Below are 71888 nucleotides of genomic sequence, written 5' to 3' on the forward strand. Positions count from 1 at the left end.
AATCACACAGGACTCAAGAATGGTGCACACGTGAACACACCTCTTACTCCGCCCCCGGAACGCCTATATAAACTATATATGGTCAGCACGTGCATATTTAATTAGCCATGTGCTCTCTGTGGCGCAGCAACTTTTGTGACAACAAAGTGACAACGGAGACAACAGGCGGAGGACGGGGGAAAGAAGCGGAACTTCTCCGCTTCTCCGAAAGCAGATACACGGGCAATAAATCAGTCAGAAAAATGATCTTGCATTTTAATAAGCTACAATAAAAACAAAAACCTCCCAAATCTCAACAAAAGGGAGCAGAAAGAAGAAGAATCATGTAATCTGCCCGTTTATCCCAGAAAATCTTTTTTTTTTTTTTTTTTACCTAGATGTTAAAACAATGTAGGAAGCAGGACGATAGTTACCATTACTTTGCAGGCCTTTCCACTACGCAGTTACAGCTCTACTGGACTCGGTTAAGGTCATTTTCCATTAGGCTACAGCAGAGTCCTTCACAGTTCCTCCTCAGAGCCGCATTGTCTCACTCTTTATCCTCTCCTCTCAGCTCCAAACACACGTGCACCTCGTTAACTCAGGTGACAGAATAATAACAGTCTCAGTAGCTGCAGATCAGTGTGCGCTGCTGCCGGTGTGTTTTTAAACTTGGAGGGTTTGATCCTTGTCGGACGTCACACATAGCCTAATCAAAAAAGCAAAATCCACAATGCGCTCTGTTTATCAATTAACATAAAGCCTAGTGTTATTATAGAGCGGGTTGGATTGCCAGCACCGGTCCACCACTACCACAATTACTTTAAAAAATCCTCTGTGCTCTTCTAAATGTACTCCGCTCCTCTCTCCCTCTCACACTGCAGTTCTCTGACTCAGCAACGGTGTCGCCAATTCCTCCTGTTCCTCAAAAAAGGCGTACGCCAGGGTCAAAATGGGTGTAAATGTCCGCACTTTTCCCCGTCAGGTTTTGGCTTGATAGATCCCAAATTTGGCGGAGAAAATTGCGTACGCACAAAACGAGGGGAAAATGGCGTAAAAAAAGGTGTATCCACGATGATAAATGAGGCCCCTGGTTGTAATCTGGATGATATCTTTGATAAAACCAAAGAGATGATAGTGGACATGAGAAAGGAGAGGGGACCTCATCAGCCACTATAATATCCTCAGCAACTTCTACAGCTGTGTGGTAGAAACAGGGCCGGCCCTAGGATTTTGGTGGCACTAAACAAGATTTTTTGTTTGTGGCCCTGCACTCTAAGCGCAAACACCAAATCACTGGTTAAAACTGAATACAGACATGATTAAATTGATCTTTTTAAGATACTTGCAGATGTAACAGTAGGCTACTTAAGTGTTTCATGTCTAAATATTAGAACCTCCGCTGTAAGCACACTGAGGCCAGTTTGTCCTACAACACTGTACACTCAAAAAAGTTTGACCATTGTCTACTTAAAAAAATTAAGGCAACAAAGTGACAATTAATATAATTGAATAGAATTTAATTACTTCAACTTTGATTAAAAACTATTGATTTAATTAAGTAAATTTAAACAAAACTATTGAATAAATATTTACTAGGTATCTGAAGAAAATTAAGTTAGATTTACCAAATATCTGTGATAAAGTGATTTAGATTTACTAATTAATTAGGTGGAATTGATTTAGATTTACTAAATATGTGGATGATAATGCTTTATATTCACTAATTGTATGTGTGAAATTGAGGCTATCTTTCTAAATATTTGGTTAAGAATGATTTGGATTAAATAAATGAAATAAGTTATATCAACTTATAATTGGTACCACATGACTTAAAATCTATTTAATGTTATTAATTGTCACTTTGTTGCCATAATTTATTTATGTTGAATCTACTCAATACCATGTCTTCTTGTTGCAAGAATTTACTTAAAGTCAGTTAACAAATTACCATGTAGGAAAACAGCAGGTAAACATTTATTTATGCAGCTTTGTTTACATACACATTTTAACATTTTTCAAAAAGATTTATTTTTGGTAAAATGCAAAAATACAAAGACATAGAGAGGAAGGCAGTATAGAAAAACAGACATAATGTATACAATAAGGATATGTATGCTGACAATCTGTTTATTATGTATTTTGATCAAAGCTAATTCTCAAGTGGTCTCATGTTCACAAGGAAAGATCAGAGAGATCTATAAATGTAAATATAAAGTGCAGAATGACCTTTGACCTCTGCCCATAACTTGTTGCTGTTGCATGCACAGAAGGACTTTTGGGTGTGATTCACGGTAAGTTTTTTTAAACTGCAAAAGCCTTTAAAATGTTTGCTGAAATTATAAAAAAGGCAAATATGTTTTTTAACAATTAAAATAAATCAAAACATCCCTGTGCTGACTGGCTCAAGTCTGGGATAAAGGTCAGGTACTTTTGCTTGGTTCTTCATTAACTAAAGTGGCACCCAAATCATTATGTCCAAACCAAATTCCTCCATTAAAACATGCAACATCCCATGCAACACAGCAGCAAGTTATGCCAATATTGAGTCCTTAAAATTATAACCCTCCCCTCAAATGACTATGACAAACTAGAACTGCAGCACTGAAACTCAGGCAAAGCATTGAAGTAAACCATTTGACAGTGACTGAACAATTACATACAGACCATCCGCAATCTTTGAAACATCAACAACTACATCAGATAAAACAGAAATTTTCTGGAGCTATGAGGCCTGCAAGCAGAGTGATAAAATATTTCTGGAGAACAACAACCACTTGTGTGTCTGCCTATGTGAAAGTGGACTGTGTTTCTGAAAGGCTTCAGAAGTGTACCTGAGCTCCTTGGGATAGGCAAGATTCACTATGCGTCAAGCCAATGAGCATGGCACAAGCCTTTGGAAAGTTACCCAGAGCTGTTAGGACCTTTGTTCCGATGTCCTCAGGTCTTCTGACAGATTAGTTTGGATGCTGTTGATTTTCATCGCTTGCCACACTGTCTTCATCCTACGTATAATAACAAGAACATTTTGTATTTTAGACTGTACAGCAGAGAGACAGAGACAGACTTCTTTACATATTAAAATGTATTTTCAACTTACATCATACTCTTTAAGGAGCTGAATCCCCAGGGTACAACATCGGACAATAACAATGTCTCTGGTTATGTTGATGGTAGGAGCCTGAAATAACATACAAATGTCTGAAATTAAAAAGTTATGCATACAGTCACAGGCTAACATGTCCTCCTGTAGATTTAATATAAATATAAATTAAAAAAACATATGGTCAAAGTTACAATACCTTCAGTAGGATAGTCTGCCACCTCAGTCCCATGGTCCCGCCCTTTGAATGGTGGAGGTTCAGAAGAGAGTATTCATCCAGCTTGGACATGTGATTCTGTGAAACTCATCCTGAATATGAATGACAAATGATGTAGCCTGTAAACCATATTTGATCTTGAAAAAACCCAAAAACATGATATATGAGATGACGATAACTTATTTTATATCAAATAGTTGACAAATCACAATTGCAATACATAGCCTACAGTGGTCTTGAATTGCTGATTATGCGTGCATCTAAGAAATGCATAGCTTTAAGTCATTTGGATAAATTGATATTTTAAGCACAAACTCAGAGGGGGTGATACATGAAAATAAACTAAACGAGTAATAAAAGTTTAGACTTACTTTTCTATGTACAGTAAGGTCCATAATTATTTGGAAGGCAATCATAACATATGTTTTCTGTTCCTCAGGCCCTGGAGGGGGATAAAAAACAACAACATGTTTGTTTTTATGTCTGCTTGTGATAGACTGCCACACGGTCATCACCTATTCACATGATAACAGGATAATAATATAATTTTGTGACCAGAATTTTTCGTGCCAATAATTTTTTTTATAAAATACATTTAAAAGGCGAGTCTTGGCGTGGCCATAGTAGGAGGTAACACACAAGCCTCTATCAAAAAATACCAGAGCATGACGCCCTGTAAACATAATGCCAGACAAAGTGATTAAATAGAAAGAAAGACTGAAAAAATGCTGCAGTGTTTACATGTGTAGCAGCTACCGATACCCCCCCACCCCAGTACAGTACAGTACAACCGACACAGGGTGCAATAAATAAACTCTTATTTACTAACTCGTCACTCCTCAAAAAAACGTGTGCCTTCTCGCTCGACCGTTAGCATCTTTAGAGGGTAAAAGCGGGGGAGGGGTGAAGCTCCGATTTTGAATCGCGATATTAAACTTAATACAATGCTGTTAAACTTGTTAGATAACTTGCGGTAATGCAAAACAGTGTTCAACTGCTGGAGCAACGTAGTAATAAAGTGTCTTTATTGAAGCTTCTTACCTTGAGCAGATGACAGACAAGACGGTGCTGGCTGTGGCAGACATGTTGGTGTGGTGCCTCAGGCGGAAGTGTAGCTACGGCGATTAACACCAAAGAGTTCCCATTGAGTAGAATTTATTAATTTTTCGACTTTGTTGACTTTACTGATAAAATATAATTAAATCTTACTCAGTGATTTTGAGCTGATATTATTCAAACAAAAATGAGTAAAATGCAATTGATAAATAGTTCAAATTTGATTAAATCAACATAATAATATACCAAACTGCACAAAGTCATTTTTTTCATGTATAGGTTACTAGTTTTTATTTTGTAAATATTAATTTAGCCCAGTCACACTTTTTAGAGTGTAGAAAGAAATAATTTAGGCCAAATGCTGGAAATGTTGAGGTCTGCTTTTTGAAAAATGTCAAATCCCTTGTGAAAACACTCGTTCAGTCATGAGAATGAACTGTTTTTTGGTGCTTGTAAGATTGCTTTTTGAGCACAAATGTTGTCATTCTGCCGTTCTATTTTCACCAAATGTCTCAAATGTGAGATAAAAGAAGCTGAATATTGACTTCACATTACATATAAAGCTCATAGCTGCACGTGCAGACCTCAGGATGTTTAAATGACTTGATGAACCCCGGTACCTTTCTGATCATGTGGCCCCCCACCTAACGGCTGTGGCCCTAAACAACCACATAGAGGGTTTATGCCAGGGGCCACCGGCCCTGGGTAGAAAGCATCTTGACCAGCTGCATCACCGTTTGGTACGGTAACACCACAGCGATGGACCGCAAACGCCTGCAGAGAGTGGTGAAGACGGCCGAAAAGATCATCAAGATCCCACTGCCCTCTCTGCAGAGCCTCCACCAACGCAGAGTCCACAGGAGAGCTGCCTCCATCCTCAACGACCACACCCACCCCCAGCACAACCAGGGGCCTCATTTATCATTGTGGATACACGCTTTTTTACACGCTCTTTCCCCCATTTTGTGCGTACGCACTTTTCTCCGCCTAATTTGGGATCTATCAAACCAAAACTTGTCGGGAGTAAGTGCAAAAATTTACGACCAGTCCGACCATGGCGTACCGGCATTTACACGCTTTTTGAAGAACAGGAGGAATTGGCGACGCCGCTGCAGAGTCAGAGAACTGCAGTATGCGAGGGAGAGAGGAGCGCGGACACTGTTTGAAGTAGCAAGTGGTGGTGGTGATGATGACCCCCCCCCCCCCACCACCACCACCACCACCACCGCCGCACACGTGTTGACGTCGGCACTTTACATGAAAAGCACAGCGACTCAGATTTTTCCCCTGTGCATTTACACTAGTTTGCTCCTAAATACTGGCTTTATAAAACGAATTTCGTTTTCTTTTGATATCATATTGATATTTTCCCCTGCATGTAGGCTTCACAACCAGTCTGTCCAGTCTGGAAAATAATTTCTGCGACGTGCGTGTGTTAAGTAGCCAGACTGGACACACACAAGCAAGCAGCAAGCACAATAATGTCGGCGCAAATCAAAGCAAATGAGAAAACATGATCGATATTTTTTGTGTGAATAATATTTATTGTATTTAACAAAAATGGGTGCTGCCCAACATCATTTTAGGAAAAGTCACAGACTGGTGGACTTCAATGTTTTTTTTTTTTGTTTTTTTTTTAATATATAGCTATGCACAAATGAAAATCAAATCTTCCAGTGAACGGAAGTTGGGGGTTAGTGGAAAGGGGTGCAAAGTAGTACTGACTGGCAGTGGAAACCCTGCTTTAAATTATTATGACATAATCTAAAATAAGGGGCAGAATAAATATGATTCTTCTTCTTTCTGCTCTGTTTCATTTAGATTTGGGAGTTTTTTTGTTTTTATTGTAGCCTTTCAATGCAAGATGATGTTTCTGACTGATATTGCCGTGTTACCGTGTATCTCGCTTTCAGAGAAACTCCGCTTCTTTCTCCGCTCTCCGTCCGTCTGTTGTCTTCACCGTCTTCCACTGACGTCATTCCACAGGTTTCCAGAGCGCACATGGCTACTTAATATGCACGTAACTGATTTGCATTGACCACATTTGGTTGTGTGGGGCCATTTAGGGGGCTGGGTATGAGGCGTGTTCTCATCCACGCTTTTCTCAGGTCCGGTGTGATCTATCAAGGGAAATACCGTGCAGCCGTGTGTACGCGGAGTTTGATAGATCTGAAAAGAGTGTATATTTTTTGGTCGTACGCACATTTTGCCTTTCCGTCGTACTGAAAATTTAAGAGGACTTTTACACGCTCTTTGATAAATGAGGCCCCTGGTCACACTTCTGCCCTCAGGCCGGAGGTACAGAAGTGTGAAAAGCAGGAAAAAACTCCTTCTTCCCCTCTGCCATCAGACTCCTAAACAATAGGAGTCAGTAACTCATTATTTCACACAGTAGCACCACATCTGCACATGCACAATTTGCACACTATTTATTTATTTATTATTATACATAGTGCATATTACACACACACACATCATACCTCCTTCTCTCTTCTTTTATCTCTTTTGTTATTAATGCTGCTCATTGTTGTTGTTGTGTTGTATTATTGTTTTTAATTGTCCATTTTAATCTAGTTTTTTCCTTATAATTGCTGGCTTCTATGACGAGGACAGCAAAGTAAGAATTTCATTGTCAGGGAAACTCACCTTTCCACTGTGCAAATGACAATAAACACTTTGAACTTGAACTGTCTCTGTTGATTGTGACTTGTCATGTAAATGTTTTTCATCTCTTGTGACTGTGTTGCATGGATGGACGACTGGCGTGTGTTTAGCAGCAGCTGAACACTGACACCTGGTGGACAGTCTGACAACCAACACCTCCCCCTGCTGTCAGTCAGAAAGACTCTTATTGTGAAAACCCAACAGGAAGTCATTCAAGGCCAATCAATAAACCAGAGACCAGATGACAAAAGCAGAAGAAGAAGAAGAGGAGGAAGAGGCTCCGCCCACAGACCATGTGACCTTTATTCACAAACACAAGGTGACACAAACAAACTGTTCATCGGGTCACACGGCCGTAGCCATGGTTACCACTCAGTCCCATGATGCAGCATGATATCAGGAGGTGGGAGGGGTGGGTGGGGGGAGGGGGGGGGGCGTTATTCTACCAATAAGACTCGTTATCAGTTATTGGAAACATCTCTAAACGATGTTCGAGCTACGTTTATTTTACATTCTTTTATTCACAAAAAGAATTTAATTTAAAACACTGTGTGTATGTGTGTGTGTGTGTGTGTGAGAGTGTAAAGTTGGAGCGTACCATGTCAGGGCAGTGTGTCAGTCTCATGGTTCGCTCCAGTTAACACTGACTCTGTGTGTGTGTGTGAGTTCAGTTTTAAAGGAATAGTCCAACATTTTATTAAAAGATTTGATGAAATGTTTCACTGCTCCTTTAAATTCATGGTTTGAATGAAACATGTTGTTGAGAGTTGGTTGCAGTCCTTCATGTGTGTGTGTGTGTGTGTGCGTGTGTGTGTGTGCGTTAGCGGTCGAGGACGTGGGTCTTGTACAGTCGGTTCATCTGCTCCAGGAAGATGAAGGTGAGGACGGTGTGAGGTCCCAGGCGAGCGTAGTACGGAGTGAAGCCTTTCCACAGCGAGAAGAAGCCCTCGTTCTGCACCACCCGCGCCAGCACCTCCTACACACACACACACACACACACACACACACACACACACACACACACACACACACACACACACACACACACACACACAGTGATCAGTGATCAATGATCAATAACATGTAACAACACGTACAGGTCATGAGGGCGTTGTGTTTAACTCACCAAACCGTTTTTATACTCTGGCTTCCCGTCGATCATCCTCATGTTCTGGATCCTGGAGACACAGACACAACCTCATCAATACCAACCAACCAACCAACCAACCAACCAACCAATTAATCAACCAACCAACCAACCAACCAACCAACCAACCAACCAACCAACCAATTAATCAACCAACCAACCAACCAACCAACCAACCAACCAACCAACCAATTCATCAACCAATCAACCAACCAATTCATCAACCAATCAATTGATCAACCAACCAATCAATCAATTAACCAACCAACCAACCAACCAACCAACCAACCAACCAACCAATTCATCAACCAATCAACCAACCAATTCATCAACCAATCAACCAACCAACCAACTCATCAATCAACCAACCAATTCACCAACCAATTCATCAACCAACCAACCAACCAATTCATCAACCAATCAATTCATCAACCAATCAAATAATCAACCTACAAACCAATCAATTCATTCATTCATTCATCAATCAATCAACCAACCAACTCATCAACCAATCAAACAACCAACCAACCAATTTATCAACCAATCAACCAACCAACCAATTCACCAACCAACCAACCAACCAACTCATCAACCAACCAATTCATCAACCAACCAACCAATTCACCAACCAATCAACCAACCAACCAACCAATTCATTCATCAACCAACCAATTCACCAACCAATCAACCAACCAACCAACCAACCAACCAACCAACCAACCAATTCATCAACCAATCAACCAACCAACCAACCAATTCACCAACCAATCAACCAACCAACCAACCAATTCATTCATCAACCAACCAATTCACCAACCAATCAACCAACCAACCAACCAACCAACCAACCAACCAATTCATCAACCAACCAACCAACCAACCAACCAATTCACCAACCAATCAACCAACCAACCAACCAATTCATTCATCAACCAACCAATTCACCAACCAATCAACCAACCAACCAACCAACCAACCAACCAATTCATCAACCAATCAACCAACCAACCAACCAACCAACCAACCAACCAATCAACCAACCAACCAATTCATTCATCAACCAATAAATTAATCAACCAACCACTCAATCAATTCATTCATTGATCAACCAACCATCAACAGTGTTGCCTCACCTGGTCTTGACGATGTCGACGGGCATGGATGCTGCCGTGGTAACGAGGCCGCTGATCATACTGGCACAGAAGTGACACAGGATATCATCCCCGAAGTAGCCTGCACACACACACACACACACACACAGACACACAGACAGACTCAGGTGAGCGGTGACATCACACAAGTGCGACGGTGAGTCCAGCGTCTGTGTGTGTGTGTGTGTGTGTGTGTGTGTGTGTGTGTGTGTACCTGAGTCGAGCAGCGCCTGTTTGGACTGAGAGTAGGAGGCCAGCTGAGCAGCGTTCACCACCACCGCCCGCGCCATGGTGGGGATGCAGCCCTGAAACACACACACACACACACACACACACACATTAGGAGCTGAAACCAATGACCATGCCAGTGTCACCATGGCGACGCCGATTGACTGGACTAGACTACAGGCGGCCCAGAACAAAGCGGCTCGCACAATCATTTCACGAGGCAGATGACTGAATGTCGGTTCTTGTTACCGTTATGTAGAAAAACAACGTTAAAACAGAAGACATTGAACTACAGGGCAATCGCGGCATGGAACAAATTACCACTTTTTTTGGTCGTGGATAATAAGGCAAGAAAAGGCAAGGCAAGGCAATTTTATCTGTATAGCCCGTTTTTACAAACAGTTTGTCTCAAAGGGCTTTACATCCCATCATAACAACATCCTCTGTCCTTAGACCCTCACATCCACTGAGGAAAAACTCCATGGAAAACCCTTTTAACAGGGAAAACCAGAGAAAGCTCAGGGTGAGCAACAGAGGAGGGATCCCTCACCCAGGACGGACAGACGGGACAGAGATGTTGTTACAGACAAGAAAACAGTTTATAGTTCATGTCACAGAATGACAATAACATTGTATGATTTAAGTAAGGGATAGTAATATATGTTAGATGTGATGTGTTGAGATGTTTGTGTGTGTGTCTATGTAATGTATTTTAATGGTTGTGAAATGCTGGAATGCTGGAAAGCCCAGCTGCTACGGGGAGTCTTTAAAGGGATATTCCGGCGTAAATTTAAGCCATGGTCCAACGCACCTTAACACCGAGTTAGACCCCCCCTTCGAGAGATGAAGGCCCAATTCCGATTCTATTTTTCATCCCTACCCCTACCCCTAGCCCTTAACTGTTGCCCCTTGAAACAGAGCTACAAGGAGTAGGGTTGAAAGTCAACCCCTACGAACTGGGACACCACTTCAACAATCACATGCGTCATCAGTCGTCTCTGCTGGCTTTCACATAAGCAGACGTGACGAGCTTTTGCCACAAATCCTCTATTCAGAACCACGTTAACTTAATAAAATTAAATTTAATTTAATGAAGACTGATCGGTTCATTGTAAAACATTTATTTATTGATGTAAATGTGGTGATTTCTGTATGTAGGCAGAGCCCCCAGCCAGTGCTGCTCCTGTGTCCAAAACACATGAAGCTTCACTTTTAATTCAAACAAATTAATGCGACAATTGTTACATTTCATCAATGAGACCAGCATTTATCTCCTAAAAAGAATGTAACTACGCGGCGGTAAACCTTTAAAACCCTGCGGGTAAGTTAATTAGCGGTCGTCTTTTCTACCGGGATGAGGACGGAGGTTGGCCGGCTGACAAGCTCTCCGGACGGGGTGGTGTCTCCGTGACGAGCCGTTGATCTGCTCCACAGGAAAAACATCGGAGCAAACGTCTAAACAGCCTCATGTGGATAAACCGACCGCACATTGGGGATCTAAACAGCTACTTTCTCCCATGAAAAAATATTAAAACTTAACAAAATGACGTAGTAACAGCGCTACAGTTAGAAATAAAACAGCTGCCGGTTGCCGCAAGATGCATTCTGGGAAACTTGCCATAGCCCTCGGTCCGTAGTGTGCCCCTGAAAAATCTCTGTTTCGAGGGCGAGATAGCCCTACCACTTCCCCCTAACCTTCGTCTGAACCAGAATCGGGACACCCCTACCACTTCACGTGAACGCACAAAACGAAGGGTTAGGGCCAAGGGGAGAATCGGAATTCGGCCTAAGTCTGCTAACCGCTAGCTTCTCCAGTTGTAGCAACGTTAGCAATGACCGCTCCACAACAAACAGTGCAGTATACGGATCCACTAGCCACCGATCACAAAGCCACTCAAGTGGTCAGTGTGTTGGTCAATGCCTGTCGGTGGCCACTGAAACCAGATGTTTGTGCTGAAACCAGATGTCTGTGCTGAAACCAGATGTTTGTGCTGAAACCAGATGTTTGTGCTGAAACCAGATGTTTGTGCTGCCAGTCGGCCTCGGATGTGTGTTGTCAGTGCCTGGACTCTATGTTGGACACGGAAAGTTGCTGCATAGCGTATAACTGGAGCAGAGTGGGTGAGTTGTTTTCGTCTCTTTTCAATAGAAACCAGGCTAAGCTAACAGATGTTTGATGCCTCGTATTATGGGATGGGACCCTGTTTGTACTGTTGATGCCGTTTGGTGCTGTTCTGAGCATTATTTGTGGCTGTAAGTGGCTTTTTGATCGGTGGATAGTGGATCCGTATACTGCGCTGTTTGTTGTGGTGCGGTCATTGCTAAAGTTGCTACAACTAGAGAAGCTAGCGGTTAGCAGACTTCATCTCTCGAGGGGGGGGGTCTAACTCGGTGTTACGGTGCGTTGGACCATGGGTTAAACTTACGCCGGAATATCCCTTTTATAAACATGAACATAAACACTGATCCCGGCTGCTCACCCTCCACAGCGTGGTCACTCCCTCTTCTCTGGTGATCCGAGCCAGAGCGTTGAAGACGTTGGAGTAACCTCTCTGCTGGTCTGCAGGCAGTCTGCACACACACACACACGAACACACACACACAGACACACACACACACACACACACACGGACACACACACAGACACACACACACGGTTACATGAAGCGACTCGGTCCATGTCCAACATGGCGGTCGGTCCGTCGGTCAGTCGGTCCGGTCTCTCACCGTCCGTCGGCCGTCATCCTGATCAGAGCGACCTCCGCTGGCGTCCCCACGAAGGCTCCGGTGGCTCCGGCCGTCATGCCGATCAGCGCCTACAGGGGGCCACAACACACAACACTGTCACTGACGCACACACGAGTTGCGTTTCCACACCTAGGTGTGTGCAAAACCTCATCATCACAATAAAACACTGGAAACAGAAACGCCTACATTTAGAAAAACCTCAAATATCAGTAAACAGGGTTCCTACAGCTTAAGCCAAGTTAAATTTAAGACTTTTTAAGACTTTTTTAAAGCCACTTGAAATTAAATTTAAGACTGACTTCATAATAAACACAAATGCAGAAAAAAAAAGAAAAACCCCACATCAATTACATCATAGGGTTAGGGACAATTTTACCCACTTTCCTATGTGGTCCAAGGTAAAGTGACTGCTACATGAACATTGGATTGTGTCTCTTTCCAGCTGTCCTTTCAAAATAAATGCATAAAAAGTCTGGGAAAAAAACAAAAAAACACTGACTCAGGAGCTGGTGACGGCCGCCACTAACTTCTCTATGTCGGAATGTTACCAATTATAGTAAGTAACATTGTGGAGTTTTTCGGCCTTAAAATAATGTTTCCAGACTCATTGCAATGGTAGAAAAATGGTTAATAGGATGAACGGTGCTGCCGCTGCAGCCTGAGCCGGGTCGCGTCGGCTGAAACTGCACTATGGAACTTCCCTGCACGGGTACGAAATGTTGCTTTAAGACTTTGGAAAAATTGATTTAAGACATTTTAATGCCAATTAAGGCCTTATTTTTAGATTAATGAATTCAATGCCTTTTAAGACTTTTTAAGGATCCGTAAGAACCCTGAGTAAAACATGTTGACGCTCTCATGAGGTGGTTTTTATTTCAGACGTATCGATATAAAAGTGAATCACAAAGTTGTTATGGAAACCGAACCTGAACCTGAACCTGAACGCACCTTGAGGAGGAAGTTTGGCGGCCGTCCGTCTGCGCTGGTCATCTTCTCAAACAGGATGGTGTAGATGCCCAGACGGGTGGTGGTGTAGGTGGCCTGGCGGAGCAGCCCGGCGGACAGGCTGAGGACACACAGGTGGACGGGTGAACGGGTGAAGTGGTGAACGGGTGAATAGACCGAATCTCCTTGTTGTTTACATTCTACTTCTGGGTAGAAAACCAGCTGTAATTTGAATGAGATCAATAGTAACGAACGAGAGTTTAGCTATATATCATATTTTTCACGCCCTATCACCGTTTAGACAAATCTGAAATGATTGAAGAAACATTACTATTTCTGTGTGTGTGTTTTGTGTTGCTATGTGTTGTATTTATTCAGTTTGGGGGAATCACAGTGTCTAGAAAGCATCAGTGGCTCAGCTGACAGGGACAGCTAACGGTAGCTAAGCTAATGGTAGCTAAGCTAACAGCGGTAGCTAAGCTGACAGCGGTAGCTAAGCTAACATCATAGATATATATGAGCTAACACCAGGACGTCAGCTGTTAAAACCCTCCCGTTGTGGGACACGACATGAAACTACTCCAGTTAGCTCAGTCATGTTGGAACTCAGATATCCGCTGGAGAAAATATTTTTTCATGGAGCGTTTATTGAGTCACTGAGTTATTAAAGTTAAACAGGTAGCTAACCGTTAGCCCAGCTAATCTATGATAACCATGACTAATTACAAAAATGTGCACACAGAAATAGTAATGTTTGTCCAATCATTGGTTTTATAAACTTTACAAACATCAGATTAGTCTAAACGGTGATATAGTGACATGAAAAATGAGATAAATATAGTGAAACTCTCGTCCGTCACTATTGTTCTCATGCTGGTTTTCTACCAGGAAGTAGTTGGAAACAACAAGGAGATTCGTCCTATACCGCGATTAACAACAAGTAATCGTTACATCCCTAGTGGTGAACAGGTGAAGGGGTGAACAGGTGAAGTGGTGCATACCCGGTGTAGATGCCTCCCACGCCCTCGTTCCTCAGGATGGAGAACAGAGCGTGGAAGCTGGTTTTGTATTCTCGGGCCTTCGTCCCCTGACCGCTCAGCTGCATCCGGTTCTTCACCAGGTCCAACGGCTGCACAAACACCGTGGCGCCCATCCTGCACGCACACACACACACACACACACAGACACACACACACACACACACAGACACACACACAATTAATTTCTGGAAAAAAGTGGTAACATTTCTCAAAAAGACAGTTTAAAAATTTATAGGAAAAAAATTGTAAAATATCTCAAAAATAAAATAAAAAAAGTTTAAAAAAATCTAAAAAAAAGAACAAAAAAACTGGTGAAATGTATTTTTAAATAAGTTTTAATTTTTTTGAAAAAAACTGTTAAAATTTCTCAAAAAAATTAAAAAAGTAAAAATTCTAGAAAAGTTAGTTAAAATGTCTGCAAACATTTTTTTTTTTAGAAAAAAGTGGTAAAATTTCAAGAAAAACGTTTTTAAAAATTCTAGAATAAGGTGATAACATTTTTCGTTTAAAATCTTTCGCTTATTATTCATTTTTTAATTTTAGAAAAAAGTGAAAAATTTCAAGAAAAAGTTTTAAAAATTCTAGAAGAAAAAGTGAAAAATCAAATCAATCAAGAAAAAGTTTTTTAAATTTTAGAAAAAATTCAGAGAAAATGTTGAACAGGGTCCCTGGACCCTCTGAAGGACTTTGAGAAACCACCGATGTCGACATTGTATTGTGCTGAGCGTGGACACAATAATAGAAACACTTGTTCTTGTTATCTGTGGCGTTATCGGCTGTGATATCGCCTCTGTATCAGAAGGTCAAAGGTCAGCACGGCTCGACCTGCTTGCCCTGTGTGTGTGTGTGTGTGATCAGATTAAGTGGTCCCATGTCCCATGATGCACTGGGGTCCAGGCCGCCGCCGTAATAATCCACTCAGTCGTGTAACAAACATGTTGTAATCACAGGATTGTGAGGCCGCGACACGAGAACAGATCGATCAACACACACACACACACACACACACACACACACACACACACACACACACACACACACACACACACACACACACACACACACACACACACACACACACACACACACACACACACACACACACACACACACACACACACACACACACACACACACACACACAGCAGCCGTCAGGTCGATCGATCATTAACTCATTGATCACTGGCTGTTGATCACCGTTCAGACTCTGCAGCTGTTCGTTAAAGGACAATTCCGGGCAAATTCACCTCAGGCTGTATGTTCCTAACATTTCAGGTCTAACAGAAGGAATCTGAAGGTGTTCAGTTTAATTCTCCTGTTGTGCGGTAGTTGTGTCTGTCCCCGCATCGCCACGGCAGCGATGAATGGGAGCGGATTGAAGTTCTGCTGCTTAGGCTGTTTCCATCCCTCAAAGCCACAGACAGCGTCAGATGGAGACTCAAACATGCAGCCAGAAGTTTATTTACTTCAACAAGCCGACATGTTTGTAAAACTAGATCTAATTCAAAGTCTGGCGGAGTCGAGACCCAAGTTGACGCTCGGTGTGTTCAGGTGCAGTGGGAAGCTCCCGTTTGTGTCATAAACACAGGAATATCAACTCTGGACTTGCTTCAAGTGTACATTTTTTCCCACAGACAGCGTCAGGTGGCGACTCAAACATGCACCCAGAAGTTTTTTTTAATTGAAGCAAGTCCAGAGTCTTCAGATTCCTTCTTTTAGACCTAAAATGTTAGGAACATACAGCCTGAGGTGAATTTACCTGGAATTGTCCTTTAAACTCACTGACAGACAGGTTACAGTCTCGTGCACACACACTCCTTGAAATCGTTGTGCACGCTCCTGAGATGTTTCACAGCTGAAGGGGGGGGGGGTCGTGACATTTAAAGGACAGACCTGCAGCTGCTGCTGCCGCACACACACACACACACACACACACACACACACACACACACGCACACACACACGTGTCTCTGCACAGGCTGCAGACACATGACTCTGTCTTTTGTACAGTGTGCACTAGTGATGTGCGGATCGATACTGAAATATCGATACTTCCGATACCAGGTCTAGAATGTGCTCTAGAATCGATTCTCAAATTAAAATACCGATACTTTTGATACTTCAGTCATTTGTGGTTATTATGCATATCATTAACAGGAACACAGTGGAAAGTAACTAAACTATTCAGATCTTGTCTAAATGACACGCGGTTGGTGGGAACTACTTTTTCTTCCGCCTGGGTAAGTGCGTAACGTGTAAGCTGCTCACAAAGTCAGTCTACCTCAATATAGTTCAGAGTTTAAAATAAATACGCTAGGCTACTCTGAAGTCTTGTATCCTTAGGAAGCTATGACTTGAAATACAGTACTTTTATTTTATTTTATTACATTTACCAGGCACATTAAATGCATTTGCACAAAGTATCGGATCGGTATCGCCAATACCAGCCTGAATTTTACTCAGGATCGGATCGGAAAGGACATTTGTGGTATCGAACATCACTAGTGTGCAGCACGCTGTAAAAAACAGAAACGACTAGGGCTGGGACAATATGCTTTTCTCCCGATTCGATTCTTCTACGATTTTTTGGATGGCGATTCGATTTAAATTGTGATTCTACGATATTGCCGATTCTCTCTATGATTTTTAATCTTTAGCATTTTTAACATTTATCTGCACACAAATACTGTAGGAGCCTATAAACTAACATACTCCATTATAAAGTGAACTTAAACCCTTTTCAAAACCTGGACTCTCTGTATGTAAAAAAGGCAAACAAATGCACATTGCACAATATAAAAAAAAAAAAAAATCCATTTTTGAAAAAAATAATCGATTTAAAAATCGTCAATAAAGATATCGCGATATATATGTGAATCGATTTTTTCTCCCACCCCTAACAGGAACTGATGCTGCGTTCGAGACAACTCGGGGGTTTTTTTGACCTCCAACTTGAAAAAGTGCGATCACGTCGAAGCTCCTCCCACTCTGGGAAAGTCGGAGAAACACAAAACCAATCTACTCCTCTTCTCGACTTCTCTGAGAACCAGATGTCTGACATGATATCACCGTCAACGGTAAAATATCAATTAAAATACATTTATTTTGAAATGCCAAACATTCACTATTTACTGAAGGTTACAGATTAACCTACTGATTAATGATGTGCAACACGGTAAATTCATGTTGTTACCGCTTCGATTTTTAATGATCCGATTCATTATTTTAACTCATTGAGTGCCGCGCTCCTTTCCAAAGTTTTAGTCAAGTGTACCGGCAATTTAGACCATTTTTGACTTTTTATTTAGAGCCATAGTGTATTCTATATTATTGCCACCAACACATACTGTAGCTCAATTGAAAGGTTTACCTTAATGCTTCAAATGACCACAAACCGTTTGTTTCTACGTGCCTCCGTTCCTGAGAAAACTCAAGCTAAACATGGCTGGGTTTCACCAAAATCCCTCCTTTTTTTCTAGAAAAGGAGATAGAGCGTCTTTTATGAAAGGTGCGCTGTTTGTGTCTGTCGCTCTTCTGACACTCGCATTTCTGGATCAAAGGGCTCGTATAAGATAAATATATACAACAATGGTTGTTCTATTCACAAAACCACCAGCGGGGGCGGGGGGGGCGCCACTAAACAACAATAACACAGACGCACCGTGCCGTGTCTCAGCTTCTCCCCGCGGAACGTGAGGGTCTGTCGGCCACCGCGGCTCGCGAAGACCGGTCCCGCCGGTGGTCGCGGTCCTTCTGTGGTACGGGTCGGTGATGCCGGTCTGCTTTGGCCCAGAGACCATCAGATTTTACCGCGGGAGGACTTTGGGGAGGACACGGTGTTGCTCGAGGTGAAGACCGGGCGGGACTGTCGGCTGAGAGCTTCCTGGTTCAGCTCCCAGCTGCTGCAGCAGCGCGGGTGAGAGCAGAGCAGCTGCGGAGCAGCTGCGCTGCATCTGCATGCAGAACTCCGTTTGCAGAAGCCGAGTTATGATAAAAACTTCCAGATCATGAGCTGTCATGTGACTTTGATCGTCATCTATTTCAGTTCTCCTCGTCGTAGAGTCCCCAAATTTACATATAATGTGTATTAAAGTGTCTATTTTCATAATATAAAAAAAAAGCAAAAAACGAAAAATGTCGTTTTCGGCACTCAACGCATGGGAACGAAAAACGAGAAATTACGTGGTTGGCACTCAATGAGTTAAAATGCTTCTTTGTTTTTTTTAAAGTAGTTTTTGTGCCTTTTGTAACGTTTTAATGACCTGAAGTGCTTTGAACGCATCGTCTGACATGTTGTCTTTATTAAGTAGATTCTGGCGGGACTGGGTCGGACGCAGCATTCAGCTTCTCACTGTGTAATGTAAACACTGTCAAGTGAAAAGAAAAATTAAATCCTGAGAAAAGTCTGAAGTCAAAGCTGCAGCAGGTCGCTAAATTTTACATCATTTGTCACATAATTTAGAAGAAAAGATGTGTTTTTTGAAAGATCAGTAATGCCAAAATGCATTAAAATGTAAATCAATTTCAAATTAATGTTTTCAGAAGAAAATATAGTATATGTTTTTATAAGTACATTTAAATCCAATGTAGGTGGATCAAATATTGAATATTTATCATTCTTTTGTGGTTTCACCATTTAACATTTTCAGGTGCATTCAGTTTTACTTTTGTTAAAATAAACGGTCCAAATGTCATTTCAGACATTAAACCCTCATAAATACGAATCTGATGCTTTGAAAACATGTTTGAAGATGTTTTTTAAATTGCTCATCCTGTCAACCTTTATTTTTATTTGTCACTGACGCTTGTCTAGCTCTGCCCTACAAAGGCAAAGTGCAATATCTGCATTTTTTCAAAAAAATTAATAAATTGTGGCATAGTGTGGCATATTCTCTTCAATCTGGTAGAATTTGATATTGGTACGGCTAAAATTTCCAGAGTTATTGGGCTTTTTTATTTTGCTGTCCATCCAAAAAAGCACTGTGAAACCAAGGCAAACGTGCAGTATCTGCCATAAAACTGCCAAAATTGGTCACAAAATCTGCCATAAAATGGTAAAAATTGGTCAGAAAGACAAACTACAATATACATTTAATTCAGTCCACCTTTATCTAATCAATTATAGACTCGGTAGCTCTATCTATCTATCTATCTATCTATCTATCTATCTATCTATCTATCTCTTGGTATCTTGGTAGATTCATAATTTGACAATGAAAAACACAAAATGCAGTTTTTCTCAGTTTGGCATTTTTTTATTTTTTATTTTTACAGATACTGCACTTTGCCTTTGTAGGACAGAGCTCTGGTGTTTAATCAGCAAGGGCCCAGGGTCGAAACCGGTGGGTCACTCGCACAGCGGAACCACTGGGGGAAACATTTCACTGTGACACCCTTAGCATTAGCATTAGCATTAGCAGCTACGGTGACAGGGAGCAGCCGTGTGTTTTTAATGACAGCACAGCAGGGAACGAGCTGCTGTTCAGTCAGACAGACTTCCCCCCCCTGCCCCCCCTTCCCCCCTTCCTCCCTTCCCTCCCCCCGGTGTGTCAGCTCCTCTCCCCCCGGCTCTCCGCTGCCTAACGGCCGCTCTGCCCCTGACTTTCCCCGGCTAGCCCAGTTAGCTTCCCCGGCTAGCCTCGTTAGCCTAGTTAGCTTAGTTAGCTCACCCGGCCAGGCCTCCGAACAGGAACTTGATGGACTTCGGGGAGGTTTTGGGCTTCGTGTCCGCCATGATGGTTCTGGGTCTGGTTCTGGTCGCTGGTTGCTGGTTCGATTCCCGCTAAGGGACGGACGGTGCACCTGCTCCTCTCACCGGGACAGCAGCAGCAGCAGCAGCAGCCGGGGCAAGGTGACTCTGGAGCGGGGGGCGGGGCTTCCGGTGACACGGCGCCCGGAGGACCAATCAGCAGCCGAGGACCAGCTGTGTAAACAATATATGTTTTAATAAAGATTGAATAAAGTATGTTTTTTTCCTTCCATTTAATTTAGATTTAATTTTACAGTACATTACCCTAAAACAATGTATATAGTGCATAACACATATAGCAGAGCTTGACAAAAATAAGTAAATGAAATAATAAATAAATCAGATAAAAATACAATGTATCCGGATGCGTAACAATGATTATGAACAATAAAGAGCCAGAAAAGAAACATATGCAAAAATATTGAAAAAAAAGAGATTGTATCTAGTAATATGGACCATTTATGTATACAACGTCATATTTGTAATGGTGAACCATGTAAACACAGCGTCAAGATGTGACTGACGTGGCTCTGGTCCAATAGGAGCCCGGCGGTGTCTCCTGCTGTGCGCTCATTGGCTGAGAGCTGCAGTGGGCGGGGCCTGTCAGATATTCAACAGCTTAGTGAGGAAGTGGAAGCAGCAGCAGCAGCAGCAGCAGCGGTGGTGAGTAAAACAGACGCTGAACTGCGGGTTTTCTACCACTGTGACCCGGTTCGACCCGGTTCAGAGGACTCGGGTCTGAACCGAGCCAGTTCTTCTTCCCGTTTCCTGCTCCGAGGCGTTTTTTTGCGTCATTTTTACCGGTCATCACGGTCAGTGACGGAGGAGCAGCTAGCGTCATAGCTAGCGTTAGCTGACGTCACCGAGGTAAAACAACAACAACAACAACAACGGGACAGTTTGAACATGTTTGGTTGAAATACATTTTATTATAAGAAATACAAACTAAACTAAACAGCCAGGACGGGACAGAGCGTCTATGGCAACAAGCCATTTTAACATTTAAAAGCCAGACTGGATGTGTGTTGTAGATATCTGACTGTCATTCAGTTTTGCCTCTTGTCAAAAAGAACATTTCAGAAATCTGCAACTAGGAGAGAGTGGGGTCAAGTGTAACGGAGGGTCAAATGTAACCCCTCACTTTAACCCAGTCAGAAACAAGCTAGAGTCATGATATTCACTCTGCACATGCTTACTATGGTCCTCTGCCTACCTGGAAGAAATCAGCCCATTTTCTGATCCCCATCAGGTTTTATCAAGAAAACACTGTTTTTGGGGTATGAAAGTAATTTCCGGAAGTGACCAGATTTTGAAATCCATCAAAATCGGCCCACTGGCGGTTAAAATCTGGTCACTACCGGTTTAGACAGCCATTTAGAATTTTGAAAATGTCAGAATTTTATTTATTTAACCTTTATTTAAAGCAGAAGTGAGTGATATATTTGTGTTAATATAAGTCTTAAATAGTTATATCTTCCGACAGCAATCACTTACATAGAGTGTTTGGACTGAAACACGGGTCTCTCAGTCCCTCTGCTCTGCTCTGAGCCGAAGAGAAAACATTTATCGTATCCTACAGTTTTTATCCAATGAGGAGAGAGAACGGCATGCAGGGCTGTGTGTGCAGCCAAGGAACGCCGTGAATGTGGTGACGTAGGGACGAGGACTGTTATGGTGCGTTCAAGGAAACTCGTATTTTTCCGACCGTGAAGTGGTACCAGTTCGATCTGGTACGAGTTCACCGGTCGGAAGTTACGAGTGGCCGTTATAGTGACTTTCACCGGTAAAACAGGTCGGAAAAACACGAGTGGGTTGCCTGGAACGCTACAAAGTCGTAAGTTGTGACTTGAAGCTGTAATTTACGATTTCAAAAGCCTGCCTGGAACGCAGCATTAGCGAAAACGACCGGATCACTCACTTCTGCTTTAATGGTTTGTATTAGTCATTTATTACGATGAAAAGACCCCAGGAAGAAAAGCTGCTGCTGCTGCTGCTGCTGCTGCTGCTGCTGCTGCTGCTGCTGCTGCTGCTGCGTGGCTAAAGCTAATGGGGATCTAAATAAACTAAACTAAACAAACCTTTCTTTTCTCCGCAGCAGGTGGTGGAGATGCTGTGACATCATACTTGAAGGCGTCCAATGACAGCACTCGGATCATGGTGGCCGGGGGCGGGACACCACGCAGCAGAACGGACCAATGAGGAGCAGCCGGGGCGGCCATGACGGACCGAGACCGGGACCGGGCGGCGAGAGGAGGAGGAGGGGAGGAGACGAGGCTGCCATGGCGACGGCGGTGAGACAGGTGGAGGGAGGAGGGGGCGGGGCCTCGGGGGGTGAGATAGGCCCCTCCCCCTCCCCCCACCTGCCTGTGTTCCTGTTCCCGTCGGAGCTGCTGTTCTCCTCCAGACAGAGGAGCCTCCACCGCAGAGTGCTGACGCTCTACAACCCCTACGCCTTCAGCATCAGCTACAAGAGTCAGTACCCCGTCGTCACGGCAACCGCAGCGACATGAACAACTCAGTTCATTACTAAAAAAAAAAAAGGATTTGTTCATAATATATGTAACTAACACCGAACCGCTCAGTGCTCGGCGGAGGAAATCTAAGGGTGAATTCCAATCCCCCCCTTGGCCCTAACCCTTCGTTTTGTGCGTTCACGTGTAGTGGTAGGGGTGTCCCAATTCTGGTTCAGACGAGGGTTAGGGGGAAGGGTTAGGGCTATCTGGACCTTCAAACGGAGGTTTTTCAGGGGCACACTACAAACCGAGGGCTATGGCAAGTTAAGTTTCCCAGAATGCATCTCACGGCAACCGGCAGCTGTTTTATTTCTCGCTGTAGCCCTGTTATTACGTCATTTTGTTAAGTTTTAATATTTTTTCATGAGAGAAAGTAGCTGTTTAGATCCCCAATGTGCGGTCGGTTTATCCACATGAGGCTGTTTAGACGTTTGCTCCGATGTTTTTCGGAGAAGTGAAGCTCCACCTGTGGAGCAGATCAACGGCTCGTCACGGAGACACCACCCCGTCCAGAGAGCTGCTCAGCCGGCCAACCTCCGTCGTCATCCCGGGGGAAAAGACCATCGCTAGTTAACTTACCCGCAGGTTTTTAGAGGTTTACCACCGGCTGGTTAAAGTATTTTTAGGAGATAAATGCTGGTCTCATTGATAAAATGTAACAATTGTGGCAGTCACATTAGTTTGTTTGAATTAAAAGTGAAGCTTCATGTGTTTTGGACACAGAAGCAGCACTGCCTGGGGGATCTGTAGCCTTTACAGAAATCACCACATTTACATCAATAAATTGTTTTATTGATTGTTTTACAATGAACCGATCAGTCTTCATTAAATTTTATTTTATTTTATTAAGTTAACGTGGTTTTGAATAGAGGATTTGTGGCAAAAGCTCGTCACGTCTGCTTATGTGAAAGCCAGCAGAGACGACTGATGACGTGTGTGATTGTTGAAGTGGTATCCCAATTCGTAGGGGTTGACTTTCACCCCTACTCCTTGTAGCTCCGTTTCAAGGGCCAAGGGTTAAGGGCTAGGGCTAGGGGTAGGGTTAAGGGCTAGAGGTAGGGCTAGGGGTAGGGATGAAAAATAGAATTGGAATTGGGCCTAAGTTTTCGTGTTAAAGGGATAGTTCAACATTTAGTCAAATTGGTGAACACACGTTCACTACAACTGTTTCTCTCTCTCTCTCCCTCAGTGTTGTGTACTGCTCCCTCGCTCTACAGGGTGGTGGAGGCCGAGGGCCAAGTCAGAGCCAAGTCCTGCATCGACCTGTAAGTACACACACCTGGAAATCTATCTATCGTTCTATCTGTCTATCTATCTGTCTATCTATCTATCTATCTATCTATCTATCTATCTATCTATCTATCTATCTATCTATCTATCTATCTATCTATCTATCTATCTATCTATCTATCTATCTATCTATCTATCTATCTGTCTGTCTGTCTGTCTGTCTGTCTGTCTGTCTGTCTATTCTAACTTTCTTTCTTTCTTTCTTTCTACACCCTTTCTCTGTCCTTTTACTATTTCCTTTCTTTCTTTCTACCCCTCTTTGTCATTTTCTTTCTTTCTTTCTACCCCCTTTCTCTGTCTTTTTACTTCTTTCTTTCTTTCTTTCTTTCTACCCCCTTTCTCTGTCTTTTTACTCTCTTTCTTTCTTTCTTTCTTCCTACCCCCCTCTGTCTTTTTACTCCCTTCTTTCTTTCTTTCTTTCTTTCTTTCTTCCTACCCCCCTCTGTCTTTTTACTCCCTTCTTTCTTTCTTTCTTTCTTTCTTTCTTTCTTTCTTCCTACCCCCCTCTGTCTTTTTACTCCCTTCTTTCTTTCTTTCTTTCTTTCTTTCTTTCTTTCTTTCTTTCTTTCTTTCTTTCTTTCTTTCTTCCTACCCCCCTCTGTCTTTTTACTCCCTTCTTTCTTTCTTTCTTTCTTTCTTTCTTTCTTTCTTTCTTTCTTTCTTTCTTTCTTTCTTCCTACCCCCTCTGTCTTTTTACTCCCTTCTTTCTTTCTTTCTTTCTTTCTTTCTTTCTTTCTTTCTTTCTTTCTTTCTTTCTGTCTTTCTTTCTTTCTTTCTTTCTACCACCTATCTCTGTCTTTTTTTTCCTCTTTCAGCTGCTTTCAGCATTCACATGCATTTCCTTCAGGAAAGTGTTATTTTATTACAGTAACGTGTCCAACACTGTTGCTGCTGCTGCTGCTGCTGCTGCTGATGATGATGACATGACTTCCTGTTTGCTGCAGGGTGGTGCGTCACCTGGACGTGTCCCCGCGCCACTGGGGCCGCAGAGACCGGTTCCGCCTGGAGGTGAGAGGAGGAGGAGGTCGGGTGGGAGAACGGGAGATCTGGGCCGAGCTGAGAGAGGGAGAGGAGGAGGAGCAGGGAGGAGCAGGAGGAGCAGGAGGAGGAGGAGAGGAAGAGGAGGAGAGGAGGAAGAGAAAGAGGAGTAAAGGAGGAGCAGGAGAAGAGGAAGAGGAGGAGAGGAGGAAGAGCAGGAGGAGTAAAGGAGGAGGAGGAGGCCAGCTGACTCCTCTGTCTCCTCTCCTGGTTCCCACTCGGACTCGGACTCGCCTGCAGCTGCCCACCTGCTCAGGTGAGACTGACCTTAGCTGTGTAAATATTTACATTGCAGCCATGCGGGAGCGTCACTGTCACTCATATTGCCGTTGTCATCGAATGGCGCACGCTGACTGTTATTGTTGCACACTGCACAGAGCAGCTTGAACGTTAAAGGGATAGTTCAACATTTTGATAAATTGGCCCATTGCCATAATCCCTATAGTCATAGCAGTAGGTTCGTTACCTTCAATTGCCGGTGCAAGCTGTTTTTAGAACGGCGGAGCAGAGCCGTGAGCTGCTCAGAGCTACGCTACGGAGGCTCATTATGGGATTTCTTGGTTTCCCTCATCAAACTCATCAAATACACAATCCAACAACTCCACAACGCTCTGGTGGACAAGTTGTGACCTGCACATTCACCACGCTATGAGATAATAACACAACGTTACCACACAGAGTTGTTTTAGAGGGAAATTCATGCAAAACCACTGATGCGTGTTGCCTTCAGGAACAGTTTTCCATTTCCACTCTTCTTTTTGGAAATGTTTGAATGTTTTTGTAGAAATTGTACCACTTTATTCCAGAAATTTCTATATAATATTTCTATAATATTTACAAATATTCATACCATTGGCCCTAATTTGAACATCGTACATTGACTAAAAAAGTAACGTTCTTCAGTCTCAGAACAAATATCTGTGTATTTCTGGTAGGGCTGGGACAATACACTTTTCTCTCGATTCGATTCTTCTACGATTTTTTTGGATGGTGATTCGATTTAAATTGCGATTCTACGATATTGCCGATTCTCTCGATTTTTTGTCTTTAGCATTTTTAACATTTATCTGCACACTAACACTGTAGGAGCCTATAAATTAACATACTCCATTATAAAGTGAACTTAAACCCTTTTCAAAACCTGGACTCTCTGTATGTAAAAAAGGCAAACAAATGCACATTGCACAATATTAAAAAAAAAAAAAAAAATCGATTTAAAGCAATACTTACCTTTCTGGAACTTTTGCACATTTCTTTGTCTAAGTTAAAATGCTATTAATAATCTGATGATACATTAAAATGTAAGAGAAACCCAACAGGGTTAAAAACTCATAATTTTTTCATTCTCATATAATTCTGAGAAAAGTCTGACCAATAATATTATTCGGTCCGATTAATAAGATTTGACGAGCAACCGAACCTACTTAATATGTAATCACTTTGCGCACCCCTCTCCTCCTCTCCCCCCTCCCGACCAGGAAGAACGCTTATTGACAGAGCAGTAGCAGGACACAGAGAGCAGCAGACTAGAGTCACAACACACACTAGAAAGAAGGTTTTTGGAAATAAATAGTTTTTTAAAAGACCAATAACTGCAGCCGCAGCTGGTCGCGGAGTTTCATGTCTGATATTGTAACTTTGATAGTGAGCAGCCCCGAGTGATACGTAAACACAGGAAGTCACATGTGTCTATAAAGCATCCAGTGCTAACGGCTAGGGGGCTAGGCTACTGTTAGCTCTGTGCTAACGGCTAGGCTACTGTTAGCTCTGTGCTAACGGCTAGGCTACTGTTAGCTCTGTGCTAACGGCTAGGCTACTGTTAGCTCTGTGCTAACGGCTAGGCTACTGTTAGCTCTGTGCTAACGGCTAGGCTACTGTTAGCTCTGTGAGTTCTCAGCGGTCCGGACCCGGTTGAACTCCGGACCGGCGCGGCTCGACTCGGCTCGGTCTGGGTTTATTTTGGCCCTGAACCAGCGCATCAGGTGGCGCTGGTCCGGCCGCCAGCCCGGCTCGTTGAGAACTGTAATCTGTAACAATCACTTCCCCTGCGTCTCCAGTAGCAGTAGGCTAACAACAGTTTATTATAAAACTCATCAGTCATCATCACTGAGTCCGTTTATACGGTTTAAAACTCCGGTGTTGTGTTTGTTTGTGTTGTTCCCGTTTCACTCGCGTTCATGTTCTGTTTACCGTTGCCATGCCAACGCATGCAGCAGGGAGGGAGGGGGCTCGTGGAGATGCTGCAGGAGGGAGAGGTGGGTGGGACTTGTGAGGGAGGTGGAGCTGTTGATTTTCAAATGTTTGTGCTGTGCTGAGTGAAATGCCAGATCGGTAAGTATTGCTTTAAAAAAAAAAAAAGATTTAAAAATCGTCAAAAAAGATATCGTGATATTTATGTGAATCGATTTTTTCTCCCACCACTAGTGTGCAAGTTTCTCCTTTTCCACAGACCGTGAGCTACACTGACCTCTGCAATAGAAAATTCATGGATGTGCGAATATGCTACTCTCTTCAAAATAGAAGAAATAAAAAAATGTTTTGAAATGTTACCAGTTTCTTCTAGAATTTTCTTTAAAACTTTAAAATACATAAATCTTACCACTTTTTTCTAAATGATTGTTTTCTTTTCTTTAAATTTATGCCAATTTTCATAACTCCTAAACCAGACATCATACGAAGACAAATGAACACACTTTTTCGGATTTTATTAATTATGACACCAGGAATCAAATGGAAATGTCGCTGAGATGGTAAAACCATTCTTTATCAGAGATAAATGGTGTAAAATATTGAGCTAATCCGCCCCACTATTTTCTTTTTTTCTTTTTTTTTTCTTTATGGGGGGGGGTCTCTTTTTAGAAATGTTTGAATGTAGAAATTATACCACTTCATTCCATAAATTTCTCTACAATATTTACAAAAATTCATATAATTTGACTAAAAAAGTAACGTTCTTCAGTCTCAGAACAAATATCTGTGTATTTCTGGTGTTTCAGAACTACTGGTCTAAATAACCCTCTTTCTTTCTTTTTACACCCTTTCTCTGTCTTTTTACTTTCTTTCTTTCAACACCCTTTCTCTGTCTTTTTACTCCTCTCTTTCTTTCTTTCTTTCTTTCTTTTTACACCCTTTCTCTGTGTTTTTACTCCTTTCTTTCTTTCTTTCTTTCTTTCTTTCTTTCTTTCATTTTACACCCTTTCTCTGTCTTTTCACCCCTTTCTTTCTTTCTTTCTTTCTTTCTTTCTTTCTTTGACTTGTGTGTGTGTGTGTGTGTGTGTGCAGCTGTGCGCGGTGTGTCTCAGTGGGTGGTGTGTGTGCTGGTGGCCGCGCTGTGTGTCGCGGTGTTGATGCTCCCCCTCCACGGTGACAGCAGCTCCATGGTTCCACGCTGCCTCCACGTCTCCACCAATCAGAAGCTGGCCTGCGCCTACACACTCGGTGAGACGCACACACACACACACACACACACACACATCTATCTATCTATCTATCTATCTATCTATCTATAGATATCTGTCTGTCTGTCTATCCCCCTCTTTCCTTCTTTCTTTCTTTTTACACCCCTACTCTGTCTTTTTATCCCTTTCTTTCTTTCTTTCTTTCTTTCTACACCCTTTCTCTGTCTTTTTACTCCTCTTTCTTTATTTCTTTCTTTCTTTCTTTCTACACCCTTACTCTGTCTTTTTACTCCTTCCTTTCTTTCTTTCTTTCTTTCTTTCTTTCTTTCTTTCTAGACCCTTTCTCTGTCTTTTTACTCCTTTCTTTCTTTCTTTCTTTCTACACCCTTTCTCTGTCTTTTTACTCCTCTTTCTTTCTTTCTTTCTTTTTACACCCTTTCTCTGTCTTTTTACTTTCTTTCCTTCTTTCTACACCCTTTCTCTGTCTTTTTACTCCTCTCTTTCTTTCTTTCTTTCTCCACCCTTTCTCTGTCTTTTTACTCCTTTCTTTCTTTCTTTCTTTCTTTATTTCTTTCTTTCTTTCTTTCTTTCTTTCTTTCTTTCTTTCTACACCCTTTCTCTGTCTTTTTACTCCTTTCTTTCTTTCTTTCTACACCCTTTCTCTGCCTTTTTTACTCCTTTCTTTCTTTCTTTCTACACCCTTTCTCTGTCTTTTTACTCCTCTCTTTCTTTCTTTCTTTCTTTGTTTCTTTCTTTCTTTCTACACCCTTTCTCTGTCTTTTTACTCCTTTCTTTCTTTGTTTCTACACCCTTTCTCTGTCTTTTTACTCCTCTCTTTCTTTCTTTCTTTCTTTCTTTCTTTCTTTCTACACCCTTTCTCTGTCTTTTTACTTTCTTTCTTTCTTTCTTTCTTTCTACACCCTTTCTCTGTCTTTTTACTCCTCTCTTTCTTTCTCTGTCTTTTTGCTTCCTTCTTCAGCTGCTTTCAGCATTCACATGCATGCTATCTTTTTCTAGTTCAAAAGTTAAGTTGGTTATTTTATTAACCTGCCCAACACTGCTGCTGCTGCTGCTGCTGCTGCTGCTGCTGCTGCTGCTGATGATGATGATGATGATGATGATGATGATGATGATGACATGTGATAAAACACACTCTCTCTCTCTCTCTCTCTCTCTCAGGCCTCCTCACCATTGTGTTTCTACGGTGACCAGTGACATCACGCTGCCGTCGTCGCCGCCCGCTCTTTTTCAGTGACTTTCAGCTTCTTAATCGCCATGGGAACTGTTTAACCCTTCTAGGGCTGCCCCCAAATAGTCGACCAAGCACTGGTCGACCAAAAGATCATTAGCCGACCAAAATGTCATTGGTGGATTGGTCGCAGGAAAAAAAAAAAGAAACATTTGGAGCCGTGTCTTGTCAAAATTAAGCCAACATCAATGACTGAACTGTATATGAAAGGCTATAAGGCTTTTATTTTGAAGGGCCAGATACAGGAAGTCATGGCATTTGTTTTGTTTTTTTACACGGCACGGGTCTCTCTCGTATCACCGCTGTTTTCAACCATTAGCGGGTGCTGTCTGAGCCCCGGTCCCGTCCCACAGCGCTCACCGGCGGCGGGTCGATTAGTCGACTGATCGCCATAAGTGACGACTAACTGGTCGACCAACAAAATCTTTGGTCGGGGGCAGCCCTACACCCTTCCTGACCTTTGACCTCCTCCACGCAGACAGACTGTCCATGAACTCATCACACACACATGAATGTAGTCGTCGACTGAGTGAAGCTCTGACCTTGTGCTTAGTTTGACTGTGACGAGCTCCGTGCTTCTTCCTGGTGAACCGTCTGAACCGTCAGGGCTCCAACGCTTCAATAAATTATTGCTGCAAAGGGAGTGTGTGTCTGTGTGTGTGTGTTCACTCTCAGGAAACAACACAAACACCTTCAGTCACACGTTTTATTTTGACACAGTGCTGCTGTCACTTCCTGTGTGATTTTTTCTCTTTTTTCTCAACTTTATTTAAAGTTCGGGGGGTCAGATATATTGTAGGCCCCGACAATCGTGACCATTTTGATCAAAAGTCCTCTTGTGTGTGGGGGGGGGCGACAAAGTGGAATGTGACTAAAATTGACCAATAAAATTAACCAACAAAGAAGTGAGCTGACTGAAGAGCACATCATAACAAAGCAGTGTGGCTACAGATCATGTTTGATCACGTGAGATTTCTGGCTTGGGGGACGAAATTCTAGTGTAAATCTTAGTGTGTGGTGCTCACAGTCTCACTCATGGATTTATTATAATACATCCATGGTCTCACTTCACCCCAACACCCCCATTTTAGAAAAAACGACCTCTCTTAGATTAAATTCAGGCTAATTTTCAGCCAGCATCATCACATGGTTTTATGTGTTGGTAGTTCATCAACTCAAACTCAACTCAAAAGTACTTTATTATTTTGTTGCGGAAGGACATCGAAAGTGCAGGTGCAAAACAACGATCCACACATACATACCACAGCCATACCCAACACAATAATAATACACATTCCTACAACCACACATAAGTACAAGTACTCGCAGCAAAGGTTAAAAACAAAGGACACATACAAGGATAAAAATTAGTTAAAAACAGGTTAATTAAAAAGGAAAAAGTTCTGGTGGGAGTTCAGTGTTTAGAAGTCGGATTGAGGTGGGAATGAAACTGGATGTATCATCATGTATCATAGAAGTTTTTCTACCTCAATCAATCAAGTTGACAGCAAGAACATTTACTTTTACATGCAAAAATAACATTTTAGTGAAAAAAAACATGCTTTCCACAGCATCATGAGGTCCTCTCCTTCATGACCATGGGGAAATGGAAGGGGCTTGAAAACATAATGGTCAGATGACCATAAATGTGTTCCGTTTTCTAGATACAGGGCGTGTCTCACATTATCCCACTCTCCCCTACATGAGACATTTATTTTAATCACTTTTTAACGTGATGTATTCATTTTATACACAGTTCTCTGTAGTTTTCTACCTGTTGCCTGTTGTTGGCTGTCCGGGTCCATCCGGTCCTCGCAACTGTCTTGCACCATGCAGCAGTTAGTCCGAGTCGGAAGATGGAGTGGTATTGCCATAATAATAATAATAATAATAATAATAATAATAATAATAATAATAATAATAATAATAATAATAATAAAAATTGAATAGAATTTTAAAAAAAAATCTTTTAAAACTGCTGCGAAATGAATGACTGATATAACTGAAGGCACGACTGTAAGTCTGCATGTGTCAGCAAGCCCCCATAAGTTGACGACATAAGGAGCTAAAAAAAAAAAAAAATAATGATAGTATTAATCAGTCAAAGTTCTTGATATTGGTTAATGGTTAATCATGTGCATTATTAAGTAAAATGACTATGGAAAGCTGCAGATAGAGCCTTTAGAAATTAATACAACTGTTTTTTATATTTATTTAACGCAGAAGTAAGTGATCCGGTGGTTTTGTCTAACTTCCTGTCAGCCGATGGAGTTAGCAGTCCCCGCCCTCGTCCCTACGTCACCACATTCACACTCATCCCTTGGCTGTAAAAATGTACATTTACATGCAAAAATAACATTTTAGTGAAAAAAAAACATGCTTTCCACAGCATCATGAGGTCCTCTCCTTCATGGCCATGGGGAAATGGGAGGGGCTTGAAAACATAATGGTCACATGACCAAAAATGTGTTCCGTTTTCTAGATACAGGGCGTGTCTCACATTACCCCACTCTCCCCTACATGAGACATTTATTTTAATCACTTTTAAACGTGATGTATTCGTTTTATACACAGTTCTCTGTAGTTTTCTACCTGTTGCCTGTTGTTGGCTGTCCGGGTCCATCCGGTCCTCGCCCTAAACAACTGTCTTGCACCATGCAGCAGTTAGTCCGAGTCGGAAGATGGAGTGGTATTGCCATAATAATAATAATAATAACAATAATAATAAAAATTGAATAGAATTTTTTTTTTAAACTTCCTGCTGCGAAATGAATGACTGATATAACTGAAGGCACGACTGTAAGTCTGCATGTGTCAGCAAGCCCCCATAAGTTGACGGCATAAGGAGCTAAAAAATAATAATAATAATGATAGTATTAATCAGTCAAAGTTCTTGATATTGGTTAATGGTTAATCATGTGCATCCCTAAGTAAAATGACTATGGAAAGCTGCAGATAGAGCCTTTAGAAATTAATACAACTGTTTTTTATATTTATTTAACGCAGAAGTAAGTGATCCGGTGGTTTTGTCTAACTTCCTGTCAGCAGATGGAGTTAGCAGTCCCCGCCCTCGTCCCTACGTCACCACATTCACGCGCATCCCTTGGCTGTAAAAATGTACTTTTACATGTAAAAATAGCATTTTTGTGAGAAAAAAAAACCTGCTTTCCACAGCATCATGAGGTCCTCTCCTTCATGGCCATGGGGAAATGGGAGGGGCTTGAAAACATAATGGTCAGATGACCATAAATGTGTTCCGTTTACTAGATACAGGGCGTGTCTCACATTACCCCACTCTCCCCTACATGAGACATTTATTCTAATCACTTTTTAACGTGATGTATTCATTTTATACACAGTTCTCTGTAGTTTTCCACCTGTTGCCTATTGGCTGTCCAGGTTCATCCGGTCCTCGCCCTAAACAACTGTCTTGCATCATGCAGCGGTTAGTCAGAGTCGGAAGAGACGACGGAAGAGCAGCAGCTTCTCGCGGCTGTTTGACATTGTCGGCTCTGGACTGGACACAGACAGTAAAGAGAAAAGGAGGAAGAAGAAAAAATAGAATATGAATATGAATAAGAAAAAGTGTTCCTCCTCGGTGTTGACGCCGGTCTGCCTGTGTCTCCTGCTGTGTCTCCCTGCATGTCTGTCCTCTGGAGGTAAGATCTGAACTCTCTGTCTCCGTGGTTTTACTGTAGTTAATGTAGTTACAGTAGTTTTACAGTAGTCAGTAACCGTAGAGTGAGTAGCCTAGCTGTCGTCAGTCTCTCTCTGTCTCAACATGGCCGATCTCTTCCTGTTGTTTGGCTCCGTATCAAACCAACAGAGTTTCAGAGCGTTAAGACAGGAGAGTTTTTAGATCATTTTCACTTGTTTCAAACAAATTTTCACTTGAAAAAAATAGAAAAATCTGCCAGTGAAAGCAAGTTTTTTGTGCTTGTAATAAGAAAGAAAAACTTGCCCCATTATCACATTATTTCAAGTGAAAATCTGCTTGAAAGAAGTAAAAAGTGTCTAAAAACAAGCTACTTTTTATGTGATGAGTCTTATTTTAAGTAGAATGAGATTTGTTTTGACTGGAAATGAGACATTTTGACAAGAAATAAGACAAATATTCGGTAACGCTTCCTTTTACGGTACGGTAATTACCAGGCAATTACCAGGTAATAAGATGTATTTACTAGGTAATAACCAGGTAATTAAAATGCAATTACATTGTAATTACCAAGTACTTACTAGGTAATTACCTTGTAATTACCCAGTATTTACAGATATTTTTCCTGACTACTACCAGGCATTTACCCAATAATTTCCTGGTAGATACGCAGTAATTGTATATTGTAGATTTTAAACCCCGTAGTTAAAAAATATTTACCTGATATTTATCTGGTAAATACCAACAAGTTACCTGGTATTTACCCAATAATTACCAGGTAGATATCCTGCAATTGCATATTGTAGACTATAAACCCACTGAATGTGTCTATATGTGACTTTGTTAGGGTGATAATAACTTAGATATTTACCTGGTAATTACCAGGTATTTACCCCAAATCATCACATGTTTACCTGGTAACTACCACTTATTTACGTGGTAGTTACCTGATATTTACCTGGTAAATATCAACTACTTACCTAGTATTTACTAGAAATATACGGAAAACTACCAGGTATTTATCCAGGAATTATAGATTATGTATTACCAGTCAACCTGTGTGGTGACAGTGAGGGTATAACTTGCAACTATTTACCAAGTAATTACTTTCTAATTACCCAGTAGTTACAATTTACATTATCAGGTAAAACCTTGTGAATTACCCTGTAAGGAAGGTGGAACTGTACTGTAAAAGGAAGCGTGGTTTGTTTCAATGATATTACCATGTACTTTCCTGGTAACTGTAGATTATAATCCTCTGCCCCCCATCAGGCTGTGTAGTTTTGAACATGGTACCTGGTAAAAACTCCCATATCTACCTGATAATTGTCAGGTAAATATCAGAGTTTTACAGAGTCGTTACCATGTAAGAAAAGTGTAATTGTACTGTAAAAGGAAGCGTGGTTTGTTTCAATGATATTACCATGTACTTTCCTGGTAACTGTAGATTATAATCCTGTGTAATTTTGAACATGGTACCTGGTAAAAACTCCCATATCTACCTGATAATTAACAGGTAAATATCAGAGTTTTACAGAGTAGTTACCATGTAAGAAAGGTGGAACTGTACTGTAAAAGGAAGCGTGGTTTGTTTCAATGATATTACCATGTACTTTCCTGGTAACTGTAGATTATAATCCTCTGCCCCCCATCAGGCTGTGTAGTTTTGAACATGGTACCTGGTAAAAACTCCCATATCTACCTGATAATTAACAGGTAAATATCAGAGTTTTACAGAGTCGTTACCATGTAAGAAAAGTGTAATTGTACTGTAAAAGGAAGCGTGGTTTGTTTCAATGATATTACCATGTACTTTCCTGGTAACTGTAGATTATAATCCTGTGTAATTTTGAACATGGTACCTGGTAAAAACTCCCATATCTACCTGATAATTAACAGGTAAATATCAGAGTTTTACAGAGTAGTTACCATGTAAGAAAGGTGGAACTGTACTGTAAAAGGAAGCATGGTTTGTTTCAATGATATTACCATGTACTTTCCTGGTAACTGTAGATTATAATCCTGTGGAGTTTTGAACATGGTACCTGGCAAAAACTCCCATATCTCCCTGATAATTATCAGGTAAATATCAGGGTGATATCAGAGTTTTACAGAGTAGTTACCATGTAAGAAAGGTGGAACTGTACTGTAAAAGGAAGCGTGGTTTGTTTCAATGATATTACCATGTACTTTCCTTTACATAAAGATACAATGCATTTTGTTACACTCTGTGAGAAATACGCAAAAACATGTGAACTGTCAAAGAGACTAACTTTAATCCTCTTAATCTGCAAAACAGTGAACTTGAAGAGAGTAACTTCAATACTCTTAAAGGTATACGCAAACATTTTTTTTGTGTGTCTTGTCTCACTCCCGAGTCCATGACAGGCAGATAGACACCATCCTTTCAACTGTGCGTGCAGTAACAAGGGAGATACGGGCAGAGCTGGCGCACCGCTAATTAGCTTAGCTCAAACGCTGGAAGTATATAGGTAGTGATAGCCTGCCTCCACCTAAAGTCATCAGAGAAACTCTTCAGCAACTCTAAACGGAAACCGGCGGGCCGATCTTCGTCTCAGAGCTGACAAAACTTAACAAGACGAGATCGGTCAAAACGGAGGGTTGAAGCAGAGACGGTTATTTTGGTTCAAGCGAGCTACATCGAGGGTAGGTTAGCTTCCTATTTCAAAACAAAAGCACAAATTATATCGTCATGGTTTTCTGTATGTAAAGAGCAACCGGTGTTTGGTTGGTCACACCGCAGCTTGAGTAGCGCCGAATTTGTCCTAACAAAATTGTAAACCACAGCTGATATTTTGACAAATTAACGACACACTGCTGATCTAAACGTCTACTTTCTCACCTAAAAATGTTTGAAATGTCGATAAAGTGATATATTTACAGAGTTTAGAGCTAAAATGAAATCAGCTTCTGACTGCTGATGTCGGCTCAGGTAGGAGGCAGGCTAACACTACCCATACACTTACAGCGTTTAAGCAAAGCTAATTACGGACGATAGGGGCTCTGCCTTGTTACTGCACGCAAAGTCAAAAGGATGGTGTCTATCTGCTGGTCATGGACTCGGGAGTGAGGCAAGACACGGAAAAAAAATGCTGGCCTATCCCTTTAAGTGCTAAACATACAATAACTTGCATATTAAAAAAGAAAATGAAAAGAAAAACACCTCCTTCACATGTCCAGTCTACACATTTTGGCAAATTAATAATAATAATAATAATAATAAATTGCATTTATAGAGCGCATTTTCACCTGAAGAAACAAGTCCCAAAGCGCTTACAATAAAGATTAAAGAAAGAAAAAAATAAATAAATAAAATAGAAATAAAAATAGAATAAAAAAGCTAAATTAGCAAAAAAGCACAGACATCAGGGATAGGCTTTCTTAAAAAGTAACGTTTTTAAGTTTCTTTTAAAACAGTCTGTGGTCTGGGGGGCCCTCAGGTGGTCAGGCAGGGCGTTCCAGAGCCTTGGGGCAGCTGCCTGGAATGACCGACCTCCCATTTTTTGGAGCTACATCCGTAAAAACTATAACCTATCCACACCCCACCCCACCCAACAGAGATGGGTGCTCCAAGGCTATCCCAGTGATGCTTCTCCCTAGCATGAGGACATACAGGTATTCTGTGCTACTGCTTGTGGTCGCCAGGTACTGCACCATGTTTGTTCCAGGCTGAAGAATAAAGAAAAAGAAAAAACAAGATTCAAAAATTAGTTTGTACAACAGGTTAGGTTCATCTCTACAGGTAATGCTGTACCAGACACTGTATCTGGAGTCTTAGCCCATAGCACATTTCTTTAGGCACATGTAACAGCCATCTCAGGTAGATATAAAATCTGTACACTGGGTACAGTAGCCCATACTGTATGTGCACAGCCAACAAACTATGCATCTCTGCATTTAACCCTTCAAATACCCATCCTGTTGATGCCCATGTGGTAGAAACAAATCATGAACTATATTTTTACAATAATGTTTTCGAAAATATCTATTTATTCCATTAATTTTTCAGGGCCCTATATGAATTCTGGGATGAGGGATTCCTTGATTTTTAGCCAGAAGTCGAAATCAAATAGCTATGCATTTTAGACAGGGCAACACACAAACATATACTCACCATGCCTTGACTGTCCATGAGAGGAGGCCACAATGTCATTTGCCAGCACTTCTCACCAGTTATACTGGGTTCTGTAGTGGGCAGAGAAAAGAAAGACCACAATAATCTCAAAATAGCAAACCCAAATACTCCAACCTAGCACCAACAAGCACTGCTAGCAAAACGTCTCTGCTGCTAGTCACTATGGTGACGTCCGTTACGCCAGCCCCCCCCCCCCCTCCCCCCTCCCTCCACTAACGACAAAGCAAAACAGTTCGAGCGCACATACACACACACGGCTAACAGAAAACTACACTCACCCTACACTCATAGACTTTGATAGACAGCTGTGTGCAGCAGAAGCAGAGTAGGAGGGCTACTAGCACCACCAGATGTCCTGGATGTTAGCCAGTGCTGGTAGCAAGTCTCTTCCTCTTAGCAGCAGCAGCATCGCAAAGGAAAGGTGAGCTAGCTCGATGCTAACTTCGACTAGCGCTAGCAGTTAGCATCCGCTGCTAACACCCACTTCCCAACTCACCACAACGGTCCTCCTGTCAATTAAAACACAAGACTGGAGGCTAGGCTACCGTCATTTCCTTTCCTTCACGGCCCTGACAATTGATGCTGCTGCTGCTGTGCTGGAAACTATCTTATCAGGTGAAAATAACTAGCTAGCTAGCAAGTTAGCAAGCAAGCAACACGAGGAAACAATGCCTGGCCGCAGAGTGAGGTGAAGTTTTTAAAGTAACACTAATTGGCTACCACATTAAACTACCAAGTCTGTAGGCTAATAATTATAAGTTTACTTACCAAACACTGTTTTCTGAAGCTGGAGGTCGTCCAAATCTCAGCCCAATCTGTTGGGTCGAAATATTTAACCCAACCTTGGAGTTTTTACCAGGTACCATGTTCAAAATTACACAGGATTATAATCTACAGTTACCAGGAAAGTACATGGTAATATCATTGAAACAAACCACGCTTCCTTTTACAGTACAATTACACTTTTCTTACATGGTAACGACTCTGTAAAACTCTGATATTTACCTGTTAATTATCAGGTAGATATGGGAGTTTTTACCAGGTACCATGTTCAAAACTACACAGCCTGATGGGGGGCAGAGGATTATAATCTACAGTTACCAGGAAAGTACATGGTAATATCATTGAAACAAACCACGCTTCCTTTTACAGTACAGTTCCACCTTCCTTACAGGGTAATTCACAAGGTTTTACCTGATAATGTAAATTGTAACTACTGGGTAATTAGAAAGTAATTACTTGGTAAATAGTTGCAAGTTATACCCTCACTGTCACCACACAGGTTGACTGGTAATACATAATCTATAATTCCTGGATAAATACCTGGTAGTTTTCCGTATATTTCTAGTAAATACTAGGTAAGTAGTTGATATTTACCAGGTAAATATCAGGTAACTACCACGTAAATAAGTGGTAGTTACCAGGTAAACATGTGATGATTTGGGGTAAATACCTGGTAATTACCAGGTAAATATCTAAGTTATTATCACCCTAACAAAGTCACATATAGACACATTCAGTGGGTTTATAGTCTACAATATGCAATTGCAGGATATCTACCTGGTAATTATTGGGTAAATACCAGGTAACTTGTTGGTATTTACCAGATAAATATCAGGTAAATATTTTTTAACTACCGGGTTTAAAATCTACAATATACAATTACTGCGTATCTACCAGGAAATTATTGGGTAAATGCCTGGTAGTAGTCAGGAAAAATATCTGTAAATACTGGGTAATTACCTTGTAATTACCTAGTAAGTACTTGGTAATTACAATGTAATTGCATTTAATTACCTGGTTATTACCTAGTAAATACATCTTATTACCTGGTAATTGCCTGGTAATTACCGTACCGTAAAAGGAAGCGTTACCAAATATTCTTGGAAAGATTTTGAGTTTTTGCAGTGCAGTGGGGCACGACGCTGCCTCGTGTCGTGTGATGGCGCAGTTAGAATTTTTTCTTCCTGGTTGTTGACGCAGCTGTAACCTACATAACTGCGTCTGTAAAATGTCTTTCTGTGAGTCTTGATGAATATTAAACTTTTTATTTAATGTTTAAATTAATATTATTTAATTATTTAAATATTTAATTTTATTGCCCACAGCTTCCCTTTGTGTCGGGTGGTTCTTTGCCTCCACCATGTCGTGTTAAATCCATTAACACAACTACTTAGTCATTATCCCTAAACCTGCTGTGCCACTATGTCTTTTTTTTTTTTTTTTTTTAACCAACGTACTAGGCTACACTGTCTGATCAATATCTGCCTAACAGTAGTTTTACAGTAGTCAGTAACCGTAGAGTGAGTAGCCTAGCTGTCGTCAGTCTCTCTCTGTCTCAACATGGCCGATCTCTTCCTGTTGTTTGGCTCCGTATCAAACCAACAGAGTTTCAGAGCGTTAAGACAGGAGACTTTTTAGATCATTTTCACTTGTTTCAAACAAATTTTCACTTGAAATAAATAGAAAAATCTGCCAGTGAAAGCAGGTTTTTTGTGCTTGTAATAAGAAAGAAAAACTTGCTCCACTATCACATTATTTCAAGTGAAAATCTGCTTGAAAGAAGTAAAAAGTCTAAAAACAAGCTGCTTTTTATGTGATGAGTCTTATTTTAAGTAGAATGAGATTTGTTTTGACTAGAAATGAGACATTTTGACAAGAAATAAGACAAATATTCTTGGTAAGATTTTGAGTTTTTGCAGTGCAGTGGGACACGACGCTGCCTCGTGTCGTGTGATGGCGCAGTTAGAATTTTTTCTTCCTGGTTGTTGATGCAGCTGTAGCCTACATAACTACGTCTGTAAAATGTCTTTCTGTGAGTCTTGATGAATATTAAACTTTTTATTTAATGTTTAAATTAATAGTAATATTTAGTTATTTAAATATTTAATTTTATTGCCCACAGCTTCCCTTTGTGTCGGGTGGTTCTTTGCCTCCACCATGTCGTGTTCAATCTGTTAACACTACACACTTTTTTTGGTCTTGGATAATAACATTGCATGCTTTAAGAAGAAGCTAAAATAGTTTTTGTTTACCCAGGAAGGATAAATCTGTATGGTTGAACTACTGCTCCTTGAGTATGAAGAGGTGCCATACCATAATGTTGGCTGTAGTGCCTTTCTTTGTTTTTGTCTTTAGAACTGTCTTTTGAGCAAGTGTCTTTGTGTTCTCCTGTTTTCGTAGTCTAGAGTGTCTATGTCAGTGTATTTTGACTTGTGTTGAGATGTTTGTGTGTGTGTGTGTGTGTACTGTATGTAATGTATTTTAATGGTTGTGAATATGTCTGTCAATGTATTAATGAAAATATGTATTATAATTTCAGACCCCAGGGAGCGTAGCTGCTGGAAAGTCCAGCAGCTAATGGGAGTCTTTATTAAACAAACAAACAAACTTAGTCATTATCCCTCACCTGCTGTGCCACTATGTCTTTTTTTTTTTTTTTTTACCAACGTACTAGGCTACACTGTCTGATCAATATCTGACCTCTGTCCTTCATTTAGTTGTTTTTGTAAAGTTTGTGTCCCTTGGTCAAACAAGACGTGTTGTATAGACCACATATGTCAAACTCAAGGCAGCGGGCCACGGCCACAACCTGATCCTCTGTTGTCGATTGAGAGGACGATGGACGACGTGTTTTTTTTCTTGCTGTTACACACAGCCTGAGTGCAGCCGAGCACCAGGCTGAAAAGAGGAACAGCTGCAGCCATCTTGGGCAGGGCGAAGCCGAGTCGACTTCCTGCATGAGTCAACAGAGGCAGACGTCTATCAGCCATAATATACCATGTCGTACTTTAATCTGATGCAATACACCTGGCACTTTAAACTGATGTGCACTTTAGGGCACTGTGCAATACAACTTGGTACCCATGCACTCCTGCACTTTAGCACTTGTCACTTTGGCCCGGCACTTTTGCACCTTGCACTTTATCTCTCAGAAACTCTTCTGGTCCCCCTACCCATGGATGTGTTGTAAAAACGTCAATGTTTTATCTCGTTATAGTTGTTTTGTTATGTCCTTGTTGTCTGCACTGTTATGTCGTTTATAATACTATGTTTTTCTGTCACTGTACTGTTTTTATGTTTTGGGACTCCGGATGGAAATTAGCATCGCTGCTATAATCCGGCACATTTACATGTTTTATATGTACAATGATGTGCACTGTCCCACCCAAATAAACTAATAAAGTAAAGTATTAACATTGCCATAACTCGCTGAATATTCAACCGATTTTCAAGCTGTTTGGTTTATTATGAATGTCAGACATATTTATGATTCCAAATTTTTTTTTTTTAAATGTATATATATATTTTTTTTTATGTATTAAACATACACTTAGATACTCAGACACACCCACATGCATACATATGTCACGAGGCGAGGTTTGTTTGAATTAAAAAATAAACTAAAATAATAATTTAGTTTAAAAGTGTTGCCGACAACGCCGCCTGGGTTGAAGAGCCCAGGACTCTATAACTAAAATACACAGGTTCTTTTTAAAATCAGGTTGAGCAGAGTTAAAAACCACAATTAATGAGGGTTCACCAAGATTTATTACAGAAAAAAGTCCAAAGTTTCTCTTTTCCGGGTTCGGACAGTCCTGGATGGCTCCTCTCAGGCCCAGGTGTCGGATCCCCAACTCCGACCGTCCTTCCTCATCTATGGTCCACTCTTCCCCTCGGGTCCGGCACTCGATCCGCCTGTTATACAGAAAACACAGCCACCAGTTCTCCGAACACACCAGCACACACTTCTGCTCCTTTCCGCCTGGCCCTGCAGCTGGTCCCCTCTGTGTCTGCTGCCCAATATGGGAAAAAACAACACTCACGCTTTTCCTGGGTGAAAACGTCCCGTTATTCACCCAGGCTGGAGTCGTTGCGCCAAACAGACACAGGCCGCTGCACTTCAGGTAAGGTATAGGTGTGTCTTCTCCCGCTGGTGGTCCCCTGGTCATCTGGCTGGTCCTCCACCCATGGCGTCTGTTCCGGTTGCGGACCCACGCCGCTCGCCTCTCCCTCATGTTGACCCGGAAGAAGCGACGGCTCAGTTTGGTCAACTTCGTCCCACCGACCTGCGCCGCGGCCTCGTAGTACCTTCTTCACACATCTCGTTGCTTTGGACGTTGTTACAACCTGGACGTCGACTGCCTGTTGTTCGACCCAGCGAGTCCTCTGCGTCTGTGTCGCTGTCTCCGCTCCGTGTCTCTCTCTTGCTGCTGCTGCCTAAATACCTGGTTCTGTCACACCTGTGGCTTGTTGAACTGATTAGTCAGTTGGTTGTAACGTTCAGGGTCAGTTCGTAAAAAAGAAACATTGTCCAACAATCAAAACCTATAAAACCTATAAAAAAAAACATAACACAACATGCAAAATAAAAGCAACGGTATTTCATAACTTAAAGAAAACATGCAATAAAAACTGACCCCGTCACACATACACTGAAATGTGTTCTACAAGGGTCTGACCGGGTCTGACTGAGGAGAAGGACATCAGCATAGTTTGTTTCTCACCACAAACCTTTATATTTTTGACCTTTGACCTTCTGTGTGCCCTACTTGTAATTTTATTGTCCTTAACTGAACTCAGTATGAGCAGAGCTTTCATTTGAGCCTATAATATTGAGGCTCTGTGACGATTTTGAAAAATTGACATTTGAAGAGCCAAAAGTTGGCGGCCATCTTGAATTTGAATGTCAAAAATAGGTCAAATCAATAAATCTACATCGTTTATTAACTTCTTGCCAGAGGTGTGGACTTGGACTTGAGACTTGAGACTTGACTTGGACTCGAGTCCCGATTTTGATGACTTAAGACTTGCTTGATCAAATCAAAAAAAGACTTGGACTCGCTTGGGACTTGATGCCAAAGACTTGAGACTCTACTTGGACTTAACCCTCTTGACTTGAATTCAAGTCAAGTCACAAGCAGCACAAATATTAAAATATTTTAAAAAGTGTCACATCAATGTTATACTGCAGCAGCAGCCAGAGACGTTCGAGACGTATAGAACCCACTCCTGTTATCAGTCTTGGCTGTATAATTAATGCCAACACACTAATTCCTACCACACACATAAAGATAATCTGGCTGATTTTGCCCCGATTTTCCCCCTTCGGACCAAAGACAAAAATCGCCCGATTATCTTGGCTCTTAAGAGTATTTTATGAGATTCTCCTGTAGTGTGTGGTGTGTTAAGATTTAAATTCTCCCAACGATCGGCTTGTAAAACGGTCGGCGGCGACAATCGTAAATATTGAACATGTCCAGTATTTACGATTGTTGGTTGCAACAATCGTGACCGTTTGGATCAAAAGTCGGCCTGTGTGTGGGGGAAGCCGACCATCTCGGAGGCGTGGTCATGATCTTTACTTATCATTAATTATAATCGATTTGTTTGGGACTCGAAACAAAAATCTTAGGACTTGGACTTGACTTGGGACTTGAGAGCAAAGACTTGAGACTCTACTCGAGACTTGAGAGCAAAGACTTGAGACTCTACTTGGACTTGCAACATAGGGACTTTCTCCCACCTCTGCTTCTTGCAGCAGCTTCTCACGACTGTTTGACATTGTCGGCTCTGGACTGGACACAGACAGTAAAGAGAAAAGGAGGAAGAAGAAAAAATAGAATATGGAAGTGTTCCAGAATATGAATATGAATATGGATATGAATATGAATAAGAAAAAGTGTTCCTCCTCCTCGGTGTTGACGCCGCTCTGCCTGTGTCTCCTGCTGTGTCTCTCTGCATGTGTGTCCTCTGGAGGTAAGATCTGCCTCTGTGGTTTTACTGTAGTTAATGTAGTTACAGTAGTTTTAATGTAGTTACAGTAGTTTTACAGTAGTCAGTAACCGTAGAGTGAGGATCCGTCGTCAGTCTCTCTCTGTCTCAACATGGCGGATTCTCTTCCTGTTGTTTGGCTCCGTATCAAACCAACAGATTTCAGAGCGTTAAGACAGGAGACTTTTTAGATCATTTTCACTTGTTTCAAACAAATTTTCACTTGAAATAAGTAGAAAAATCTGCCAGTGAAAGCAAGTTTTTTGTGCTTGTAATAAGAAAGAAAAACTTGCTCCACTATCAGATTTTTCTACTTATTTCAAGTGAAAATCTGCTTGAAAGAAGTAAAAAGTGTCTAAAAACAAGCTGCTTTTTATGTGATGAGTCTTATTTTAAGTAGAATGAGATTTGTTTTGACTAGAAATGAGACATTTTGACAAGAAATAAGATATTCTTGGTAAGATTTTGAGTTTTTGCAGTGCAGTGGGGCACGATGCTGCCTCGTGTCGTGTGATGGCGCAGTTAGAATTGTTCTTCCTGGTTGTTGACGCAGCTGTAGCCTACATAGCTACGTCTGTAAAATGTCTTTCTGTGAGTCTTGATGAATATTAAACTTTTTATTTAATGTTTAAATTAATCATTATTTAAATATTTAATTTTATTGCCCACAGCTTCCCTTTGTGTCGGGTGGTTCTTTGCCTCCACCATGTCGTGTTAAATCCATTAACACAACTACTTAGTCATTATCCCTAAACCTGCTGTGCCATTATGTCTTTTTTTTTTTTTTTTTTTTTACCAACTTACTAGGCTACACTGTCTGATCAATATCTGACCTCTGTCCTTCATTTAGTTGTTTTTGTAAAGTTTGTGTCCCTTGGTCAAACAAGACGTGTAGACTGTATAGACCACATATGTCAAACCAGTGGCGTCATTAGGCCTATTTTAGGGGGGCTGAAGCCACCCTAAAATATTCTCAAGCCCCCCCAAATAATTTGGTGTTCTTTTATTATGGGACTTTTTTTTTTTATATATGTGACATACATTCTCCTAAGAACCCCAGCTGTCACCGCATTTGTCTCTTATTTCTTATTTTGTTTAATTTAATTACCGGTAGTTTGTTGAGTGTGTGACCACCCCCTTCCCAGCTGTGAGTTGGTATTGCCTAGAGTATTGCCCAAGAGGGGCGGCTTGTTTGAAGCTCCGCTCCGAGCCTGCAGTGACGGGCTGCAGGAGATCTGATGTCAACAGAGGGAGAGAGTCAGTCCACCTGTAGCTAAAAGAGGACTAGCAGGTATCAGACAGTAAGCTACTACATCTCTAAATAGCAGTGTTGATGTCAAAATGACCGCGATAATTCTTTAATTCATGTGAAATATTAATTGCGTTGTAAAGCTAGAGCGAAGATACAGATAGCCTATCATATGAAACCAGGAGACGCTAGGCTTCTGTTGGTACCAACCATGGCATGATAGCTTGTCAGAAAACGGGCTAAATAATGCTCCAAAGTTCGGCTAGATTCTGGTGGGGAAAACTTTTAAACGGGGATCCTGAACACTCCTGTGTGTGTTCCTCTCTCTCTCTCGCTCTCTGTCTCATGTGCCGTGTGTGTGTGTGTGTGTGTGTGTGTGTGTGTGTGTGTGTGTGTGTGTGTGTGTGTGTGTGTGTGCTGTGTATGTGTGTAATGTGTTACTGTAACATTCATCTGGTACTTTATAGCTTGGCTGTGTTAAAGAAAATAACATTTAGCAGTAAAAACAGATTATTTAATGGATTAATTTAAAATACTAATGATATGTGGTGACACTGCAGCAGCTCAGACAGACAGGGAGAGAAATGCTGTAGGGAGAGGCCAGACAGAGACATGCCCTGGATATGCAGAAGATCAGGTAAGACACAGGAATATATAAAAACAGCATGATGACTAGTCCAAATAAAACTACTAATAAAAGCAGAATATTCAAATTAAAATGATTCTCAGGGTCAGTCATTGTTCTTCTGGTACAATAATGATGTCTAGTCACACTGCAATCAGCAGAGAGAGGCATAGCCTAGAGAGAGTCCTCAATGTTCTAAAATATTAATATCGTAGAATTGTGGGAAATGCTTTAGAAAATTCTGAGGAAGGGATCTAAGGTACCAGACGTCAAATTCCGCCTGGACATATCCGTGATAGTCAAACATCTGAAAAATTACTCAGGTTCACTTTTTTTAGCATCTACTTTAGCAGTTACTCATTAGATGTTACTTTACCTATTCTTAGATGGGCTACTATCCCATGATTCAATACTCTAAATTTACTCTAAATTCTAAATAATGTGTTTTTTAAGTTTGTGAAAGTTCGTGCTTGCGCACTACATTCGCTCACATCCTGTGCATCTACTGGGGGCTAAGCCCCCCCGTCCTTAAAACCTAGTGACGCCCCTGTGTCAAACTCAAGGAGCGGCCCACGACCACAACCTGATCCTCTGTTGTCGATGTTTTTTTTCTTGCTGTTATTAAACACACAGCCTGAGTGCAGCCGAGCACCAGGCTGAAAAGAGGAACAGCAGACCTCGTCTGTGGAGCAGTTTCAGTTCAGTTTATTTGAAAAGGGACAATGCACATTAATAAACATTTGTAGAAAAACTCATGTAAATGCACCCAAATGAGCTTAAAAAGCTAGTTTTTTATTTATTGGTGAAGTGAAGTGATAGACAAGGTGACATAAGGGACAAATACGTTACAGCACATGGACACATACAAACAGTCGACATAGGTACAGACAACAACAGGAAATGACGTGTTACGATGATACATGAATGTAACAGTGTGTGTGTGTGTGTGTGTGTGTGTGTGTATGAGAGGCAGATGGAGTGGTATTGCCAGTATATACATAATGTGGTATAGAGGATACAATAATAATAATAATAATAATAATAATAATAATAATAATAATAATAATAATAATAATAATAATAATAATAATAATAATGAATAGGTAATACAAAAAAAATAATAATGATAAAATAAAAATTGAATAGAATTTTTTTTTTAAACTTCCTGCTGCGAAATGAATGACTGATATAACTGAAGGCACGACTGTAAGTCTGCATGTGTCAGCAACCCCCCATAAGTTGACGACATAAGGAGCTAAAAAAAAATAATAATAATAATGATAGTATTAATCAGTCAAAGTTCTTGATATTGGTTAATGGTTAATCATGTGCATCCCTAATTAAAATGACTATGGAAAGCTGCAGATAGAGCCATTAGAAATTAATACAACTGTTTTTTTTTTTTAATTTATTCAATGATTAGTTGTTTTAAATGCAGGTATGCTTTGTTGAATCACTGCAGAAGACAACTTTAGAGATATTTTATGCTATTGAGAAGTGTAAAATGATTTGGTTCATAATGAATTGACAACTGACTAACACAGTTCAGGTAACTAACGGAAAAGGACATCAGCATAGTTTGTTTCTCATCAACCACAAACCTTTATATTTTTGACCTTTGACCTTCTGTGTGCCCTACTTGTAATTTTATTGTCCTTAACTGAACTCAGTATGAGCAGAGCTTTCATTTGAGCCTATAATATTGAGGCTCTGTGAAGATTTTGAAAAATTGACATTTGAAGAGCCAAAAGTTGGCGGCCATCTTGAATTTGAATGTCAAAAATAGGTCAAATCAATAAATCTACATCATTTATGAACTTCTTGACCCAAATAGAAACAGAAACCATGTATTACGCAGCACTGTGGACAAGATTTCCCCACATTTTTGGACAATTTTCTATTTAACCTTTATACTAGATAACAAATCCAGTGAGAAACAAACCTTCGCTCTGCACGGTCACGGAACATCTGTAGATGACCCAACTATTTACAGATGTTTGTAGGAGCCATTTCTTTTATTTATGCATTGTGCAAGTACCTTATTTTGACCACAAGGGTGCAGTGTAGTTCTGTTTCTGTTAGATTGGTAACCACCCAGCAGCAGCTGCATGGAATGAGGTGAGGACCAGTATGAGTTGGACGGTGGTGAGAAGCACACAGATCTCCAGTCAACCCATACGCACACATGCACAAACACTATCCAATCCACAACCAGTAGTATTTTTTTTAAAAGTGGGGTTGTATGATCTCCAAATAGCCCCTAAGTACTTTAATTGCAGTAGAAGACTCTCTGCACTCCTCCCGTTAGCAACGCCAGCCCATAATAGCCCTGCCCAGAGATTTACAACATACAGTGTTGTGAACAGACCCAAAGAAACGGCCTATTTTCACGGCCTAAAAGAGGTTTTACCTGAAAAATAATACACAGTTCCATTGTTCACTATAATATAATTTTTTCCAGCCCTTCAAAGTGCAGGAAAAACACAGTTTTTATTTGGACCTAACCAACTCACGTATCCCTCCGCCCAGGGTTAGCGCCCACCGATCAGCAGTTGGTTAGGTCCAAATAAAAACTGTGTTTTTCCTGCACTTTGAAGGGCTGGAAAAAATTATATTATAGTGAACAATGGAACTGTGTATTTTTTTTTCAGGTAAAACCTCTTTTAGGCCGTGAAAATAGGCCGTTTCTTTGGGTCCATTCACAACACTGTATGTTGTAAATCTCTGGGCAGGGCTATTATGGGCTGGTGTTGCTAATGGGAGGAGTGCAGAGAGTCTTCTACTGCAATTAAAGTACTTATCTATTTGTAGATCATACAACCCGACTTTAAAAAAAATGCTACTATCCCTTTAAGCCATGTACTACAGGGGATTCAGGGACTAGTGTTCACAAATTTGGTTTTCTACTAACCATTTCTTTAGATTGGCTTTAAATGCACCGTATGAAATGGACTCTCTTATGTTTTGTGGTATTGTATTCCTGTATTCCTGCCCTACAGGAAAACACTGACTGACCAAATAAAGTTTTTCTAAATGGGATCTCGCAATCTCCTCTAGCCGCCCCTCTTGTACCACTGGTTGCAGGTGATCTGAATTGTATAAGGCTGCAGAGTGGAGGTGGAGGTCCTGATGCTCAGCTGTCTGTTTCTCTGTTTCAGTCCCAGATTACAACATCACAGCTGAACCGGGACAGTCTGTCTCTCTGCCGTGTCGAGCTCCTAGAAACACCGACATCGTAGTTGTGGAGTGGACCAGACCTGAACTGGAACCAGAATATGTGTTGATGATTCGGGACGGGAGACCTGATCCACATCACCAGCACCAGGCTTTTAAAGACCGGGTGGAGCTGAAGGACGGAGAGATGAAGGATGGAGACGTGTCCATGATCCTGAAGAACGTGACCAGAGACGACGCAGGAACATACGAGTGTCGAGTCTTCCTGAGAGAAACAAAAACAAACCGCTGGAAGAAGAGATCCACTTTAAAGACTGAACCAATCAGCATCGTCCACCTGGAGGTCCAGCCAGGTGAGTCCCAGAGTCCTTCAGTTTTGCCTCTTGTCAAAAAGAACATTTCAGATATCTGCAACTACGTTCTTCCTAGGACAAATGACGTCTCTTTAACCATTCATGTGTATGGGGTTTGTCATTACAGATATCTACAATTCAGTTGCAGATATCCACTATGTGAATTACAGATATCTGTAACTGAATTACAACTAGTACTAATTCCAGTTTGAGATATCTACAATGTGATTCTGACTAGTCATAATTCCAGTTCTAGATATCTTTAATTCAACTAAATTAAAGATATCTACATGCCCCTTTTCAGATATCTGAAATTAAGTTTTGATTAGGCGAAATGACGTTGTAGATATCTGTAACTGGAATTATGACTAGTCAAAATGACGTTGTTGATATTTCAAACTGGAATTCGTACTAGTGGTAATTCAGTTACAGATATCTGTAATTCACATAGCGGATATACACAACTGAATTGTAGATATCTGTAATGACAAACCCCATACACATGAATGGATAAAGTGACGTAATTTGTCCTATAGGAAGAACGTAGTTGTGGATCTGAAATGTTCTTTTTGACAAGAGGCAAAACTGAATTACAGATATCTTGAATAAAAAATCCAACTATTCAAAATGTAGTTACGACAAGTCAGAAAGACGTTGTTGATATCTACAATGTTAATTCCGGAGAGTCAAATTTAGCTTTTAAATGTTAAATCCGCTGGCCATATTACCTCACTCTGCTTCTCTCTGCAGGAGACCCAGAGGAGAGAGGAGGAGACGAGGGTCTACATGTTGGACTGGGAGTTGGTCTGCCTGTTGCTGCTCTGTTGGTTGTTGGTTTTGTCATCTATAAACGTAAAATCAGACACACAGACCCAGACTCTGTCACACACAGAGCCCCAGAATCAGTGAGTCTGGAGGACAGGAGCAGGGTTCACTGAGTCTGGACTGATCCTCTGGTTCTCACCATACACCGAGTCGGTAACCAAGGAAACGTCACTTCCGGTCAGAGCCGTGGGGGAAAACAAACCGATTCCCCCATAGACCAGAGCGGCATTTTTATGCAAATGAGAATGACTGATGCATCCTGGGTAATTTAGGGGCAGCGCCCGGCATTTTTACATTGCACTCAGTGGCTTTTTGTGTTTTGATGGAGCGTAGACTAACTAACAATCAATTTGAATGTTTTATTTTTTGTTTCTTTTGTAGCACTATGTCTCATAATTATTTTGACACCCTCTTTGAAACCCACCGCTCACGCTATCTTGAAAAATGACAATGAATGAATCTAGCGGTATGCTCCTTTACCCTCCCACAGTGATCAATGACTCCACACAGTGGCCAGAAATGTCTGACCCAGACATCTACACGTATTTGGTGGAATCACCGGGAGGTTTTGGCTCAGTGTTGTCTGTAAACAGCCTGTTAATAGACAACTTTTTGTTAGTTAGTTTGTCAAGAAGCCAGTTAGGCTGAACTTTTCAATGGAGGGATGCCGGGCGCTGCCCCTAAATTACCCAGAATGCATCAGTGCCGGGGTTCGATATTTTGTAGCGATGGATGGAAAGATGATGGCCCAGTCGGCAAACTTTTGTTGGGTGATTTTCTTTTTATTACACCAAAAACCCAAAGACCAAAATACTCACAGGTGGCAAAGCAAAAAATAACCAGCAGGAATATTTACAACAAGATGGAGGCAAACGATATTTACAAGAATCAGGCAGCAAGTCTACATGCTCCTCAGCCGAACACCCCCTTCCAAGTGAGCTGTGCTCTCTTTAAATACCCCCTTGGCCCCTCCCCCGGGCAAACCAATTAACAAAGCACAGGGGTTAAGGAACATAAACTGGGAAAAATACACAAAACTTACAGAACCCCTTTAAATCAAACCCCAGTACTGTGGCACTAATAACCCCTCATATGGCTGTGCCACTTTTCCCACAGAACACATAGATTAACAATACTTTAGAACAATTAACCACATATAGTTTAGTCCGTGGTCACCTGACCCACGGAAGCGCGCCACAGTGCACTACTTATTATGTGGACCGGAACTGCCTCAGTTCGGCCAGTGAACCCGAGTCAGACCTCCGCAGCAACAGCAGGTGAGCGTGTGTGTAGGTGTGTGTGTGTATGTGTCACGTAGGCGCCGAGTGTGCACCCTCGACGACCCACAGTGGGGAGAACAGAGTTCAGGGCACGGGAAAAGTTTATGCCACCGCTGGACCGCGAGATGCGGCCGGCGGGGAACAGTTTATAAGGAGCTTGGCTCCGCCGGAACAATGAGGGCGCAGCGCGCGCCCCCGGCACCGGGACTGCATTCGAAACCGCATACTATACTGCTAGTACGTACTGATTTGGCCAAAATGTAGTATGTAGTATGCAGTATGCGAACAAAAGCAAAATCTGCAGTATGTGAAAAGTTCCCGGATGTCGTACTGATTCGGAAAATATCTCCAGTATGCATCTGACCAGTCTACATCGCGTACTGTATCCCACAATGCAATGCGCCCCTGCCGTCCTAACGTAACCAGAGCGTAACCAAAGACGGTAGTGTAGCCGTGTACCGTAACTATAGTTTAATAAAATAAAACTTCATGCAGACTGATCGGTTCATTGTAAAATATTTATTTATTTTTTGTTAATGTGGTGATTTCTGTACGTAACGTTAGGCTCCAGAGCCCCGAGGCAGCGCTGCTTACACACAAGAAGCTTCACTTTACATTCAAACAAACTAACTAATGCTACTGCCACAATTGAGATTTCATCAATGAGACCAACATTTTTCTCCTAAAAATAATTTAACCAGCCGGTGGTAAACCTTTAAAAACCTGCGGGTAAGTTAATTAGCGATGGTTTTCTCCTCCGGAATGACGTCGTAGTGCTGGCCGGCCGAGCAGCTCTGCAGACCGGCTGCTGCCTCTGTGATGTCCCGGTCGCTGCGGAGCTTCACTTCTCCGAAAAACATCGGATCAAACTTTTAAACAGCCGTCATTTGGATAAACTGGCCGTAGATTTGGGGTCTTAACAGTTACTTTCTCGCATGAAAAAATATTAAAACTTAATAAAGTTACATAATTACAGCGCTAGAGCGAGAAATAAAACAGCTTTTACCTGTTTTACAGCTACTGCTACCGGTTGCCGTGAAATGCATTCTGGGAAACTCGTATACTGCATACTGCGATGATAACGGCGTCGGTCTGCTGAAGCAGTATACTGAATCCCACATTCAGTATGCAGTATACAGTACATATAACGCAGTATGTAGTAGGCAGTACGGTAGTATGCGGTTTCGAAAACAGCCCGGCACTCTCTGGGAGAGAGAGCGCGCCGGTCAGGGAATGACGGGGCGTTCAAAGGCGCTCCGTCACAATCAGTCATTCTCATTTGCATAAAAGTGCCGCTCTGGTCTATAGACATACGTGTGAAAACGCAGCATTTTAACCCTTTGTCTAACGCTTGTCCTCTGTCATGTCTTAGTTTGAATCACTTGTATCTGCTGACAAAGAGCTAGAGATTAAAAAACTCATCACGATCCGGGTCGATTGTTGTCCGTACATTTTAAAATATTGGCTCTTTCCCAGTCAGTCACATCTCGCCGACACCGAGTCGGTAACCAAGGAAACGTCACTTCCGGTCAGAGCCGTTACACGGTTGGGTATAAAGATATAAAAGTTCAGGTTGTGGTTTTTCAATTTATTTGCGATGCAAAATGGTTCACAACAACATTTAGGCATCGTCTCCGAGTGTCTAGAGCAGGGCCGGCCCCTGGCATAAACCCTCTATGCGGTTGTTTAGGGCCACAGCCGTTAGGTGGGGGGCCACATGATCAGAAAGGTACCGGGGTTCATCAAGTCATTTAAACATCCTGAGGTCTGCACGTGCAGCTATGAGCTTTATATGTAATGTGAAGTCAATATTCAGCTTCTTTTATCTCACATTTGAGACATTTGGTGAAAATAGAACGGCAGAATGACAACATTTGTGCTCAAAAAGCGATTTTACAAAATTTCATTTTAGACTTGTTTTCTACACTTATCTATTACTGTATTCATATCCTATTTCAAGCACCAAAACAGTTCATTCTCATGACTGAAGGAGTGTTTTCACAAGGGATTGGACATTTTTCAAAAAGCAGACCTCAGATTTCCAGCATTTGTCCTAAATTATTTCTTTCTACAGTGTTGTAGGACAAACTGGCCTCAGTGTGCTTACAGCGGAGGTTCTAATATTTAGACATAAAACACTTGAGTATTGTTACATCTGCAAGTATCTTAAAAAGATACATTTAAGAAAATATGTAAAAGTTGAGAAAATGGCCTCAGACCTCAATTTCTCTAAGGGTTTTTGATAGTTATTCTCTGGTAACATTTCGATTGCTGTAACTGTTCTTCTATAATGTTGAAATAGTTTTTTTTTTTTTTTATCAATAGATTTTTATTGATTTTTATCGAACAAAACATCGACAACATACAACATACAAGTGCTCTCTGTATTCACATATCAATACGGAAAGAAAAACAAGCCACCATCCAAACCCAAATATAAACTTAGCTCATGACTGTCCTTACCCCAAAAGGCATCAGAAAGGAAAAGACAAAGAAAAGAAAAAAATAAAATAAATAAATAAATAATAATAATTAAAAAGGAATTGATTTTTTAAAAAGTAAGTAAACGAAATACAGACAGATAAACAATAAAATTAAATTTAAAATACATAAATAAATTACACAAGTAGATATAGTCGTATAAGATCTAAACAAAAGCATTGAAGGGGAGAGTTAGAGACTGGCAATAACACATCTGATACCATAAATCATCTAGTGGAAGTATTCCAGTCTAAAGTATATCTCCCCTTATTTACAGTGTCCCGAAGGGGTGGGGGTAAGTACCTCAGAAAAGCCGACCATGTTACCTCAAACAGATTATCATCCCCTTTCATTCGCGCAGTAAGTCTTTCTAAGGGTAAAACTTTATACGTCTCTTGGTACCATTGTGTGACCGTTGGAGGTTTGTCACTTATCCATTGCTTTAAAATACATCTCCTAGCCAGAAACAGAAGTTTGTCACAGAGTTTAAAATCTGTTCTACTCAAAGATAGTGTTTTTGACGGCAAACTTAATATGAAAAGGCCAGAATCCTTTGTAACTTTGCGTGAGAAAATTTTACTCAACTCCTGGGCTACATTACTCCAAAACCTTGCAATAAAACGACACTCCCAGAAACAGTGAATGTATGTCCCAACAGACATATTACATTTGATGCAGAGAGGGGAGATCTGGTTATCCATTTTGTTAAGAATGAATGGTGTTATGTGGGATCTATGGAGTATTTTAAATTGGGTTTCTCTCATTCGGTTGCAAATAAATGTGGTTTTGGCAGAGACTATTGCTTCATGCCAGTCATCTTCAATAAATTGCCCACCAAGATCTCGTTCCCACTTCTGTATCACCTTCCCTATATCTGATGAATCTAAGGAGTAGAGCAGTGAATAGGAATGAGAGAGAAAATGTCTTGTGTCTTTTCGGTTCAGTACAAATAACTCTATATCACTGGGAGAGGGAGTGTCTGTGTGGAGATTTTTCACAATAAAACTACGGAGTTGAAGATACCCATAAAAGTGTTCAGATGCAATGTTGTATTTTTGTTGAAGCTGTTGAAAGGACATCAGCGTATTGCCCTCGTATACATCCCAAATGAGCCTGATGCCTTTTTTATGCCAGCTATCAAACACTCTATTATTAATTCCTGGGGCGAACTCCTCATTTCTGGTCACAGGCGTTAACGCAAAGGATGAAACGTTTTCCCCAAAATATTTTGTAAGGTCTCGCCAGACTCTGATAGTGTTGTAAACAATAGGGTTGCGTTTAATGTGTGGCAACCTCTTTTTCCCAAAACTAACAAGTTTACTCAGCAGAGAGTAGGGAGAGGAAAACCATTCATCGATACCCGTTTCAGATTTTAAATGAGACTGGAGCCAGTCCCATACTATTCGGGTGTGGCAGGCCCAGTTATAAAATCTCAGATTGGGTAGGGCTAGGCCCCCTCGTGCCACTGGCAGTTGTAAAGTCTTAATTTTAATTCTGGGTCTTTTATTGTGCCAGATAAATCGTGAAAAGGCTTTTTCTAAATCTAAAATAACCTTCTTTGGTATCCATAATGGTAACATCTGCAAAGGATAAAGCAACCTGGGGAGTATGTTCATCTTTATAAGACTGATTCTGCCCATCCAGGAGAGGGGAAGATCATGCCATCTCTCAAGGTCATTCTTAACTGTTCTGATTGCGGGCACAAAATTAAGTCTCCTCAGGTCCTCAACATTAGATGACACTTTAATACCAAGATAAACAAAGCCCGAAGTGGCCCATCTGAATGGAAAATTTGTAACTGAGCCTGTACTGCCATAATTTCCCAGGGGCATGGCCTCAGATTTTGTGTAATTAACTTTATAGCCAGATATAGAGCCAAATGAGTTGATAATTGACAAAGTGGCCGGGACTGACACCTCAGGCCTTGAAAGAAAAAGTAAAACGTCATCAGCATATAATGCTATCTTATGAGTGGTCTTGCCTAAAGTAATGCCATGTATTTCGTTACTGTTCCTGATTCGTTCTGCTAGAGGCTCTAAAGTAAGGGCAAAGAGGAGGGGGGAGAGCGGGCAGCCCTGTCTTGTCCCTCTACCTAGCGGGAAGGGAGAAGAACGCATACCATTGGTTAAGACACAGGCCTCTGGTGAATGATAAATAAGTTTTATCCAATTTATAAACTCCTCTCCCAATCCAAACCTGCTCAGGACATCCCACATGAACCCCCACTCCACCCTGTCGAACGCCTTTTCCGCGTCTAATGATATAGCTAGTGCCCGGTGTTGCATCTCCGAGGAGTACTGTACTACATTAAGAAGTCTTCTCACATTAGAGCACGATAACCTCCCCCTGATAAAGCCTGTCTGATCATCATTTATGAGTGAAGGTAAATAATTCTCCAATCTTCTGGCCAGCACTTTAGAAAGTATCTTGCTGTCCACATTTATAAGGCTGACTGGTCTATAAGAACCACATTCATCTGGGGGTTTATTTTTCTTTAGGATTAAAGAGATATTGGCCAAATTTAGAGAGGGAGGGAGACATCCATTTTTGAAGGAGTCCAAAAACATATCGGTGAGAGGGCCCACCACAATCCTGCTCATTTTTTTATAATATTCCGGCCCATAGCCATCCGGCCCTGGTGCTTTCCCACTTTGAAGTGTGCGAATAGCATCCAGGACCTCTTCCCTGGTAACCTGTCTATTCAGGAGTTCCCGTTGTTCTTCTGTAAGAGAGGGGAGACTTATTTGATCCAGGAAGGATTTTCTTAAATCATCTGATGTATTGCATTCGGTGGAATATAACTTGTGATAGAACTGTCTCATAATATTGTTAATTTTTTTTGATTCATGAAATTTGTCTCCATTACTATCTTTAAGTGATGATATTAAATTAATGGCATTTCTGCCCTTTGCCAGGCGGGCAAGAAGGCGGCCAGGCTTATTGCCGTGTTCATATAGCCTCTGTCTAGCGAAAAGGATAGAAGCCTCTGCTTTGCTTGTTAGGAGTTGATTAAGCGCCGATCTTGCTGCTTCTAAATTTTTAAGATTATGTTTAGATGGAGACCCTTTAAATTTGTTCTCTAACTCCTTGATTGACTGTTCCAATTCCAATTGCTTCCTGATTGTTTCCCTCTTATGAGCTGCTGTGTAAGATATAATTGACCCCCTGATAAACGCCTTAGCGGTTTCCCATAAAAGGGAGGGATTTATACCTGGTGTATTATTTGTCGCCATAAAAAGTTCCCATTGTTTCTCCAGAAAATCCAAAAATGGGGGGCTACTTAGAAGTGAGGAATTAAGTCTCCAGTGGCGTGAGGAGGGATTGAGATAGGGGGGGGATATCGTCATAGATACTGGGTTATGATCAGATAATGTACATATTCCAATTGAGCATGTTTTGACTCTATCTACTACCTCTCTAGACACTAGAAAATAATCAATTCTTGATAGAGATTGGTGGGGGTGGGAGTAAAAAGTGTAGTCCTTTGTTGTTGGGTTTATAATCCTCCAAACATCAAAAAGACCCAGGTCTGCACCTAGCTCCTTCAGCCTTGCTGTCTTTTTTGATATAAAAGCAGGTTTTGATGGAGATTGGTCAACACTAGCATCCTGAACGCAGTTAAAGTCTCCTCCGAATACTGTGAAGGGGGTTAAACGTGAGGATGTCGCTGCAAGCAGCCTAGAAAAGAAAGAAGGCTCGAATGCGTTAGGGCCATAGATAGAGCCTATGAGGATTCGTTCCCCATAAAGGAAACCTGAAATAATAACAAATCGTCCCTCATCATCCTTAATAACCTCTTCTAAAGTAAATGGTAATTTCTTATGGATGAGAATGGCTACTCCTCTACTATGTGAATTGAAGGATGAATAGAACACCTGGCCTACCCAGTTTCTCCTTAATTTAATGTGTTCCAGATCTGTCAAATGTGTTTCTTGTAGAAGGGCGATTTGTGCATTCTCTCTCTTTAATAAAGAAATAATCTTCTGCCTTTTAACAACATGGCCTAACCCCTTGACATTTAAAGAAATAATCTTAATGTCACTCATGGTTGTTAAATGAAGATAAGATAAATCAGTAATGCACGAGCCAAATTACATTCGAGGTTGTGAGCAATGAAAAACATATATATAAATTTGACAGGATATAGTGGTGGTAAGGATGTAGTCTTACATTTCAGAGCACTGTGAACAAAAAATCTGCCCCTGAACAATGGGCATTTAACACTGAAATAAACCTCATCAGGTCTAAACAAGAACGAAAAACCCAGCCATAAAAACCAGATTTGTGTAACAGTTACAGGTGGTTGTATGACGCTGAAAGCGTAGGTAACACCGAAGAAGAGCAACAACCTCAATCTCTTCAATAACTCCCGCCCCCACGACCCAGATGGATACACATCCTTTTAGAGCCCGAAAATAATAAGGATTCTGTCAGATCCCTTGCCCCTCAGGGGTCATGTAGCTCTAGCCATGGCTCTTTTTTTTCTTATTTAAATCAGATTAATTTTAATTAAACCTTTAACCTTTTTTGTTTAACATCACAGCCTTTACATCCCTGACTTATCATGTACGGTAAGTGCAGTATTAGTTAGGCTAAACATTTTCCAAGCTTAATGCACAGCTGAATTTAGATTTTAATACAGCAGTTCAAACTAAAATTACCGAGTGACATCTCGCCACAAAATATTTACTTATTTACCCAGTGGTAATCGATGCACAGTTCACGGCAGTCCGTCCACAAATGCCTGCGCAGCTCGGGGGGACTGGAAAGCATGTCTCTCTCCGTTGTAGGTGAAGCTTAGGACGGCGGGGAACCGCATGACGAAGCGGATGTTCAGTCCGATCAGACGTTCACACACCTTGTTGAAGCTGCGCCGCTTCTCCTTCACTGCAGCTGAGAAATCTTGCTGAATGTACAGTTTCATCCCCTCATATGTCAGCTGCCGTCTCTCTCTCAGTGCAGCCATGATCCGTTGTTTATCCCCGGAGTTGTGTAGCTTGATAATGACGGGTCTGGGGCGGTCGCCGCGGGCGGGACCGAGCCCTCTGTGCGCCCGGTCAATTTTAATTATGCCCCGTTTAGTATCCAAGTTCAGTATTTTCGGCAGCCAGCGTTCAAAGTAAGCAACAGGTTGCTCACCTTCGGCTCCTTCCTTTAAGCCAATGATCCTGATATTGTCCCGTCTCGTCCTGTTCTCCATGTCGTCTGCTTTTTCAGTGAGAATTTGTAGCTTCTTCTCAACTTCCCGGAGCTTGTTTTCGGTGGTAGCTAGCGTGTCCTCCATTGTGGACACTCGGTCCTCAGCTTCATCTAGTCTTTTATTGTTGCCTTCCACCCGGCTTGTCAAAACTTCCAGTGCGTTCGTAAATGAGGTCAGCTTCTCTTCTAATAACTTGGCGATGCTCCGAGTAACTTCTTGAGCTAGCTGCGAGTAGCCACCAGCACCCGAGCCGCCATCTTGCGCCTCAAGGTTCGGTCGGTCACTTGTTACTCTTTGAGATTTACCTGGATTTTCGGGCGGAACCGAGCTATTTTCCTTGCTTGACATCGTTAGGAAGCTTAGGGCGGTCAGCGAGATGTAAAAAAGTCCGTCTGTGGTGGGTAAAATTTAAATTATGGTCGATGGGAGCGGGAGCTCAGTGTCAGTCCGACCTCTCAGCTCAGTGACGTCATAGCCGAAATAGTTTTTTATAAAATATATATATTTTTTATATCTTTCTACATATTTTTCTATTGATTCTTCTCTATATTAACGTATATATATTTTTTGTACCTCTTGTTACTGATTGCCTCATGTTTAGTATCTGATAATATTTTGGGTTATGTGTATATGTGGGGCCCATCTTGTTATGTGCTTTGTAATCGCTCAGATTTTTGATGTACAGAATCCATGAGATGTTTTTTGATGTTTTAATTGTCCCAGGCCTGCTACTTTAAACTGTGACCTGTATATGGATTGTTATGGATGTGTAAACATGTGTTGATGTAACGACTGTGATTAAGTTGGGAGGGCAACAGGTGACATTAATTATTGGCAACCTCCCCCTATGTATGTGCCCCACCCCCCCTACACATCAGATGACCTGATGAAGACCCAAGCGGTCGAAACGTCGTCCTAATAATACATTTTTGGGAGCTCGATTATAGCAGTTGTGCGGACATCGTTTGTTTTTTCTTCTTGTTGTTTTTTGTCCTGCACCTGCCTGCACTGTCTTGGATGTGCGTGCACTGTCCTGCCTTGCTAAATCTCAAGCTCCACCGGGACTTCTTCAGGGCCGATCCGAGTACCGACCCCCAGGCAGGAACTCTGTTTGGCCCCGTAAAGGTTCCTGTAAGCGGCCCTGTGGGGGAGGTTCCTGCAGTGGAGACACGCACCAACGGGGCTGGCCCCGGAAAATGACCCCCAAGTTCCTGCACACTGCAAAAACTCAATATCTTTCCAAGAATATTTGTCTTATTTCTAGTCAAAAATTTCATTTCTAGTCAAAACAAATCTCATTCTACTTAAAATAAGACTCGTCACATAAAAAGTAGCTTGTTTTTAGGCACTTTTTACTTCTTTCGAGCAGATTTTCACTTGAAATAAGTAGAAAAATCTGATAGTGGAGCAAGTTTTTCTTCCTTATTACAAACACAAAAAACTGCTTCCACTGGCAGATTTTTCTACTTATTTCAAATAAAAATTAGTTTGAAACAAGTGAAAATGATCTAAAAACAAGTTCATTTTTAGGTGATGAGTCTTATTTTAAGTGGAGAGAGATTAGTTTTGACTAGAAATGAGACATTTTGACAAGAAATAAGACAAATATTCTTGGAAAGATTTGGAGTTTTTGCAGTGCAGCGGAAACGCGCCTAAGGATGATTAGTGGAGAATGTTTCAGTTTGTAAATAATAATGATAACAACAATAATGTAAATACAGCTGGCTGTTGATGAACCATCACAGATCAGATGTTTGTGTTTTGTCCACATGTTGATGATGATGTTGATTTAGTAGAAAACAGCTGGTCTGAGTCGTGTGATCAAAGTGCAGTAGATAACGTCTGACAGGAATTTGAGGAGAAAGTCCCTATGTTGGAAGTCCAAGTAGAGACTCAAGTCTTTGCTCTCAAGTCCCAAATCAAGTCCAAGTCCTGAGGTTTTTGTTTCGCGTCCCAAACAAATCGATTATAATTAATGATAGGTAAAGATCATGACCACGCCTCAATTGTTAAGTTATATTTTATTGTTAATGTTCTGCCACTTATTCATCTGTTTATTTTTTTATTATATTCTATCGTGATATGCTTTGTCAATATAAGCACTGCCTTCTCATGCCAATAAAGCTATTTAAAATTGAAAAAAATTGAGAGATATCTTTAGTATCTTTTTTTTGTGTGTGTTGGCATTAATTATACAGCCAAGACTGATGATAGGAGTGAATTTGTAAATCAACAGACAATAGACTTTGGGAGGTCTATTCAAGGACATTCAATTTTACTCAAGTCTTTGGCATCAAGTCCCAGATAGAGTCTCAAGTCTTTTTTTGATTTGATCAAGCAAGTCTTAAAGGGATAGTAGCATTTTTTTAAAAGTGGGGTTGTATCATCTACAAATAGCCCCTAAGTACTTTAATTGCAGTAGAAGACTCTCTGCACTCCTCCCGTTAGCTATAATAAAAAAATAAAAGAAGAGAGTCTTCTACTGCAATTAAAGTACTTAGGGGCTATTTGGAGATCATACAACCTCACTTTAAAAAAAAAATGCTACTATTCCTTTAAACACTCACATCCTGATTTGTCCGCAGAGGTCACATCAGGTGAGTGTCTCCAAGCTGAAACATGATCCTTCATGGGTGGAGCTGTGTGTTTATCAGAGACGGCTCTCAGCTCGCAGGAAGTGAAAGTGAAAGTGTTGTGAGACATTCAAAGGAATTCATTTCAAATTGTTTTATTGTTTCAATAAATTTTAAAGGATTTAAAACAGGAAGTGGTTTCTTTGACTATGAATCACTGATAATCAATGAGTTCAGGGTGATCTTTGATTCTTTAGTTAAATCACATGTTGACTAGAGCAGTGTAAAAGAGAGTAAGGACAGCATTGGTCCAATGGAAGCGCCTCCTGGTGGAGGAATATGAGTTTTGCAAAAGCGCCCAAGAACTGACATCTCTGCATTGTTGGTGAATGAGCAGTGTGGTGTTTTCAATAATTTAAGGACATTTATAGATCACCCACGTTAATAGCATCATTGAGGATCCTTTACAGATAAACATTAACACATAGGAGAGTAAAAGAAAGAAAGAAACAAAAACAGTTGTCTACATGAATGTTTCAATAATAAACAAATTATAAGTGTAATTAGATATGACCAAGACACCTAAAAACAAAAACACGGCCGTTTTCATCAATTTACAAGCAAGTGGGCAACACACATACATTGGAGTGAATGGGTTTTCTGGGCGCTTTTGCAACACCCATATCCTGCCACTAGGGGGCACAAAACCCTTAAACCCTTAAACCCTTACCACGGGAGTCAATGGAGGTGTCCTTACTCTCTTTTACAGTGCTCTAATGTTGACGTGACAGGAAGTGACATCTCTCTGATGTCACTTCCTGTTTCTGTAACTCATGCTGTCTCATATAATACTGTAATATTATTGTAATAATATAAGCTGGAAGACACATAAAGACATAAACACCTTCAGTCTGGACACACGTTTTATTTTGACACAGTGCTGCTGTCACTTCCTGTGTGAAAGACCCAGATGTTACAGCTGCTGCTCAGCAACGACATCATACTCGTCAGCCAATCTTCTCCGGGCTTGGCTGGTTGTGGCCGTCGCCCCGGAGACGGACAGGTCGCCTTCTGCAGACAGAGCAGTGAAAGGTTTGGTCCTCTCAGATCATTAACAGATCGCTACTAATCTGTCCGTTTGTTCAGCATGAATCTTTATTTAAAAACAAAGCTTTGTCTTCCAACTTTAGGTTTTATCTCGTGTTGCAGCCACGCCCGTCAGATCACCTGTGTGCAGCGTTTACCTGCGGCTCTGTGCCGATACGCCGTCACCATGAGGACGGTGGAGACGACGTAGGGGCAGAGCACCACCAGGTGGCGGAGCAGCTGCAGCAGAACATGGACGGTGTCCGAGGCCGGGGGCGGAGCCTGGTTGGTGGGCGTCGCCGTGGTGATAGATTCACCTGCAGAGGAACAGACACACGTGGTTTTATTTGTCTATAAGGAGTTGACATATAAATAGTAGCCTTTACAGAGAACAGTATACAAAGAGAACAGAAAAAAACATGTGCCAAGGGGAAATCTATCAATGGTTCTCAAATTTTTACCACTTTTTTTTAAAAATAATTTTTTATTTCATCATTATATTTTAGAAATGTTACAATTTTTTCTAGGTTTAAAAAAAAAAATCTGCTTTTAAATGTTTTTATTGACAACCAGAGAGTCAGAAATAATAAATCACAATCAAATTAGTCATAATTACCAATACATTTTTCAATTTTTATAAATTAAAAAGTGAGAGAAGAGGAAAATAAAACACAATAAAAAACATCAAAAACTAAACAACCATGAAACAAACACAAACAAAAACACAATAAATGATGTGTTGCATATCTAATAAACACATAAATTAGTGAAGAAAAAAACTTTTAAAAACCTATTTTTTTTTTTTTTTTTTACTTTTTTTTCAGAATTTTTTACTTTTTTCTAGAAATGTTTAAACATTTTTGGAGTTTTCTAGAAATTTCTCTACAATTTTCCAAAAATTCACACCATTGGCCCCAATTTGAACGTACAATCGTAAATTGACTAAAAAAGTAACGTTCTTCAGTCTCAGAACAAATATTTGTGTATTTCTGGTGTTTACTTAAAAATTTGTCCAATTGTGTCCATGGTCCGGTGTGTCAATTTATGTTTTCATTTATTTATTTATTTATTGAGTTGGGACAATGCACATTCATTAACATTGGTGCATTAAGCATCAGTGTGAATGCGCCGGACTTGGCACAACTGCTATGTAGAAAAGTTTGGTCTACATTATACAAAAAGGTTGTAGGCTATTAGCTTGAAGTAAAGTTCCATTTCTTTTCCAAAAATAACAAAGCAATGGGGTTTTCTTTTATGAATATAAAATTTTGCCAGATATAAACACAAATGTATTAAAAAATAACATTTTCCTTCTCTCTCAGAGTAATCATGGAAATCAAAAACAATATTTTCCCAGAGTAAACTAAGATCTAAGGTGAGAAAATCAATGATGAACCTCCTGACCTGTGACAGTGATCCAACTGGATGGAGACCCTCCATGGCCTGTGATGTCACAGCTGTAGAGGCCTTCATCAGACTTGGTAACATGGTGGATGGTCATGTGACGTGTAGGCTCAGTCCTGATGAGGGAGCCATCTTTATAGAAAGCAGCTGGGGGGTTGGAGGGAGGGGTCTCCTTTGATTGACAGCTCAGAGTGACATCATGTCCCTCCATCACAGGGAGGACAGGACTCTGCAGGATCACTGGTCCACCTCAACACAGAGACAAAGTACAGCAGTTGATCCATTTCCATAGCCTCGTAAACCTGCCTCTCCCGGAAATGCATTTCATTTCATTTCATTTCATTTCACAGGGAGGGTCTGGCCCATAGACTGTAAAGAGAATGGACGTAGCACTGTGACGTCACCCATTGGTTTGGAGGAGTCTGTTTTGTGCCTCTACTACGGGGATTTGAACTGCGCCATCTTGGATTTTAGGTGGAGTCTACTTTCCATATTTGGAGCGGTGCGACGGTTAGCCAGCTGAGAACTCGTCCACTGAACTCGGAGCAACCAATTAACGGCCGGTAAACTGTCTGTGAACCTGTCACTCAACGTAATTTATGCACAAATTTGAAGCCTATAAACAATATGCTACTAAAACGGTTGTGGTACAAAAAAATGCACCCCCCCCACAGAGTTCACGGAGGTGGAAACTATCGGTAGAGACCAAAACAATAAAATGCACCAGGCTGTAAATATGTTTTTTTAAAGCCTTTGGAAACCTGACTATATATAGTAAAAATGCTTATATTATATCAAAGTCAAGTGCCTCATTAAGCATCCACAAAAGTCTGAGTGACAATAACTATTCATAACTATTAGAAAACCTGGTTTAAAAACAGCTCATTTTGCTATTGAGGCACTATTGAGGCCACTGGTCAGGACAGTGTGGGCGTGGCAGATAACGCTATGATTGACAGCTCCATTGTCATAGCAACACGTCAATGGCGACCGTTAAAAAAAAAAAAGTCCTCACCGGAGGACGTGCATCGATTGATTGATGCTATTTAGCAGCTAACTAGACTACCAGCTTCGTTTTGGAGCATCATAACCGTCTTTGGTCGTAGTCTCACAGAAAAAAAAGAAGCTTTTAACCGTCACTCATGTCTGTGTGAGCGCCAGGAGGGGCTGACTGACACACACACACAGACAAGGCAGGTCGCACTGGAAAGCTAATAAATGCTAAAAGCTAATCGCCAATTTACACACACCCTCCCTCCCTCCCCCCCCCCCCAAAAAACCGGCTGTATCGGCTGCATGTAGAGAGGAGTTGTGGGCACACACACAGACAGACAGACAGACAGACTGAAACACAGACAAGGTAGGTCGCGCTGGAAAGCTAATAAATGCTAAATGCTGATCGCGGATTTAAACCGCCCGCCCCCCCCTCCTCCCCCCCACAAAAGAAACGGCTGTATCGGCTGCATGTAGAGAGGAGTTGTGAGGAGTTGTGGGCACTGACAGACAGACAGACAGACAGACACTGCAGGTCGCGCTGGAAAGCTAATGAATGCTAAAAGCTAATCGCCACACACACACATCCCCGGTTGACACGGCTCTGGTTGTGAGGACTAGAGAGGAGTGGTGGAGCGACCGTTAGCAGAACGGTTTTGTTCGCTGCCACTGGGGGGCTGGGTGAGAGAACTGACGTGGCGATTTATGAGTGGTAGGATTTATTGCGTGATAAATCCCAGAGATAACTCCGCCCAATTCAAACCTACTGTACAAAACCTTAAAAGACAAATATTTTCAATTTGGATGGAAATTTTTTTCTAATTATTTTTACATGTTTAATAATATGTACATAAGACCCTAAAATACATGGTTAGGAGGCTTTGGTGGATTTGGGTTTCCAGAGGCTTTAAGCTGTAAAGCTGGGGCTCAGTTGGAGTTGCTCCCTTCTGGTCTCAGCCCCCAGAGGCCGGACGGAGAACTGCAGCTTTTTGAATGCGGAAGTGGTCTTCACTTGAAGAACCCACAACTCCCCCCTTGGTCTGGCCTCATGAAACCCTCAGAAGGCCGAGCCAATCAGATTTCTGTTATTTACACAGCACGTTGGCCAATCAGGGACCGACTGGTGCAAACTAGGGTTGCACGGTATACCGGTACTAGATTGGTACCGGGGTACTAACGCATTTAAAACGGTACCATACTGCGCTTAGATGGGACCGGTACTTTCATTCTGCGCCGCCAGCAGCGGTGACGTCGCCGCGTGAAGTCGCCGCATTGTAATTTGAGCCGCGAGGAGCGAGAGAGCGAGTCACAAACGAAGCAAGGTGCTTTTTATCATTACCGTTACAGCGCCACCTGTCCATGTGCCTGTGTTTGTGTGTGTGTGCGCCGCGCGCGAGAGAGAGACGGCCGCCACAGCCTCGTTAATAAGTTTTGTTTTTACCGCGGATCACCACTGGCTGCATGCTCTCTCTGTCTCTCTCTCTCTCTCTCTGTCTCTCTGTCTCTCTCTCTCTCTCTCTGTGAGTGAGTGAGCACGGCGAAGCAGCGCTACGCAGAGATGAATTAACGGAACGATATTGCGTTGATGGGGGTGGGGGGAACAGAATCAATTTGGTCTACATATGGGAAACAATAGGTGTATGTTTGAGTAACATGAACATTTGTGTTTCATTCTATAAACTACTGATAACAATTTCTCCCAAAAATTACAACTGGTCAAAATAACAAAAAAAGATGCAGTGTTTTCAGACCTCAAATAATGCAAAGAAAACAAGTTCATGTTCATTTTTAAACAGACATTTTTTAATTTAGGAAGAGTTCAGATTAATATAGATGGAATGTTAATCCTGCAGCAGCAGTAACTGTTTACTGATTTCCTGTTTTATGGTCCAAAATTTTTCTATTAAAATAAAGCCAATAATGACATTTTTTGTGTTCTCTTTTTATGTGGAAAAGTACCGAAAAGTATCGAAAAGTATCGAAAAACATGTTGGTACCGATACCGGTACCAAAATGTTGGTATCGTGACAACACTAGTGCAAACAAAGCCCCGAGCGTGACTCTTACCACAACGAACATGGCGGAGCTATCTGGCAGCAGCAGCCTAAAAACAGCAACAAGGGAAGTTCCTACTGAAATACCATCCAATCCATTACAGCAATTTAACAAGAGCAAGAGTCTGCGCTTGTTGAGTTTCTTGAAGGAAAAGACGTTTTCGCTGTTCTTCCAACTGGATTCGGCAAAAGTTTGATATACCAACTTGCTGATTGGTTGTATGGGGTTGTCTGTCAATGCTACTACTCCCGCCCAGCTTCCGCCCATCCCAAACGCTTACACGGGGAATGAGGCCAGACTCTCCCTGTGAAATGAAATGAAATGCATTTCCAGGAGAGGCTGGTTTACGAGGCTACCATTTCCACACAGCTTCATCAACACTGACTCCACAGTCTGATCTTACCAGTCACAGTGATGTTGATGCTGCTGCTGCTGCTTGTTGCTCCCTCTCTCAGCTCACACCAGTAAACTCCACTGTCCCACTGGACGGTCACACTGATCCCACAGGAGGAACCAGTCGACTTTCCCCAGGCGTCACACTCAGCTCTGGTGTCTCTGCTGGTGTTCCTCATCACCTTCCATCCAGCAGAGCTGTCGTCCACCTCACAGCTCAGAGACACTGAGTCGTGCTCAAACAGCTGAGAGCTGCTGGGACTCACAGTCAGACGAGCTGAGGAGGAGGAGGAGACGGTATTGATTCAACAGCTTTACAGGTTAAAGGATAATTACTAATTTTTTACAACCTGGACCTTATTTCTAGCATAAAATTCGATCATAACTTTGGTGTCATTACAAGTGGTTGTGATGAAATGAGCTCCAGCCGAGAGGCGCGTATATCCGTATAATGGAGTCTACAGGGCAGCAGAATGCAGCCTCTAAATAACACATTATCTGCAGAGAAACTCCTTCATTTCACCAATATTTAGTTCTGATAGGCTAGTGCTATTCCCCTCTGAGTCCGGGGTTAGCTGTTATCAACATCCGGGGTCTGTAGGTTGACCTACTGACCTCGCTGCTAATGCTACGGTTTGTTTCTGCGTGTTCCTGACTTGTCATTTCCGAGCGCCGCGTGGCTCATTCTGATAATAATCATTCTGCTTCGGCATTCGGTCCATTTTTATCTCAACTAGCCGGAGCTTTAGTGAGTCCAGGTTGAGGAGAGGAAGCCTGTGGAAGCTGAACTTCATCCAGCTGCTAATTTTGTTCTGACAAGTCAGAAACACGCAGAAACGAACCGTAGCATTAGCAGCAAGGTTAGTAGGTCAACCTACAGACCCCGGATGTTGATAACAGCTAACCCCGGACTCAGAGGGGAATAGCACTAGCCTATCACAACTAAATATTGGTGAAATGAAGGAGTTTCTCTGCAGATAATGTGTTATTTAGAGGCTGCATTCTGCTGCCCTGTAGACTCTATTATACGTATACGCAGCTCACGGCTGGAGCTCATTTCATCACAATGACTTGTAATGACATCAAAGTTATCTGGGTGAGGAAATGATCCTATTTTATGCTAGAAATAAGGTCCAGAATGTAAAAAAAACAGTAATTATCCTTTAAGGTGTTCACTGACCTTGAGAGCGTGTGCAGCAGCAGCAGCAGAGCGCTGTGATCAGGCCTGAGGGGAAGAGACAACAACATCAACAGGCAGAGAGTCATCGCTTCCTGTTTCCTGGTTCTGTTTATATCAACATTTACAAATCAATGTTTCTACCAACATGAGCTGCTGCTGCCACCTCTGACTCCATAGCAACAATAACAGTAGTGATAATAATGATAACTAGAAAAAGATAGCATTTCCTGCAAAAAATGCGTGTGAATGCTGAAAGCAGCTGAACGCTATTGCTGAATGAGCTGAAGAAATTGTTAAAACAATGCTGAGTTAGATGAAGAAACGGCTTAGGCAATGTTGAAAATAAAATAAAATGATAAAATATAAATATATAAAATAAAACTTGAAGGCTGAGAGATGAATGTCTTTCTATACGCGAAAAAAGAAAGAAGAAAAAGAGGGGAAAAAGAGACAGTGAGAGGGGGGTGATAGATAGAAAGAGGTAGATAAATAGAGATAGAGAAGGGCAGAAAGAAAGAAAGAAAGAAAGAAAGAAAGAAAGAAAGAAAGAAAGAAAGAAAGAAAGAAAGAAAGAAAGAAAGAAGAGACAGTGAGAGGGGGGTGATAGATAGAAAGAGGTAGATAAATAGAGATTGAGAAGGGCAGAAAGAAAGAAAGAAATAAAGAAAGAAAGAAAGAAAGAAAGAAAGAAAGAAAGAAAGAAAGAATAAGATAAGATAATGTTGTTAATAATAATACTAGTAATCAGACAGTAATATCCCTTCACTGAGCTGTAGAGGTTTGACTTACAGAGAGACGTTCGCTTCATCCTGTTCTCTACTGGACTAAAGAGACTAAACTCTCACATCGGACCCTCCTCCCCCCTCCTCCTCCCCCCTCCCGCCCCCAGCAGCTCCAAGGAAGTGCTGTGGGGGCGAGGTGTGAAGTGTTGACACCAGTTTGAAAGCAGGTGAAACTGTGAAGCTGCGACCACAGCAGCAGTTTCCAGGTCTGTGTAGTTGTTTGGTTTCACAAACTGTATTTTTGAAAGATTCAACATAGCTCCTCTTTAAGAACTTTTTACTAGGTAAATGAATTCCTCAAAATCTGGCAATGTTTATTTTTATTTTTATTTATTTTTTATTTTTTATTATTTTTAATGTCATTATCTGTACTGTCATTGTCATTTTTGTTTCCTTTTCTCATTCTCCCCCTGTCTGCTTTGTCCACCTCTATCTCTCTGTATAATGCATAATGTCAACATAATGCTATGTTATGTGCTTAAATAATTCTGTTATGCTTATCTCACGTCAATAAAGCACAAAAAAAAAAAAAAAAGTTGTTTGGTTTCACAGCTTCATTCAGTTTCCTGCCCAGTGTCCGATGATCTCACTTCACACTGAGACAGGGACAGTCATGTTTGGGTGTTCAAGGGTTACGTTTAAATAAAGTTTAGCTCTCATTCAACTATAGAAACAACAATAGAAACATTTTTTCCCCCATTACAAACCATTTACTGCTGCTTTTTTAATGTCTGACAAATCCATCCATCCACCATCCATCCATCCATCCATCCGTCCATCCATCTATCTATTTTATTTTAATGTTTATTTAACAGGGACAATACATACAACATTGCCACAAAGAATGAAAAATGCAAAAACCTATCTATCTATCTATCTATCTATCTATCTATCTATCTATCTATCTATCTATCTATCTATCTATCTATCTATCTATCTATCTATCTATCTATCTATCCATCCATCCATCCATCCATCCATCCATCCATCCATCCATCCATCCATCCATCCATCCATCCATCCATCCATCCATCCATCCTCCTAGCTCATAGCACCACAATCAGGGTCGGACTGGGACATAAAATGAGGAATTTTGGTCCCGTCCCATTCCCAGATTCAGGCACCAAGACTGAGTTAGGTTGGGCATCTAATGTTAGAGTGCAAAATAATAAAACAAAGGCTCCACTTACCACTTTCCATTCATGCCATCCTCCGTTTGTTGACACGTCAACTGAATGACATGCACCCACGCTGACTTTTTTCTGTTCCTTTTTCCTACAAAATGCAAAGGTCAGTGTTGCTTCAGTCTTTGAACTCAAAGATTGAAGCAACACTGACTTATGCAAAAACTAGAGACCAATCCTGTTTTAAATGTAACAGCTGTTTGGGTGTTCAAGGGTTACGTTTAAATAAAGTTTAGCTCTCATTCAACAGTGTCAATATAATATATATATTATATATAGGCCTATAGGCTATAATATATCTATCCATCTATCTATCTATCTATCTATCTATCTATCTATCTATCTATCTATCTATCTATCTATCTATCTATCTATCTATCTATCATCCATCCATCCATCCATCATCCATCCATCCATCCATCCATCCATCCATCCATCCATCCATCCATCCATCCACCCATCCATCTATCATCTATCTATCATCCATCCATTCATCCATCCATCTATCATCCATCCATCTATCATCCATCCATCTATCATCTATCTATCTATCTATCTATCTATCTATCTATCTATCTATCTATCTATCTATCTATCTATCTATCTATCTATCTATCTATCTATCTATCTATCAAAACAAGACAAGACAAAACAAAACAAGGTATTTTCACTGCATTCAGGCCACATTATAAGAAAGTGAGGAGGAGCATTACAACTGCATGTGTTCACGTGTCTCGTGCCTTTCAAAATAAGTTATTTTTCAAAATAAAAGACATGTCCAACATTAGATGTGCATTAAATATTATTTACTGTTTTGACCAGCTGTCCACGACCCATCCAGAACGGGTCCGCGACCCACTTTTGGGTCCCGACCCACCAGTTGAGAACCACTGCACTAGTCTACTTGAACTCATTAACAACAACAAAGCTGAGAAGACTCTCAACCTGTTG

General features: G+C 41.3%; 4 protein-coding genes across 8 annotated transcripts; 2 read left to right on the forward strand and 2 right to left on the reverse strand.

The window, feature by feature from the left end:
• Positions 1 to 7303: 7303 nt before the first annotated feature.
• slc25a11 (solute carrier family 25 member 11) lies at positions 7304 to 20153 on the reverse strand. Its single transcript, XM_083992420.1, has 9 exons — positions 19948 to 20153; positions 14240 to 14392; positions 13242 to 13359; positions 12273 to 12361; positions 12026 to 12116; positions 9532 to 9622; positions 9300 to 9399; positions 8146 to 8197; positions 7304 to 7995 (listed from the first exon to the last, which is right to left on the reverse strand). Exons 1-9 carry the CDS (start codon positions 20010 to 20012, stop codon positions 7840 to 7842), a joined length of 915 nt encoding a protein of 304 aa, XP_083848546.1. The 5' UTR covers positions 20013 to 20153; the 3' UTR covers positions 7304 to 7839.
• A 478-nt stretch (positions 20154 to 20631) lies between these two features.
• LOC311001741 (motile sperm domain-containing protein 1-like) lies at positions 20632 to 29782 on the forward strand. Of its 5 annotated transcripts, none has more exons than XM_083992865.1 (6): positions 20632 to 20687; positions 22123 to 22499; positions 23730 to 23805; positions 24775 to 25124; positions 28151 to 28306; positions 29446 to 29782. In XM_083992865.1, exons 2-6 carry the CDS (start codon positions 22223 to 22225, stop codon positions 29472 to 29474), a joined length of 888 nt encoding a protein of 295 aa, XP_083848991.1. In that variant the 5' UTR covers positions 20632 to 20687; positions 22123 to 22222; the 3' UTR covers positions 29475 to 29782. The 5 variants fall into 5 exon arrangements, with proteins under 5 accessions (XP_083848991.1, XP_083848989.1, XP_083848992.1 ...); XM_083992863.1 differs by having other exon boundaries at positions 20642 to 20690; XM_083992866.1 differs by having other exon boundaries at positions 20642 to 20687; positions 22126 to 22499.
• A 3300-nt stretch (positions 29783 to 33082) lies between these two features.
• LOC311001512 (myelin-oligodendrocyte glycoprotein-like) lies at positions 33083 to 51784 on the forward strand (the record flags this gene model as incomplete). Its single annotated transcript, XM_083992600.1, has 3 exons — positions 33083 to 33174; positions 49133 to 49501; positions 51645 to 51784. The coding sequence occupies exons 1-3, from the start codon at positions 33087 to 33089 to the stop codon at positions 51782 to 51784; spliced, it is 597 nt and encodes a 198-aa protein (XP_083848726.1). The 5' UTR covers positions 33083 to 33086.
• A 10110-nt stretch (positions 51785 to 61894) lies between these two features.
• On the reverse strand, positions 61895 to 71353 carry LOC311001351 (sialoadhesin-like). Its single transcript, XM_083992423.1, has 6 exons — positions 70944 to 71353; positions 68972 to 69016; positions 67802 to 68068; positions 64351 to 64599; positions 63105 to 63263; positions 61895 to 62931 (listed from the first exon to the last, which is right to left on the reverse strand). The coding sequence occupies exons 1-6, from the start codon at positions 70951 to 70953 to the stop codon at positions 62834 to 62836; spliced, it is 828 nt and encodes a 275-aa protein (XP_083848549.1). The 5' UTR covers positions 70954 to 71353; the 3' UTR covers positions 61895 to 62833.
• Positions 71354 to 71888: the final 535 nt, after the last annotated feature.

The sequence above is a fragment of the Trachurus trachurus genome (genome assembly GCF_905171665.1).
Source record: "Trachurus trachurus genome assembly, chromosome: 18".
NCBI classification, from domain to species: domain Eukaryota; kingdom Metazoa; phylum Chordata; class Actinopteri; order Carangiformes; family Carangidae; genus Trachurus; species Trachurus trachurus.

Excerpts from the sequence above, each read along its gene's own strand:
- slc25a11 (XM_083992420.1), bottom strand. The coding sequence starts at position 20,012 with ATGGCGGACACGAAGCCCAAAACCTCCCCGAAGTCCATCAAGTTCCTG. Across the intron at positions 13,360-14,239 it reads GTGGGAGGCATCTACACCGG|CCTGTCCGCCGGGCTGCTCC; the intron begins GTATGCACCACT and ends GTGTGTCCTCAG. Across the intron at positions 7,996-8,145 it reads CAGAGTATAAAAACGGTTTG|GAGGTGCTGGCGCGGGTGGT; the intron begins GTGAGTTAAACA and ends GTGTGTGTGTAG.
- LOC311001741 (XM_083992865.1), top strand. The coding sequence starts at position 22,223 with ATGAGGAGCAGCCGGGGCGGCCATGACGGACCGAGACCGGGACCGGGC. Across the intron at positions 23,806-24,774 it reads GCCAAGTCCTGCATCGACCT|GGTGGTGCGTCACCTGGACG; the intron begins GTAAGTACACAC and ends TGTTTGCTGCAG. Across the intron at positions 25,125-28,150 it reads GCAGCTGCCCACCTGCTCAG|CTGTGCGCGGTGTGTCTCAG; the intron begins GTGAGACTGACC and ends GTGTGTGTGCAG.
- LOC311001351 (XM_083992423.1), bottom strand. Across the intron at positions 63,264-64,350 it reads CAGTTGGATCACTGTCACAG|GTGAATCTATCACCACGGCG; the intron begins GTCAGGAGGTTC and ends GTTCCTCTGCAG. Across the intron at positions 62,932-63,104 it reads GTATCGGCACAGAGCCGCAG|AAGGCGACCTGTCCGTCTCC; the intron begins GTAAACGCTGCA and ends CTCTGTCTGCAG.